Raw genomic sequence first — 72,089 nt, 5'->3', positions numbered from 1 at the left:
AATATATGTTCTTCCAAAAAAGGCACAATGTATGGAAGGTCAAAAGACCTTCCTATACTCAATCTTAGTTCACATACAAATTGGGATATATTAATGACAGACACATTGAGGCTTTAAGCCACGAAGTTTCAATCAAAGATTCTTTGGCAATTTCCTTCTAGGGTCCTGCTAGGATATATCCCATATGATGTCCTCTTGCATACTATCCTTCTAGGGTCTTTCTTGGGAATGTTTAATACTTTTTTATGTGCCCTTTGCACTCTCTTTTGCTCTTTTGGACCTGTTCTCCTTGGTATCCTTGGGACTTTTCTTCTCTTTAAAGCTCGCTTACCCTTATCAAGGCCACATGATAAAGAATCTAAATTTTCAACAATATCCACATGTTGTCAATAAGACTCTTTATTACTTTGGCTCTTACAAACCATATATTGTCTCCTTTACAACAATTTTATGTAAGCTACATAGATGACACCATGTATGCTTTTCAAATGAAAATAAAATTTCAACAACTAGATAGATCACTTATAATCATCCTCTTCTTGATCACCATAACTGCTTTCAAAAACCTCCAAGAATTTATTATTACTTTCCATCCATAAGTATTATTGTTTGGTTGGTGAGAAACTTGAAGAGAGGGTAAAGTTATTTCTTCATTCTAAATGGGACTAATGTAGTGTAGTATATACTCCTGTTAAAACCTATTTAAGAATTTAATTGGGATCTCCTTAGAAAAAATTCATGGATCACATCTACCTAAATTAGAGATGAAATATTGTAACACTTTGAAAGGAGTGCCATGGACAACCAAGATTAGGCTATGAAAAGAATTTAAACTATTTAATAACAAATTTTAATTGCTATGTACTTAATTAAAAATATTATTTAGTATATACTTATTTAAAAACTTTACCCCACATGATAGGGTATTATGATATAATAAACTTTTTGATAGGCCTTCCTAATGCTAAAAGATGCTGAAATATAACCAAGACGCATAATTGACGTAAAAGCATTGCCTTTTTTTCTTTGTGTGTGTGTCCTACATTGCCTTGTCATCTACTGTGGTATTGGAATATGCCCTAAAGGGCAATGCTAACTTTTTTTTCCTTTTGAGATAGCTTTAAAACTTATACAACCTTCATTTGTATATAAGTAGGAAAAACTAAGTATAAATGGAAAATTAGCTAGAGATTACTCTTTATTAATAATTCTCTCTCCAATATGCTTAGCTTGTATGATATGATCCTTTGAGGCTTTTGCATGAAGTCATATCTTCTCTCCAACATCTATATCTTTTAGAGGCTCTATATGACCAAATGGTGTAGTTTTTATCTTCTTCTCCTTTAATGCTTGCATTTGTGTATAAATGGGGGAAAAAATCATATACCTAGGATAAATGAGCAAAATTTGGACTTAAATTTGACTCAAATTCTACGATGCACTAGGAGGACTTTCAGCATTGCCTAATAGTGTGCCATAGGGTAAGGGTACAAAATAACACAATTTATTTATAGTCAACATGCTTAAAGACTTTCCAATGTATATTGATGTAATTGTGAATGCTATATATGAAGATATAAAATAATCTTAAGAAGAAAACATGATAAATACACAATGCACATGCAAATTTCTAGCATCACTCCTCCGTCAATCAAATTGATCCCTAATCTTAACAACAAGTGGAACCTACAATGAAACCTCTCACCATGGGACCTCAACTACAAAAGTATTTATCCCAAATACTATGTATTGTATGGCACATTGAAATTTTGTTATCATTGTTAAAGCAATAGGTTTGTCCGCCTTTAAAAGGAAGAAAAACGACTTCTTACCTTGGAATTCCTCTTTGTATTGGCAGTTTCTTATCCAATATAAATGTGGTTTATGCTAAGGCTTTTCCAGGCTCTTGTACCAACTTTTATTTCCTCTAAAGACAAGTGACATCAATTACTTGGAGAAAAGGATAATTGTTTGAGCTAATATTAGAATATATAAGGAATAAAACAACATTAATTACTTGGAGAAAAAGATAGCATGAGAGCTAAAATTTGAGATGTAAAGCAGACACTAGTAAAAATATCTTGATTATGAAAAACTTAGAATGGAAAGGTACATAGGATTTCCTTCAAAGTACTATTTGTATTTAGTTATTTAAGTCAAAATCATCCCAAAATTTGTTATGAATCTACATGAGATTGGCTAGTTTGTACCTTATGAAGCATTAAAGAACTTGCTTTTGAAGAAAATTTATAGGTCAAAGGTGGAGACCCTTACTATGCTACCATGCAATAGATCAATGGTTTTATACCAAAAAATTTCCAAACTAATATGGTTGTAAGACCTTGAAAACACTCATTTATTTTGTCTTCTTTCTCAATGCATTCACTCAAATTTTCTTCACTTGCAAAATATTCCTCTAAGACTAAAAGCACTCCCTTGGACCTTGTTTGCCCCATCCTAGTCATGTGGTATGGTATTTGGAAAAGGCAAAATATGATCCTTGAGCACTTTTCGAAAGACACTCAAGATATCTCAATAGACACAAGTGTCTAGTATTAAGTACCCATAGATTGGTCAAGCTCTTGATCTCGCAAAATCTAAAGGGTTAAGCCACAATGACAATAATATAGTAAAATTGATAACATGCTTCCTAGATGAATGATAGTCTTGCTAATGTTTTTTATTCCATAATCCATGTTACCTCCTTAATCAATAAGTGTCCACAATTTCATCTTTAGTATCCCTTGATGGCACCTCAAAAGATGTTGATGTTTGAAAATAACTAGTAAGTAGATTGGTCAGGTAGCTCTCAATGTTGCAAAATTTATAGCAAATAATCCATGTGGTGACAATAACCATATCAAGATAACGAAGGAGATCACAAGGACTAAGAAACATAGAATTGTGTAGCAAAACTCTCATTCGACTGGAAACAAGCTACAATTTTTAACTATTACCCTCAATAATGTTGCTTACTTCTTGGTACTTCTACCTATCATCCATATTTTAAACCTGTATAGGCTCTCCACATTTTGTAACCTACCACCTCCTAGATGGGACTTCTACCTACCATCCACATTTTAAGCTTTTATAGGCTCTCCACATTTTCTAATGTACCATCTCCATTAATTGCAGGTGTAAATCACACTCTAATATTTATGTATATGTATGACATTTATTCCTTTCCCATTTTCTAATTTTAAAAAAATTTGAAGATAGAATCTTCGGATTATTTCTTTCCTCTTTATGACTTACTCGATGAGGGCCTTTATCACCTATCCATTGGCATTCTCCAATAATCCACTATGTTGATGGTGGTACTATAAGGAACACTTATATTAGATCTCAAACTTATCTTTATAAGGCATTCCCAATTCCAGTTCCACTACATCATCTAAGTATACCACTATATCATCCAAGCCTAAGTATGCGGATGAAGCTCTCTCTCTCTCTCTCTCTCTCTCTCTCTCTCTCTCTCTCTCTCTCTCTCTCTCTCTCTCTCTCTCTCTCTCTCTCTCTCTCTCTCTCTCTCTCTCTCTCTCTCTCTCTCTCTCTCTCTCTCTCTCTCTGTGGGACCCTAGGCACATAGGGAGGGAAGCTAGGGTCATTGAAATGGCTCCATGAGTATCGTAAGGTCTAGGTTGTTTTGGTCATGTTATGCTCATCCAAATTAGTGTAAGTACTCATTAACTTCAAAATGTATATGTTATAATCTACTTAGAGACTTAGTAGATATTCCATTGTAGGAGGATATCATGAGATTATTTGGTTTATAAGATCTTCTATTGTTGGGGAATTTCAATGCATTACATGTGAACAAGCAACTCTGTGCGTTATTGATGAATTTATATGCAAGGAATTGGCCGTAGTTGAAGTGGGTTTGCATACACCTCATAACAACTATGGCTAGGTATGGGAGAAAGTTGAACTTACTTTTAGGCCTTGTAAGAATTGCAATGTCATCATCCCATTAATAAAAGGGACCCACAAGTAACTCTATCCATTGTACCTCAAAACTATATCATGTAAATATCATTAGAAAGATCTTGATGAGAGATTCTAAGACAACTTCTTTTGACACATTTGGAGTTTATATGCCCAAGCTATGGCCTCCTGATAAAAAAATTGCCTCGAAAGATGGACTCCTGAAGATAAGAAAGTTACCTCAAAAGTTCCATCGTGGTAGCTTTACCCTCACCTATCCTTATGGAATATTCCCTAGAATCCCAAAGAGCATAAAGGCCTAAAAGTGAGTCAAATTTCCTCTAATATGCTTTCTTGCCTTAGGCAGTACCTATGGTCTATGAATTTTCACCCCTCTATCGTGTTGGCCATTTTTAGATGCGCTTGTTGGAAGAATAGATTAGGGGCCACAACAATAGACTACCTATTGGAGTCATTTACATTAATGATGGAAGTACAAGACTTCACTATCTAGGAAGATCTATGGTGTTGGCTTGCAATTACACAAGGGGTATTGTACTTGCTCCATACCTACTCCACTATCTAGATACCCAAAATACCACTTCATTAGAGAGAGATAAAAGAGTGAGAGAGGACGAGAGAGAGAGAGAGAGAGAGATAGAGAGAGAGAGAAGTCATATATTGAAGTTTGTTGTAGCCTTGATCTCATTGAAGCTCTATTGTAAAGACAAGTGTGGCAAGCAAGAGCTCAAAATGATCACCTAGGTAAGTAATAAAGTTCTTTCTCTTTCTTGTATTCTTGCTCACCCAGACCTCCGGGGTCATCAAAGGGATACATGCATTGTCGGATCCAACGAATCCAAGTTGTTTCAATCATGTTGTCACCCTCATTTCCAAATTGTTATGGCTGTGATCTTCTTGTGTATATGCCATCATCCTCTAGTCAAAGCATGGCATGAGCGAGAAGATGTAATCTTAAGAAATTAAAAAAACCTCATGCCTACCTAGATCTGCTATTGAAGTTCTTACATATCCATAACTCTTTTTCTAGATCTTCTCATGACTCTCTTTAGAGTATGTATATGACTCTTCTCCAAGATCATCAAAGTACAATCTCTAAAGACTCTTTAGAGTACAATCCCATTTTCTAAAAACTCCCTCTAGAGTATGTCCATGGCTCTTCTCCTAGATCATCAAAAGTACAATCTATTTAGACTCTTTAGAGTACAATCTCATTTTTTAAAGACTCCCTTTAGAGCACGTCCATGACTCTTCTTCTAGATCTTCTCATGTAAGAAAATTAGGAGCAAAAGTGTTGGTATTAGTGTTTTGGTTTAATAATACATGAAATTTATGAAAACTATTGCCATGGAATTGGTTAAATCATTTTGTGTCCTTACTGCAATGTTTCTTAAAGTTTCCTCAATCATCCTTTTTTCACTACAAATGGAGACCAACCAAGAGAATATGAAGGTTCTTGATGTCGCACAGCATGAAAATATAAACATTAGATATGAGAATCTAGCTTATTAAGAAGGTTTAAAGATTGGAGAGAAGGAGGAGATAGGAAAAATCCTTGTAAATCCTTCAACTTCCAGCATAAGGGAGGACATCTATGTTGGAAAAGGAGTCACTGTCAAAGATGAGTCCCCACTAGCATAGAAGTTGTTCTCCTTCATTTACAAAGTTGGGTGTATTGCATCCTTTGAGAGTGCTAGGACAATGTTCAATGCTCCCTTCAATACAAAAGAGGTCACAATGTCCAACATATATTTTGTAGAAGATGAGTTCAATACCTTTAAGGACTTGGTGGAGTTGATAAAAGTTATTGAAGATACCAAGTTCATACCTACCGATATGAGGGAAGGAAGTACAATCAAATGAGAGTTGTAAAGAATAGGCTCCAACCTTCTTTAAGATTGTAGAAAAACATTGCAATGCTCATTCCACAAAAAAAACTACAAGCTATTTGATTTCTACTCTAGGTTTCTGAGCTCTTAGCTTATCAAGAAAAGCTAGCTGACCCAACAAAGCTTCATAAGACTTCTGCCACCTGCAAGAGAATAATTGATGTTGAGAATACTGACATGAATATAGAGGAGGTTATGTGCATTGAGCAAGGGGATGCTATGTCAAAGGAGCTTGACATAATCAACTTGAAAATTGGTAATCTACTTGAATGAAGAAGAGCATAAAATCATGCGAATGTCGATTGAGTTTCTTACTTTGGAAAATTTCCCCTACTTTTTCATTCTAGGATAGGAGTTCCTATTGCTTAATGATATCCAAAAATTCACATGGCTTCAAGATTTCCTCATTTTTCACTTTTTAACAAGAATAATTTGATGATGATGGCTTCCTAGCTTGTTTTGGTGGCATAAGAACCACATTTGGGCAAGATTTTGTCTTTACACATTACCTTTCCAAGCTTGATCCAAGCATTATAAACCAATAATGCCAATATCTATTCTCAAGACTTTGTCTAGATATATAGGGTATTCCCATGTACCTACAAATAGAGACAAAGTCATATTGGTTAAAAGTATACTACAATTAAGTTTTCTAGATGTGCACTAGGACACAAGTTCAAGAAGTTGATACTTCTTATGCTACAACACTTATGCCTTGACAGCAAACCCTTAGAAGAATCGCCCATTACAAGGATACAAGAGGCAAAGATACCTCCTCTAGAATAAGAGGAGCACAATCTTGCTTGAATACAAAGAGAAAGATAGAGAAGTATAAAGCAACAAAAGAATACAGCTTTGTGTGATTGATCTCCGATCAATGCCAAAGAATAAATCATATGTATTATATAAGATTGTCAATACAAAAGGTTACTCGAGTGACCTCTCTACAAAATAATGTGATTAGAATCACATATGTTGTGCAAAGTCGTTATACTAATGAGAAGCTTCATATTGAGTTATATGTGTATCCTCTATGGTTTCTTCATTTTTTTGTGTAGTGTTGAGTTTATACATCAAAGCCATTTTTTATAACAAGTGTTGAAGATTTTACAATGTGATTTTTTTTTTCCACAACCATGTCTTGTGATTCCAAAGTAGAATGTTCTTTCTTCTTTCTTAATAGTGGAGCTTCTCCATGCCTCGTTTTTCCATATTGACAATGGTCCAAAATTATCAACAAAGCATGTTTCATTTCTCAACAAGATGTACTACATAAGAAAAGAAACTAGTTAGGACTCTGAAAAATGTTCTTGTGAGATAATGTGATAAAAAATCATACTTACCAAGTAGAATGCCATGCCTTTTTTTAAACCAAAACTTTACCATTTCTTCCACCAAACTTTTTGTAGGCTTCTTGAAATCTAAACAATAGCTGGCATCTTCTTAGTTTGCCTCAATAGCCATATAAAGTTATCAAGCAAAAGAGAGTGGAAAACCTACAACATTCAAAGATATGGTTATGGGTGACATCTTAAACTAATATAAGTGAAAACACAAATAGAAATTACCTTAGCATTCCAATCAACTTAGCAATTATTTTGCTTGTTCTAATCCAATTGGCACACCAAGTCTTTTTCAATAGAGCATACAAGTATACAAAAAGGACAAGAGTAGTAGTAGTAAGAAATAAAGAAGATAAAGGCATGTAGCAATGAAAGACATGTAAAACCCTTACACTCAGCAATCCACTTACCTTTATAACATTCTTACTTCTTCTAATCCAATAGATATGGTAAAGCTCTTCCAATTGAATATGCAAATACATAAAAAGAGCAAAGGAAAGGCCTATAGTAATTTAAAAACTTATAAAACCCTTAGAGTCATCTATGTGTTTTGTTCTCGCATGGTAGACTGGGCTCATCACCAACATAATGCTACTAATGTTTTCACAATATATTATAACTCCACCATCAATTTCAATCCCCATGTCACATAAAACCAATCTCAATCATGTCTGCCCACATGCTGCCAATGCAATACCTTGGTACTCAGCTATTGTACTTGATAAAGCAACTATAGGTTGCTTTTTGCTGCTCCAACTTACCATTGCCGATCCAAATGAAAATGCATAGCCACTAGTGGATCTCCTACCCATAAAATTACCTACCTAATCTGCATCAATATACCCAAACAAGGTAGCTTTATTCCCTTCTCATAGATTAAGCCAAATCCAGTTGTCTTCTTCACATATCTTAGAACTCTTTTCACTGCATCCAAATGTGATTTACATGGTCTTTGCATAAATTGGCTAATCAATCAAACAACATAACTCAAATTTGGCCTTGTAATGGTTAAGTAGATAAGACTACCAACCATCTTTCTAAACATAGTCACATATTCCACATATTGCCCATCATCAATCATTTTGATGTTCCGATCCAAGAGAGTATCCACCACTAGCTTGCATCCTATCATGCCATACTTCTCCAACATCTCCAAGGAATACTATCTTTGTACCACCCAAATACCATGAGGTGTATCAATGACTTCAATGCCTAAAAAATATCTCAATAGACCAAGTTCTTTTATATCAAATTCCTTATGAAGACAATGCTTAATTTCAGCAATCTCCCTCTCAAGTGTACCTATAATAATGAGGTCCTCAACATAGATGACAATCACAACCATACTATCCTTTGTATGTCTCACATAGAGCGAGTATTCAACCATACTCTGTTGAAATCCCATGCTGCACAAGAATATGCTAATCCTCTCACAACAAGCTCTTGGTGCTTACTTCAGTCCCATACAATGCTTTCTTCCACTTGCATATATAATGTGGGTATTTAGGATTCACATATCCTTCAAGCTAATCCATCTACACTTCCTCTTCTAAATTCCCATTCCAGTATGCATTTTCCACATCCATTTGATACAATTTCCAATCATATGTAGAAGCCAAAGCAATCAGTGATCTCATTGTGGTCATCTTTGACCCTGGACTAAATGTCTCCTCATAATCCAATCCATATGTTTGTGCATAACCCTTTGCAACCAACCTTGCTTTGTACCTTTCTAGAGAACCATCCAATTTGCACTTGACTTTGTACACCCATTTGCAACCAATTGATTTCTTTCCATGAGGTAACTGCACTAAATACCAAGTCTTGTTTTTCTTCAATGCATCCATCTCCTCATCCATAGCTTGTCTCCATTATTTGCTTTCCAATGCTTCCTCAATGCAAGTAGGTTCCACATGTTATACATATGAAACCATATAAGCATAATGCATCTTCATGAATCCATTATATGTCAATCTATCAATAGGATATCTAACCCTTTCTCATCTCCTCAACTGAGGTGCACTACTTGGTGTCTCAACTGCTCTTGCATGTGGTGGCACATATTTTCCTGCACTTCTAGTACCCGGTGTTTTTACATGAGGAATGCCATACTCATCATCAATAGATTCATCCTCTGAACTTTCAGCCATATGCCTTTTACTTTTTGCAATTTCCACACTCTTCTGTGAACTCTTCAACTTGCCACTCCATGGACTATAGCTGCCACTACTTTCTACCTTCTACATTCTCCTAAGGTCCAAACATATATTCTAAGTGCTCATTTCCAAGCTTACCATTTGCTGAAATTTTCTTTCCATGAGCATCATCATTACTCTCATAGAAATCCAAGTCCACTGCAATCTTGGGCTTGTACCATGATTCATACTCATTGAATCTGACACCTCGGCTAAAGTAAACTTCTTTAGTCATTGGATCATAACATTTGTAACCATTCTTCCCATCAGGGTATCCAAGAAAGATGCATTTTATAGCCTTTGGCTCCATCTTCTTCCTCAAATCATCAAGAACATGAACATAGCAAACACATCCAAAAACCCTGAAGTAGGCAACAGTGGGTGTTCTACCTACCTCTGCCCAATATGTCAATAGCATATTCATTTGGTTCATCATTGCCCTAGCAATCTTTGCAATGATACTGTTCTTTCTTTCTGCCACACCATTCTGCTAAGGTGTGTACCTGCATGTCATTTGTCTTTTGATTCCATGATCTCTCAAAAAAATTGAAAATTCATATGACATGTACTCTCCTCCATTATTAGACCTCAAGCATTTTATGTAACAACCAAACTGTTTTTCAACCATAGCTTTAAACTCCAAAAATCTTTCAAAGGCTTCACTTTTATGCTGCATGAAATACATCCAAGTCATTCTACTGAAGTCATCAATAAAAGTGATATAAAACGTGCTTCCCACTCAATGAGACATTCTAACATGGACCCCAAATATCAGAATGCACCATTTCCAAAGGATAACTACTAATTCTCCCCCTCTTTGGAAATGGTAATCTAGCTTGCTTGCCAAACTGGCAAGCCTCACATACATGATCATATTTAACATAACCAAAATGGGGCAAACCATGAACCACCTGTTTAGTTTGCATTTGTTTCAGTCTTTGCATGTTTACATGAGCAATTCTCCTATGCCATAATTCAACATCCTTATCTTGGCCATGCGCACTTTCAACATACATAGAATTCTGAATGACAGGAGTACCTACATCCAAGGCAAATAACCTGCCTTTCTTCTTTCCTTTTGCAATCAATCTCCTAGGCCTTCCATTTCTAAATTCCTCAATGAAACATCCATATCTATTGAATCTCACATGCATTCCTTGGTTGCCATTTGACCAATTGATGCTAAGTTCTTAGTGATTGTACGTACATACAGTACATCCTCAAGCTTATTTTCAAATCCATCTCTAGTGACAAGTGGCACACTACCAATATGAGTAATTTTATCTAAAGTGTCATCCCCAATAGCCACATATTCTTCATTCTGCATTTGTTGTTTTGTGTCAAACCACTCAACATGATGAGTCATGTGATTTGTAGCCCCTGAATCCAAAAACCAATTATCCTCACTAGGTGGGTGTGTCATGCTCCCTAATACATGTTCCATGACAAATAAATGGCCTCTAATAGAGCCACCTCTAGGTCCATAACCTACAACTCCATAGCCACCTGCATAATGATTATATTGAGTCCTTCCTCAACCCCTAGGCATAGCATTTTTCTTGTGATAACATTCCCTTTCAAAATGTCCATACTGCCCACAATAATTATATGCACCATCTCTATGTGGAGGAGTAGAACATCATCTACCTCTAGAGTAAGCTCTCCCCCTGCCTCTAGGCATGAAACCACCATGACCAAAGGTACCTTGACCACGTGCAAAGCTATCACCACCACGGCCATAAGATGAGCATGTAGCTCTAGATGGGATACCATGCCCTCTCTGATGATAAAAGACACTATCTCCACTTGTATTCTTGCTGCTGCTAAATGCATTCAAACCCAACTTTATTTCTTTTGTAAAAGTGGCAAAGCAATCAATTCTTCAAAGACTGGCATAGAGCCTCCTCTAACTGAAATAGAGGTATCCAAAGATTTATATATGGGCCAAGTTCATTAAGTGTGACTGAAACCAAGTCATCACCATCCATTGGTGCATTTATAGATGCAAGATCTTCTCCAACCTGTTGGATTTCTACAACATAGTCACTGATAGTGCGGTTTTCTCTCCATGCTCCATGCAATCTTTGCTTAAGTTGTATCTTCCTTGCCTCTGTACATGTCCCATACATTTTCTCAATGATCTCCCATGCCTCTTTACAAGTATTTGCCTTTTTTATATGAGGAATCAAAGTCTCCAATATGCATATAGAGATCCAATGCAAAACTTTCTTGTTCTTTCCAGTCCAATCCTTGTATGCCTTTTTTGCTCTTTCATGGGCACCTCAAGAAGCTCTCGACATGCATCATCACCTGTAAATGAGGTCCCAAAGACCTCTCCCCATCAGAAAGTTCTCCATCCTGTATGACCAGGCACTATAGTTGTCCTTGGTCAATTTATCTCCAACAATCTGGGTAATTTGAGCTGTGTGTGACATTTTGATGGTTGCAATTTCAAAAAAAAGAGCAATATGTGATGTCCCAATGAATGCTAATCAAGCATTCAACAACATGAACCAATCCATTGCCTCAAATGGTCAACCTGAGACCAAAAATGCACCAAAATAGCCCAAAAAAACATGCAAATTCCCTTCCAAGAGAATGGTTGCTATGCATAAGCTCAAATGTTGTACATCCATACATGATGCCCATACATCATACATTGATTATCCAATAAGAAGCATCCAAAACGGAGCTCAAATGGTGCTCATATGACCCAAAAATCATCAAAATATGGGCTTAAAGTTTACCTATTTCCTTGTTGTTTTTCAGTAGTTTTTCATGCCATGAATGAAGTCCCAGTCAAGCTGAAGCTATACAAAAAAATTTGGAATTTTTTTGCAATTTGTTTTTGGCCTCCAAAATGGCACCCGAAAAAGGCATAAAACTGGCCTTCTAGGCCTCCAAAACAACTAGTTCAACTTTGTAACAATGTGAAATCTCCAACTGTCAACCAGTTCATGGACTCTACAATGTGAACACAATTCCACAAAATAACCAATTTCCCACTGTCCAATATGAACATAGCTTCAATGAAAGATTTTTTTAAACGTTAATGGATAAGGCTTTTAAGCCATATGAAGAAGAAGAAAAACATAATCTATCGCGGCAACCATATTCGACGTTGTTTTTTAGCGACACCTCGCAATACGCACTCCAAGCAGTCAACCTTGTAAAAAACGTCCACTCATCCTCAAAAGCCATATCGTGGAGCTTCAACCTCTCACATCATGGAGCTTCAAGCTCTCTCAATTGAGTGAATGATTTTCTCTTTCTCTCCTCTGTCACAGACATAGATGGTTTCCTCTTCCTCATTTCCAACCTTATTTGGCTTACCAAATGCATCCAGTGTGTGCTTCAATTTCCCCCAAATCCAAGCCTTAGCAACTCATGCAATCCATAGACCTATTGCGGGTGATTTAGGTAGGGATTTATACCTGATTTTAATGGCGGACAGCAAGCATTCAAGTCGATGTAACCTCGATTTGGTGAGCTCCTCGCTCCAATCTTTTAGTCCCATGCTTATGCTCTGATACGAACTAGAAAAATAGATGTGAGATTGGAGGAGATGTGCGATGGAAGGTGGTTGAGACACAGATATGGAGGCTCAAGCTTTCTTCATTCTCTTCTTCTTCATTATTCTCATTCTATCTTTTCTACAATCTACTTTTCCAAGTCTCTCACAAAAAGATAGACCCTTTGACCTTTAGGGTACTTTACATTGCCTCTCACACACTTGCGTAATACAAGCATAGGATAAGGGCTGAGACTGTGCGTTATTTCTCAATAGCTTGGGAAAATCTACCAATTGAAAATATAGTTGATAGATTCAAAGTTAGACCACTAGGGGCATTGAGGGATTAGCCAATCAAGATTGCAAGGGTAGAGTTCAAGGTTAACTTTGTTGTCATGAAAGGAATTGATCATGACCTATTGCTCGATCCACCATAGATACATAATGCACGTCTCATTAAAGACTAGGGCAATGGTTTAGGCTTCCCAGGTAATCAAACCAAGGCAATCTCCATTGAGATGGAGTCTTGGAAAACATCCCTTCTTGTCATGGATGCTATATCTACACTACTAAGAGGAAAATGGAAGAGAAAAAAAAGATAAAGATATAATTATTATTTAATGCTAATTCGGCCCTAAATTTAGAGAAAAATAAGCAATTAATAAAGTTTCCTTTCTTTACTATTTTTATCTAGTTAGGATGTGATTAAGAATTAAACAATATCCTTATAAGACCCGCATGGCCTCAAAGTTATCTTAATGGACAAAGCACATTGAGTGAAGTATCGCTTCATCAAGTTGGTACTTGAGGACAAGTGCATTGAGCTTATCAAGGTCCAAACAGATAATAACCTTGTAGATCTTCTCATGAAAAGTTTGCCTTCTAATCACTTTGCACACCATAGAGTGCTAATGGGCGTTGGATAATATCTTCACTTTCTTCCATAAAGGCACATTAGCCTTTAAGTTGAAGGATGTTGGGATAAATGTCAATGGCCAATTAGCCAGGCAGATACCCTAGTATAAGTATACATTGTGCAATCATATGTAAGTGAAGACAACGAAGAATAAGGGCATCATTCATTGTACACAACAAAACTCTCTCGTATGCTTTTCTCCCTCAATCCTCTTGCACTCCACAACTTCTATCTCACATCCCACCATTGTTTCCCTCTCACACATGAGAGTTTTGCCCTTAAGGACAAACTCAAGAGAAGTCAATAGACTGTGTTGAGAAGTAATATGATTACTGGCACCATTATCAAAGTACTATATATCTAAATCCACAATAGACATGCAAGGATCATGTAAATAAGGGCCATAATTGGGTTGGGCATACTAGCCTCTTTTGCAAAAACAAGTTTAGGATAGTCCTTAATGATATTATATTTTGCTTTACAACGCTTGCACAACAAACTTTACTCTTACTTTTCTTCTCATCCTTATTGGCCTTCTTTGTGTGAAAAACATTTGTAGATTTATGCTTACTAGTAGAAAAGACCAGCCATAGATTCTTGATGTGCAACATACATATGACCTAATTTGCTAAGATTGTTCTTGCCGCAAAACAAAAATCAACTCATCAACCGACAAAGCTTTTGGATTGAGTTGGCTATTAAACCAGCTACTTGCTTTTATAACCATGTGAGTTTGAAGTCGTGGACCCTTATCGACTTAAGTTGAACCAAATGCTTGCTATTATATCCTATGGGCTAAAGCATGAGAGAGCCGTGGTTGAGTTGAGTGGTCAAAATATATTGAAGTGATGGCAAGGCTAATTAATAGTGTGAAGATAGTGACTTAGATGCATCAACTTGATGATAATAGCCCTTAAAGATTTACTCTTGACTAGAGTTGGTCGAACTCGAGTGGCTAAACGACTCAAATGCACTAAAGTGAGGTACAATCGAGGGGTGTTGATGGGATAGGTGAATACATGCTATCAAGTGCACATGGATTCACCGAGCAAATGTATCGTGTTGAAGAGTGGTTGCGAGTGCGAGCCTTGCTCTATGAGTTGTATTATGAGTTGAGTTGCAATCCTCATTGGTTGGAGTTTTAGTTTTGTCACGGTTTTTGCTCCTTGATATTTGTCGCTCTTTTCTCATAAAACAAGGCCTTCTCCTTAATCTAGAATCATTGTCATCAACAAAACCGTTCTTTCACTTAGCAATTGTCTACCCACGGCATGGTGCATAGTGGATTTGTAGAGAAATTGAGCATATTGGTGGTGCACTAAAGTGAGTACATGTTGGACTTCATTGTAATTGGGAGCACTAGAATCAAGTTTAAGTACACACACCAAGGATTGCTTTTGACTTTGAAAAAACAACAAACGGAGAGAGCAATTTGGGACTTCTTTAACACATACGTAGTGTTTAAACGCACACAATTTATAAAATTGATTAATCTTCGAGTACAAGTAATCTACTGAAGCAATGATTGAATCGTGCAAGTACAATTCATACCATGGAAAATTAGAGAGTTATGCACACACACATAAACACATGGATTCAAAGTCCCAACCGAATCTATCCTATTCTATCAAACACAAACCTCAAACCAAGTCCTCACCAATCTAATTCCATAATCTAGCCATGTGAATTCCGAATCAAGCAACGTGAGAATGGGAGATCAATTTCCCACCTCCATATCTCGCTCTCAAGAGTACAAGCCTTCTATTTTGCCACACAATAGGAATGTGAGTGTCATTAGGCAACTCATTCCATCATTTTTTCAATAACTAAACCAAAAATGTTGGGGCTTTTGCTCAACAATGGAACATTGGACAAATTCCTATCGTTTCAAGAGTTTCAAACACTTGTCAACACAACCATCTCCCACATAGTCAACTCTTATTCCAATCCTAAAGCCATTTCCTCTCTTCTCACTACCCCAAGCAAGCAAGAAAACTAATGACCAAGAGTTTATAATAGACTTGCCTTCTCACCTTTGTGTACTATAGTCCAAATGCCTTTGAAGGTTCATCGATCGTCTTATGATTTCAAGTGTTGCCTTCTCCATTACAACCGAGCCAATCCACAAGCACTCCGATGAAGAGAGAAAACATAATAGTAGTAGCACTTTCATTCACTTTTGTTCTCACCCTCCAAGCTATGCAAGAATGGGAAGAAGAGAAGAAACACAAGAAGAGAGAATAGCTTCACTCTCCAAGTCTCTCATTCTCACTCTCCCTCAATCTTACCAAGGTGTACAAGATGGAAACAAGGAGAGGGTTGCTAACAGTTATACACACCAAAATGAGCTCCTCTATTCACTTTTTAGCTTTTTATACATAGGATTGGGTTTAGGGTTTTCTCCCATAAGTTAAGCACCCCGCCCCACTCATGACTAATCCTTTTCAACATATGCATACACCTTATGTTAATGGGTCAATCTTGCTTGCATACAATACTAGAAAAATAGTTTTACAACCCAAAATAGTTGCACATTGCAAATAACAATGCCTAAAATACTATAATCCAATCTGAAATTTTATACTTTCCAAAACAATTCTGGCACTTTGAATTTTGTGTTCTTCTATACTTATTTAAAAGCCTTGTAGGCACCAAGCACCTAGGGTTTCGTCAAGTATCTTTGTGTGTGTCCAAATAGGTGTAGTTTATTTGTTGGGTTGAGTTCATGGTGACCAAAACTAACCATGTATGTTGGAGGGGCTAGTTATATATCCCCTTAAGATATGTTGCTTTGTGTCAATCCATGGTGTGATTGGCAATTATTTTAGCTATAACATCTGCCCATTTGGACTATAAACATTCTCCGACTCGAACGCATTGTCATGTGAAGACAATGGAAAAATATAAAATTGAGAGTAACCAAAAAAAAATTTAAGGCATGACGAATGCTATCCAAAAAAAATTTGCCACACCGATAGTAAGAGGGCTCTTAAGCTCTCACGTTAGGGTCCATTGTACGGAGACTCAGTACGAGATATACTTATATCGACCCTCCAAGGTCCAAATGCACACACCCGATGTCTTTGTTAGCTTAGAAGTCTAGCTTCTCTATCCTTCATTATTCACCTCACCACTGTTACACCAACCTTCTTCATGCTTTTCTCCTGCGGCATTATCTTTCTCTAACTTAACAACTTGTCTCTGTCAGCAAGCGAAGCACATACCAAGTGCAGGTCTAGCATCCAGAACCCCACAAGGTCATCTGCTAAACACTAGTGATGATTGTCCTCTCGCTTCCTGGCTCGCATGACATCATTTTCATTAAGTGGCATTCCAAACATTCGCAAACACTGTCCACAGTTCGAATGCATACACTAGCAGTTATGAGTTGGTAACCAGGACACAATCAATCACATGAATTTCGACAAAAAATGTCACTTGTCAAGTGGACAAGGTGCCATCACTTGATCAAGTCACTGACTGCAACTTTACAGCCCTAGCACAGGGCAATATCAGCACCATACATTCTCGTGACACTGCCTCTAACTTGGTGAAAAAGGCCGCCACCAGATCATCCAAGCCTCACCCTCGTCCATTAACAGAATAACCCGATCGTCCAATCACGAACTGTAGGTGACAGGGAGCATGCTTCTTGCCAGAAAGCAAAAGTAAACACATGTATCTGGCACATGCTGATTATAAGTTGAAGAGCTCAAAATCTAGTGGCCTCTAGCATGATAAAGCTCCCCCACTTTAGAACCCATTCTTATCATCACTGCTCCAAGATAGACTCTAGGATGGGTGACGATAACGGAGGCATAGCCATCTCGAAGGACTCCTTAACAGTTAGCAATCTTCTAATAGTTGAAACACTTTCAGGTTTTGATTGTGTTACATCTGCAATGAAACTGCCTTTTTTTTCAGACTTCAGTGGAGATTGAGAGCCTGAAGGAACTTGCTTGGACGCGATCTCATTATTAGACGTTCCACCTGCCAACGCATCACTAAATACACCTGCTTCTCTTAGACCCTGAACTATAACCTGCAAAGCACATGAAATCTTCTTGAACAAAACTGCAATTTGCAAAGATGGCAAAGCTGGAAATAGACTCAAATGAACTGCTGCATCTTGCTAGTGTTCGTACTAACCATTGGTGCATATATGCGAGTTAAAAGGCCCTTCCTCATCAATTTCAAATTTAACTCCTTATCAGTCCAGACAACTCTATCCCGATACCTGCAAAACGAATGAAGAATTTGTTAGCCATAAAACTCTGAATATGGTTTGTAACATTGTAGCAAGCCCAGATAAATTAGAAGTCTTGCTAAAGATATTCAGCAAATGAAACAAAAGCCCAAAAAACCTCTCTAACACAAACACAAAACGAATCAGTGACTCCAAAAGCCATGACAGCTTTGTAAAGAGAAATAAGTATAGCAAGGGCATGTTTGAGCCTATTTTCTGCCACCTCAAACTGGCAGCTAAGCGCATTCAAATAAGCTGCTGTCCAAATATTCATTTCTTTGAGACTGACTTGCTGAAAATTCAGAGAGTTGTCTTACTAGGAGGACTAGAACTGTCATAATCTGTTCCCAATCTGGAAAACAACTGCTGGTGTTCTAGCATGTGAACACTATCTTAGTTTTTCCTTTTCTTTGGTTTTCCAAAATTAAGCATGGCTAATTGTATTACTCAACCAACAAATCAAAGAAGTATATAGGCTCAACAGCATACTTGGAGCTGACCCTCTCCTTAGCTATAAAATTTGAAGTTGTTCAGTTAAACGTAATATCTAGCCACTGGTTTCCTGATCCAAATATATATCATAGGCACGCACAGAGAAAGCTCATAAGCATAACCAAAGGGATGGGATTAAGAAGGATAGCCATAGGGCATAGCCATCTTCTACTCCACCGAGTAAAATACGCATTGAGAACTCTGAAGTAATTGCCATTTGCCCACACACATCCCCACACACGCGAGCATGCATGCATCTGCACCAAGCACTCACTTGAATATCTATGTGAGGATGCATGTGGTCGCGAATCTAGAATGAAACCATTGCTTAAGAAAAGCCTAGCTAGCAGGATGCAGCAACAGCCAGCCATTTTAACCTACAACAGAGTGTGAGATGTTCAAACTCACCAACGTTTCATCTCGTCCTCTGTCGCTGTTGATGCAATAATGAAGGCCTGCTCATACAGCCATTGAAAAAATTAGCCTGCCACATCATATGTAGTAATATGCTTTTTATGTGGTAAAGCGGCTCCATCGTCCTAAAAATGGTTAGACAAGAAAGAAGATTGGGGAGAAATAAAAACATTTAAAGCTCGCAATTTGGCAGTGCTAACACAATTCTATGAACCCTGGCACCCTAAAAAACTTTCAAAAATAGTCCTTGCATAGTCTCTGCCTAAACATGCCTGTCATAAAATGTGCTGAATGCACTGATATTTTACACGCAAGTGATCCAACTTGCCAACCAACAATGGGAAGCATTTACAAAGGTTTGGGAGAAGTTCGAGAAATGCACAACTTTCTAGTTTCATGGGCCAAAAAAATTTGGGACTTGCATCCAAAGTTGTGGTACTCACATTCCTCCCCACAACAAAACCCTCGTCCCCCCCCAAATAATAATAATAATAATAATAATTTTTTTCAAAAAAACTTTGAGGGCGCGTATTTAACAATAATACGGTAAGTTCAACTGTAGAATCCCAGAAGAAGCTGGAGAATATATACACTTGGATAACTAGATTGACTGCTCAGTAACCTGCAGGAAGACATAATTATTAGCAAACAAAATATGACAGCTAAAGTAGCTGATTGGCTGCATCAAAGATTTTGTGAGGTATACAAAGAGACTATTTGTTGAGCATGCAGAACTATATACAATTGAGTAAAAAGGTGACAACTTGAGGGGAAAGCAGAAAGCAAAAAATATGGTGAAAAAAGGGAGAATAGCTGGTTGACTGCACCAAAGATTTTGTTCAAAAGTCTATAGTAAAGAGTGCACTGCATTTAAATAAAGACTTTTTTTGAGCATCCCAAACCATATACAACTGAGTAGAAAGGTGACAATCGAGCGGAAAGTAGAAGGTAAAACAGAGGAGAAAGAAAGAATCTCACAGCTCGATCAAACTCAAGCATAAAACAGCGTTTGACATCCTCTTTGGTTGGTTTGCATCCACAACGATCTCTTCTTGAAGTAAGATCAGAAAACCTTGTGTATGTATAATGGAGAACAGCAGCCTCCTCTAGTTTTATCTCCCTGAGAAAAAAAAAATTGTGCCAGATTGAAAAGATTAACATTTGCATTTTGAGAAAGATTCATATTTGCATTTTGAGAAAGATTCATATTCATTGTGCACACATAAATCAAGAAATACTGACAAGGTGCATTTACTTTGGGGTCCTCATATAGTTATGCCATCTGTGGGCACCATTTGGGCGAAGATGATCTTGAATGCGTGCCGCAGACTTTCCGTTTCCGTAAGTCAGAAAATAATTTGGATTACCTCTGGTCGCTTCTTTGTAGAGGCCAAAATAAGTTTCCTTAGTGACATGATCATAATTTTTCTTAAACATGGATACCTGGATGCACAAAGAATATCAAGAATTTATTTGCCTTGTTCAGCTCACTCAGGCAGCAAAGAGCCTTCCTATCATTCAGCTTAGGAAATATTCTTTAGTATATTAAGTCTTCACTGAGGACAAGTGGATGACCAGCAGTTTTACTTCAGTTACACATACTGCATCAATCATCAAGTAGGAAAGGCTTCTGTCAGTGTAAGAACATAAGTAGAAACAAAAGTTAAGGTCTGTGATATGAAGACAATGAGTCCTCGACAGATAGCTTCACACTTGTAAGGCCTGTGTTATATCAATTTGGACTGCACTACCATACATTGTTTCAGTGTGTCACACTTCTATATCAAGATTTATGCTACATTCAAGTATACCCTAGCTGCATTTTGCAGTGACGTAAATTGTTTCAGGCATGCCACACGTGTGTCAGGATTGATGCTACATTTTAAGTATACCCTAGCTGCATTTTGCACTCGGAACAAGAAATCCAGCATAAAAATACAGTGGTCAACACCAATTCCCTCTTTTGTCAAGACACACAGCCATTTACTCCTCCCCTGAATCAACAAAACATTGTATATCTAGTATTACTTCCTGAAAGCACAGTGACATATGCTAACATGGGTCAATCTATGTACCCTTGAAAAGCAACAAAAAGAAGAAATGCTAAAAATGGCAGTAAAAACTACATATAAGAGCTTACCTCACTGAAAGGATCTGAAATGTCATCACGCTCTATGGCACTCTCCTGAAAAATTTAAGATGTCATACTCCAGATCTGTATTAAAGGTCTGACATAATGATTGACAAAGAACAAGAACTCACATAATTGGGGAAGACTACCATATCCACGTCTTTTTCCACATCTGCTAACAAGCGACGTAAAGAATATTCACCAGCACCAGCAGGATGAAGCAACTCATCAGTATCAAGATGGATAATCCAGTCCATACCCGCATCCTAGCCACAGTTTGATATTATTATTGTCCAGGTTTTTCTGTCTATGTTCAGTAAATTAAAAAACAGCTAGATCGACCTTTTACAAGAAGTAATGCTAAATCCTCCTAAAGCAAAAAAGAAGGGCAAAGCAAGGATAAAGGGAAAAATACCCACACACTTTTAACAAGTTTTAAAAGAAAACAAAACGATAACATACATAAATTATCAAGAGAATTGGAAATTGGCATCTAAGTCATCCAAATATATGAAATTTTTCGAGTGACCTTATGAAGGGCAGAAAATTTTACATGCCGCTGAATCTTATTTAAATAGCAAACTTTCAGCACAAAAAGGGAACAGCCTGTTAGGTAGCAGCATATCAGACACAGATCCAGCACAGTTACCTGTTACATCTTTCCATGAGACATAAAGAGCAAGGTAAGGCCATGACTGGTGTAAGCATCACATCAGTGCAGTCAGCAATTATGTATATGTAGTCCACTTGTTTTCATCCTTGGTGATCTTGTTAAGAGGATTCTATTGAGGCCACTTTTGCTTGTATCTCATCAGATCGCATCACACAAGATTAAAATATGCAAAAAATGTATTCAGTTCAGATTTCCATGCATGATCACTTCGCAGATAAGCATTCAGTCAGAAGCACAAGTAGTTGGAATAATTCTACACAGCAATCAATACGAAGGATTCCTACCTGCATTTATTTTCCTTGTTCATGCAACTTCAACAACTCAAGTTGGCTAATACCAGCCACATGCAGCAATGGTTTCAAAGCAAAGGATGAGAATGTCAAGAGTCATGGAGCACAATAGTATTTTGAGCCAATGGGGATAGTTCAAAAGGCTACGCTAAAAACCTTTCGGGTGTTAATTTGAAGGTTCCAAGCTACATCTGACACAGCAAACTAAGATAGTGGCATTTTAAGTGTCTATATCAAAGTAACCCCATGAATCCTTCAGTTAAGGCATAATCAAGCCTAAAGCACATAAGGAGAGCACAATCAATGACTCCAGCAAAGGGAAATAGAAAGCAAGCCTTCGTACTGAAGCATTGCTTTAAAAGCTCAGGAAAAATAAGATTGGATGTTGCAAACTGTTTTGATGGTCAATGCACGATTTGGTTTTATATAGCACGTGCAGCAGTCAATGTGTCCAGCAAAGGGAAATAGAAAGCAGGCATTTATACTGAAGCATTGCTTAAAAAAGCTCAGGAAAAACAAAACTGAATATTGCAAATTGTTTGATACTCAATGCATGATCTGGTTCTTGTATAAAACCCTAATTTGGACACAGCATTGAGCCCAACATAAAATGTATATTGGCCAATGAATTAATCCCAACTTCCCCAACTTTTTCAACAATGAAAAAACCTTAAGTTATCTTTCCTTTATCAACTTAATTAGAGGAAGATCCAGAGATTGGTTTGGCCGACTTGGTGCGTTATTGACACTTGGTACTCCATTTCCCACTCCAGCACTTGTAGTTGTTGAGCTAAAACACCCATTACAGCTGATTAGAATTTTTTAACAGCCCCAAAACACGCTTAATTAATGAACAATACAAATTTGGTGCATAGTTCAAGAGAGTTTGAGCGATCCCCCAAAACCCTACTTTTTTAGGGCACCCTTCAACATCTATAAATAGACAAGCTGCCCACCATTCCAGCCTTATCCTTTTGTGCAGGTTTCTCACTCTACCACACAAATTTCAGCCATCAAGCACCTACTGTCTACTGTCCAGCCATCACCGACTGCAGTCCATCACTATCCAACCCTAGGCAAACTGTTTTCAACCATTGCCCTGCTGTTTGGATGTCTCCATCTGCTGCATCATCATAGCACCTCATCAGCCTGTGTTTTCAACATCTAGTGCTAGGCAACAAGCTACTGCCATCTCTCCCCCCGGGCGACTGCTACAATACCTACGTTTTTGCTATCCAACAAGCCATCCACATCAGAAAACACCTCTCATGTTATCACGTGACAGTTCTCTGCATTGGGTGATTAGTTTTCAGCCTTCCTCTAGTGGTATACTACTGCGTTTACTAGATTTCAAACTCCGAGTGCGGTGTTTTGGTGACCAGCCCACTTCCCTTCATTATTCAGCACTCTCTCATCTCCGACTAGTGGTTACTACACTTAGGATCCTTCTTTAGCAGACATCACTCTCCAACATTGCATTGCTCTGCTCTTGGGAATTCTGTACACTCTCACATTCATTTACAGCATTCATTCACTTCAAAGTTTCGTCTCTCTGTGTCTTAGTTTTGCAATTTGAGTTTTGCATTTAGGGTTTGAGTTTTTGCTTGTCTTTGTCTTAATCTTTGTGTTTCAATCTTGGTCGTACATGCTATGTTTCCTTAGTGCAAATCCTATGATGCCCTATCAAGGTTCTCCATCATTGGAGGCTTTGAGAAGGCATTATGGTCTTGAGGAGGAGGTAGACACAACTTCACCTTCACTGTCTTCTTCTAGCTAACATGCAAGTTTACACCAATCCTTCTTGAGCTGGATACAAGAGCTGCACGTCGTTCCTTTCATGGTTACGTCTACTTCGAGTTTTGCTCTTCTACCAACATGGAGGCTTTCTCTCCCATGGCATGCTATCATGGCAGTGCCTTCTATTCTTGTTCTTCCAATAGGGATGCTTCATCATCTTCATCCACACGATTCTCAACACCACATGAAGACCAACATACTCCGGCTCCTCTTCCTTCTTCAACCTCAACATCCAGGTTGAGAGGGGGTTCCTACACTTCTTGGTATTCTACAACTTGTGGCACTTGCCTTCAACATCGGCCCTTCCCTCCCTACTGTACCTTCTCTTATGCATTGCATGATTTCATCATCTTTGTACTAGGGCACTTGGAGAACTGAACAATTTCCCCACGATGGACACCGTCCAAGTGGCACCTGATGCACGAGTACTCTTCAACATGTAGCATACAATGCATCCCATTGTCCAGAGCACCACTAGACAGATCCTACGTTGTTTTCATCAACGGATTACAACACCATTCTTTTTCCCATGACACTTCATCACCTTTTCCCCATCATCAACATCCTTGAGTAGTTGGGTAAGCTTGTATTGTTTTGTGATGTGTTGGGTGTACCATCCTTGCTCTTGTCTTCTAGGTCACTGTTACTTAATTAAACGCCACCCCTAAAATTAACTTTCCACCAAAAAAAAAAAGTTCAATGTGATTATATTCCCCTTTGTAGGGCTTGCTAGGCCACTGGGTAGCCAACGAGCACCCTTTGTCCAATACCCTGTTCTCTCTAGGTGTCACAACTCTATAGAAACAGAATTTGTATCCTTTTTCATTAATTTGTCTATATAATGATTTATTAAATTTATTTCCTTTGCACTAATTAGATATAAAGAAAAGTGCATTGGAGCTTGCCACTGATGAGTGGTCACAGGTTATGGTGGACCCACGCGGTGGGTTAGAGAAAAGATAGTTCACACTTCCACCTATATGGCCCGATTGGGCGCTTGTGACCAGAACTCACGCATATCAAGGTTAGACTCGCACACAGAAAAGATTGATGACTTGAAGTGTGGGCTAGATCCACCAGAACAGACAGTTACAATCAACAAGAAGGCATGATCATGAAATGCTTGTATAATGTGCATGTGTGGGCTGAAAGCTTGAAATGCACATTTCTTTGCATAGGAAAGTCACATGAAGATTCTGATACCGTTTTTGCCATGTACACGGAAAAAGCTTTCATATGACACCCATATTGGGGGGGTCCCTAAATTTTAGGAAGTCCCTAAATTTTAGGAGCTTCGAACTAGCCTAAAAATGCTAGTCCTAAAAAATAGGGATGTCATTCTAAAAATAGTAAGTTCTGTACTCTGACTGTGCTTACTAAATTTGGTTGTTTCTATTCTTGACAGTATTCAACCCAAAAAGGAAGGCCATAGAGAAGAGACAAGTGTCAAGACACTTGTCACACAAGTTTCCAAGTGTCCCACCACTTGTCACATCTCATGACATGTGGCTGGACACTTGTCTTGTGCTACTCCACTTTCCCCTTTTGTACTAGCTCTTCCCTCTCCTATAAATAAGAGCTCGTTTTTCTTCATTCAACATCATTTTTCTTTGTTGTAAACTCATGTAAAGCACCCACAGATAGCCAGAAACTGGCCCCATCCATCCCCATCATCATCCCCCACTTCTCCATTATCAAATTCCTCCATATTCCCTCTTCTATCACTGCTGTTTTACAGGACAGCAAGCCTGTAAATTCATTACAGCACCTCCTTCTCAAGCTCTTTCTTCCATTTTAGCAACAAGAAGCAAGCCCTATCCATATAGTACTGTTCAACGATGGAGAAAGGTTGATTCCCCCTCTTTCTTCTCTCATACTGTAAAGAAATCAGTTCTTATCATTGCATAATAGATAATGCATGTGTGTTTGTACATCTTTGCATGATCTTGTGAGAGTGAGAATTACTTCTCCTCACTCTCAGGTTGATTGTAACTGAGCTCTTCCCTAAGGGACTTGGGTTGAGCAAAAATACATTCCTTCGGGGGGAGGTTGCCCATCTTCAACCCTCAATCTTGTCTCCATTACTTTTACATTTTCATGACTGTAATTTTGTGAGTAATTTTTATTTTCAGCTTTAAGTGTTCATTCTCTTTTATATTAAATCTCGAAAACAAGCGAATATCATGATTGTTAAGCATACTACGTTGTTCAAGGCATTTACACTAGGGTGACTACTTGGACTCCCTTGGTAAGATAAGCATTGCCTCTGTAGTCTTAGTAAGCCACTAGGCAGCCAACATGCACCTTTTGTCTGATGCCCTAGCTACTTTGGGATGAGATGTTTTAGGATAAACATTAGTGGCCTTCCCTTTTAGGCTCAATTTTGAGCTTGAGAGAGTATTGTATTAATAATCCCAAAATCACTTAATTAATGAAAAACACAAATTTGGTACGCGGTTTGAGAGAGTTTCAATGGTCCCCCAAAACGTTGGGACACCTTTCAATATCTATAAATAGACGGGCTGCCCACCATTCCAACCTTATCCTTTTGTACAAATTTCTCACTCTACCATGCAAATGTCAGCCATCGGCCACCTACCATATGTTATCCAACGATCATCGAGTGCAATCCATCACTATCCAACCCTAGGTGGCCTATTTTTAGGCTTCGCCCTATTGTTTGGAGGTATCCATCTTTTGTGTCATCGTAGCACCTCATCAGCCTATGCTTTCACCATCTAGTGCCAGGCGACAAGCTGTTGTCATCTCTCCCACCAAGCAACTACTGCAATGCCTATCTTTTTGCTATCCAACAAGCTGTTCACATCAGCAAACACTTCTCCTTTTGTCGCTTGACAATTCTCTACCTTCAATGATCAATTTTCAGCCTTGCTCTAGTGGTACACTGCTATGTTTACTAGATTTCGACCTCCGACTGCTATGTTTTAGTGACCAGCATTTTGCCCTTCATTATTAAGCACTCTCTCTGTTGAGCTAAAACACGCTTTTCAACTGATTAGCATTCTTAAACAGCCCAAAAACACACTTATTTAATGAAAAACCCTAAAAAGGGGAGCGGTCCGAGAGAGTTTCAATGGTCTCCCAAAAACCCTTGTTTTTGAGGCACCCTTCTACATCTATAAATAGACAAGCTGCCCCCATTCAACCTAATTCCGTCTGTGCAGGTTTCACACTCTCTAATGCAAATTTCAGCCATCGATCTACCTCCACATGGTTGTCCAACTTTCGCAACTACTGCCACCTCTCCATCCAGCCTTGCAATGCCCTGGCACCTTCTTCCAACTGTCGCCCACTGTCTAGCACCATCCCTCCTACTGCGTTTGGCCCTATTCCTCATCGCCAACACCTCCACCCTCATCTATTCTCTGCGTTTGCAGCTTCTTGTTGTTGGTGACAGTACGCAGCCTTCCTCCTCCATCAAGCGACCTCCAGTACCCTGCGTTTGGTCCTCCACTGCCAGGCAACTATTGGTTGATGCTCTCCTCTGTCAAGCGACACTCTGTTTGCTGCATTTGCAGCTTTCTGGGGCTGCCCTCTGCATCTTCTACAGCTTGCGTTCGGTTCTCCAACAACCTCTGGTACCATCATTTTGTAGTTTCCTGTCTCTTCACACTCCGACTAGTGGTCACAAACTCGGGATCCGTCTCCAGTGGATGTTACTCTCCAACATTGCTCTGCCCTTGAGCACACTGTACACTCTTACATTCATTTACAGCATGCATTCACTTCATAGTTGTGTTCTCTCTCTCCCTTCTTCTGTTTGTGTTTAAGTTTTGAGTTTTGCGTTTAGGGTTTGAGTTTTGCTCTCTATGTCTACGTCTATCTCTTTGTGTTTCTGTCGTGGTTGTACAATCTGTGTGTCCTTAGTGTAAACCCTAGCAGTTTTCTTCACACTCTCATCTCTGACTAGTGGTTACTACACTTGGGATCCGTCTCCAATGGACGTCACTCTCCGACACTTGCATTGCTATACCCTTGGGCAATCTGTACACTCTTACATTCATTTACAGCATTCATTCACTTTCTTCTCTCTGTGTTTATCCCTATGTTTGAATTTTGTGTTTTGCATTTTGTGTTTGGAGTTTGAGTTTCGCTTGTCTCTATCTACGTCTTTGTGTTTCAATCTTGGTCATACATGCTGTGTTTTCTCAATGCAGACCCTAGCATATCCTCACAATAGTTCCCATGCTTGTTTTCATGGGTGCCATCGCTTAGTGAAGCTACTTGGCTTCATGCAACACTTCCTTAGCTTCAATGGTCTTGAAAGATCACTGATAGAAAGTCGAGATAGTAATGAGGGGAGTGTGATATGGTTCTTCGAGATTGTGGAAAATCTAGCAAGGATGTAGAATAGAGTAGAGCCTTAGGCAGAGGAAAAGAGAAGCTATTGAGGGCTGGAGCTCATGGGGGAAATGAGGAGGAAAGTGGCATGGCCAACTTGGACTACCTCCCCTCCCATTTCACACTTGTACCCAATAAATAGACTCCACCTATTTGGGTATACAAAGGATGTTACAAATTATTTTGATACTCAATGCATGATTTGGTTCTTGTATAAAACCCTAATTTGGACACATACATTGAAGCCAATCTAATGTATGTTGGCCAACCTAGAAGTGGCACGGAAAACTTGGCCTACTCCCCTTCCCATTCTAACTCCACCCCTTGAGGGGGTATACAAAGTTTTGTAAATTTGTAACTCACTCTTGGCCAAGAACGGTCTTGGTGCACTCTCTTCGTAGAATATCACAAAGGATTACTTGAGTTCACTCTTGAATCACCTAGTTCAAAATTGAGTTGCACACTCTCTTTGGCATGCACTGATTGCCTTATTCACTACGTGATGATACTAATAACCATGCAAACATGGCGTCACTCACATTTTATGGACCAGTCCATACCATATGATTCATAACATATTGTACCTTATAGATTTATAGTTTAAAAATAATTGTTTTTCCCCTTTCCTTGCATTGACTATTAGGATGCAACTAGTTGTTTCTAGACTGTTTTTGACCATTTAATAGATGTTTCTTTTTATTGTTTTTCATGTTGGCCTAGGCATTGTTATTTTGGCTTTAAACAGAAGTTCCATCATCTTGTCCAAAAGAATCAAGTTTAATTATTTTTAATTAAAAAAAGTAATTTTGTTAGCAATGTACATATCCTAAGTGCCAAAGTGTTTATCCTGGGTGCTACAACCACCAGCCAAAGTGCAATTCCTTTAAGTGAGTACCATTTAGGTGCATTGAAATGTAGCAACCTATATTTTTTGCCACATTAAATGCTAGTCATCTCCATTATTTGATGTACTTATTTTAGCCCGTTTATAGGCTACTGCTCCTCCACTGCATCCTACATGCTTGCTTCCTAGTGGAGAGTGGGAGTCTCTCTGAACACTCAACACCATTGTATTGTTGTTGAGCCTTGATATAGAGATTCCATTTCTCAAGTCCATTCTCTTTGAGTTCTTGTTGTTCTTTTCTATTATTTGTATACATTGCAATCTACATCAGCAACATCTCTTTGCTTCTATTGCTCCACACTTTCTGACATGGCATAAGATTTTCTCTCTTAGTTTTGGTGGTGCCTGTTGCTGTTTGACTATTGTTTTCTTCTCTGTTCACACAACCCTCGAAATTTGTGTTTGTTGCTAATTTGTGCACGTCCAGCTAACAGTGTAGACAACTAGGCGGCAGTTTTCAGCAATCAGATGGCTGTTTCCAGCCTGCATTATGCTCAGATTTGCTGCCATTTTTGCTTATACAGCTGATGTTTTGCTGTTCTCAATCATTTTTCAACTTTTTTGCAGGTTAGATCTTCCTCTGTCATCTTCAACCGGTTTAATCATTGACTTTTGTGTTTTTGGCCTAATCCAAACACACTTAGCGGATGAATCACACATGTTGGTTGCCATTGCCTCTATAGTCTTTAGTAGGCCACTTGGTAAGATAGCCACTTAGGCTCCCTTGGTAAGATAGCCATCGCCTCTGGAGTCTTAGTAGGCCACTGGGCAACCGATGTGCACCCTTTGTCCAATGCTCCTCCTACTTTGGGGTGGGACGCCGTGGGGTAAAAGATAAAGAAAAAAAAATGGCTTGGTTGGCCTACTTCTCATGGCATCGTTGTTAAGCCTTGAGAGGGGGCGTTGAGCTAAAAATACATTAGCTTCACTTAAAACAGACCCAAAACATGCTTAATTAAGAAAGAAACCTTGTTTATTTAAAAGAAATGCGTTCGTGGAGAGTGTCTATATCCCATAAGCACAAACCACTTGGGAGGGCCCAAACTTTCTATAAATAGGTATGTTGCCCTCCATTCAGCCTCAATCTCGTTTTTGCAGGTTTCAGTTCTTTTCAGCTTGCTGCCCACACCCCATTCGCGGAGGACATTGCAGTCCAAGCTGTCCATTGCAATCTTCACTCATCTAGCGCTTATTTCCACCCCTTCGTCAAATCAGTTTGCTATTGTTTCCCAATCGACTCTTGGTGTCCATCATCCAGCTCTCATACAGCCTACCACATCAGCATATTGCTATGTTTGCAAGCCACAACTACTGCGCTATAGATTTTCTCTCTCCTCCAACTGTCGCCATCATCTCCTCAACCTCTCATTGATGTTTTCTCTCCTGCAACCTACGTTTGTTGTTTTCTCTCTTCTACAGTCTGCATTCATTGTTTTCTCTCTCCTCACCTACGTTTTTAGTCTTTCTCTCTCTTGCACTACCATCTGCATCAAATTTAGCCTTCCTTGGCTGCATTTGCTGGTGTTCGACACTCAAAGGCTACCTTACTACGATTCGGGATTTGTTCGGAGTACAACACAGTCTCTAGCTCATTACCCCTGCCTTGATCCTTGAGATACAGGAGTTCAAGGTACAATATTCATTCAATACATAGTGTGTTTATTGCATGAGCATTGTATATTCAAGAATCATATCACTTCATTCATTCTCCGTGTTCATTGTCTCTCTTAGTTACCCTAACCCTAAATATGTTCTTCTATTAGTCTGTGCTTTGTCGTACGGTGTTATTTGTGTTTCTGTGTTAGGGTATTTCTTCACAAGGGGAGTATTGAGATGTCAAGTTCCACATGAGCTAGTATCCACTACATGCCTTAGTGATGTGGCTAGATTGTTCTCATTGGCATGTAGATAACCAACATGAAGAATATGCCAATGATTCTATAGCTAGACTACACTCGCATTATCTTTGTTTGTCATTTTATGTGCTTTATACACTTAAGATGGAGGGCACATTAGTGAACTTCTTGGGCATTGTAGGCTATCCTAGACGTCCACTTTGTGGCCCAAGCTACTTGTTTACCAATTCTGGCCCCAATCTACCTAATTATAGATTGCCTATCCTCTCATTCATCCATCACATCATTCTGAACATTTAGTCATCCCTCCTCATTCTCTTTCATCTCCTTTCTACCATTTAGAGCCCACATCAATGCTCAATGATACATGCTGGGGCTTACTACTACGGCATTGTATATTTTAGCCATTGCAATCTGTTTGTTCCTCCTCTCCTACATTCATTCAATCTCCTTTTCTTTGTGTTCGCTTTCCCCTTTTTTTTTTGCTACGTACTCACATGGTATCAAAGCCACGTGTGAGAGCTAGTCTTCGAACAAACTTTTTTCAGATTCTTCACCGATTTGAAGTTACAAAGGCGCAAACTATTGGCTGCATGCAATTTTCTTCTCTCTTTCACCCTTATCACATCAACTTTCAATTTTATCCTTCTTGTAAATATATTATAATAATGTGTTTTGAGCACCCACCTCTTGTAATCTAGCTCCCTAAGTGTATACTAGCTGCATTGCAACAATTGGAGGAATCAATAACAATGTTACAAACCTTCAAACCAACACCTTGTGTTTTGATCAACAAAGCATCGTATCCGACTAGGACCGCCTATGTTCAACCAATTTTAGGCCGCTTTTTGCAAGGACACACCCATTTCAAGCTGCATTTTATCCAATCCTCTCCTTCAATTGTTCTATTTTCACCCAAGGCAATTGCAACAACAACCAAGCCCTTATATTCTTGGATATCCAAATGGGCACTTGCAACACTGGTTATAGTGGTTATAAAGTGACTTGGTGTGTATGCACTAAGGATACTTTGCTAAGCTAAAATATGCATTACTTGCTGATTAGCCTCTTAAACAGCCCCAAAACACACTTAAAAATGCTCTTTTAGAGTAAAACCCTAAAACTGGGAGCGGTTCGAGAGAGTTCAATGAAAACCCTAATTTTTGGGGCACCCTTCCACATTTATAAATAGACAAGCTGCCCCATTCAGCCCTATTCCGTCTGTGCAGATTTCAGCCATCAACCTCCTCCCACGTGGCTGTCCAACCCTCAAGACTGTTGCCACTCCATCCGTGTTTGCTCCTGCTGCTCGCCTCTTCATCCATGCTGATGTCAACTGCTGGCAACATCATCATCTGCTGCGATCTGATCATCCAGTCATCGCCAACCACAACAGACACTACTTCAGTGTGCTATTTACAGCAGACTCTGCACAATTTCCAGCCTCTGATCAGTGATACACTACTGCGTTTACCAGTTTCCAGCCTCCAAACTGCTGAGTTTTGGTGACCAGCTGCTGCCATTCACTATTCGGCACTCCTACACTCTCTGATCAGTGATATACTACTGTGTTTACCAGTTTCCAGCCTCCAAACTGCTGAGTTTTGGTGACCAGCTGCTGTCATTCACTATTCAGCACTCCTACACTCCGACTGGTGGTCACAGACTTGGGATCCGTCTCCGGTGGACGTCACACTCCGACGTTGCTTTGCCCTTGAGCACACTGTACACTCTTACATTCATTTACAGCATTCATTCACTTCAGAGTTGTGTTCTCTCTCTCCCTTCTTCTATTTGTGTTTGAATTTTTGTGTTTGAGTTTTGAGTTTTGTGTTTAGGGTTTGAGTTTTGCCCTCTGTATCTATGTCTGTCTCTTTGTGTTTCTGTCGTGGTCATACACTCTGTGTGTCCTCAGTGCAAACCCTAGCAGTTTTCTTCACATGGTATCAGAACCGGTGCTCTTGTAAAGAGTATCCTACACATATTGTGGAGAGCTACTCTGTGTGTCCTCAGTGTAAACCCTAGCAGTTTTCTTCACATGGTATCAGAACCAGTGCTCTTGTAAAGAGTATCCTGCAGATATTGTGGAGAGCTAGTCTTTGTGTGAGGCACACAATACATCTCATAACCGAATCACAATGTCCCAGACACCTTCTCCAGTTCCTATGATGTCTTATCAGGCTTCTCCATCATTGGAGGCCTTAAGACGGCATTATGGACTCGATGAGGAGGATGACACTCCACCTTCACCAAATTTCACTAACATGACAGAGGAGGACTTTGAGGAGTACTATCACAACAAGTACGGTGATGTTTACACCCCTCCTACCAATTTTGCTACCACATCCGGACCGGTTGGTGAGGCTGGCCACCTCTCCGATCATGGAGGACATCTGGCATTCGGAATGTCTGGCAATCCATCTTCATCATCTCAGCCAAGTCCAATGTCAAGTTTGTACAACTCTTTTGTGTTGCATGAATCAAAACCCTCGCCTGTTTCTTCTTTTGAGGTACATGATCCGGATGGCTTTGCGTATGTGAACTTCAATAGAGGGGGCTCACGAAGCAAACGGAATTCAAGCACATCTACAACTTCTATTTCATTTTAGCATACCACACACACTTCTCACTTCCCTCCTATCCCACCCTTTTCTATATCACATCTTGATCACCTCTCATCATCTTTCCAAAACCTTGGATTACACTCCATATCTGCATCACACACCCTAAGGGTTGGATCTTCCATCTCCGCTCCTAGCACCTTTTCCTTCACCCCATTCTCTACCGCTTTGCACCATGGTACTTCGTTAACCCTTTAACACAATGTCTCTCACCTTTCAGCAAATGAGCACGCCCATAACTCCTGGGTCGACTGTGATGGGCATCCCCCTCACTATCCCCAACTTCACATCTCCCATGACCACTCATACGCAAGCGTTTCCATCCTCAACTTATGGTGCGTCTTCACACTCTCCTTGGGTTACACCTACGCAGGGATTCCCATCTTCTGCTCCCCGTGTTCCCGTTCCACCTCCTTGAGTTCCTCATGTGGCTACCATGCCCATGCCTAGTCAACCAATCCCTACCTATGGATCCACCTTGCACACTACCCGCGTGCCTAGCGGGCACTCTGGGGCCCATTCCCAAGTGTTCTCCACTTCCCCATCCCACCCCTACTACACTTTTTCACACTATCCATCTCCAAGCACTACCACTCCTATTGCAACGACCAAGAATGCCTAACGGATAAGACACATTTTAACGGGTCAAATTTTACCACTTGGTCTACTTTCATGCAACAAGTGCTTGAGTCTCACGGTCTTTGGGACCTCATCATTGGTCTAGAGCCTATGTCGGACCCTCAACTAGCTCAACCTGATTACATCCATCAATGGAGAGCCCGCAATGCCACAACCAATGTTGAGCTGATGCAAGGATTGCTTTCTAAGTTTCACTCTCAATTGCAGCACTTCCGGCTCGTCAGAGCGTTGGAGTCACCTTCTCGACTGCAATGCGGCTCATGATCGTACTCGATGCATCAATCTCGACTTTGAGCTTCAAGAGTACTCTATTAAGGAAGGGGATGATCTGAAAGTCAAGTTGGCTTAATACAAGCGATTACTTGCCGAGTTTGCCACTACTGGCTCTCCAAAGTCAGATGACGATCAGGTTGCATTCTTCTTAAATAAGTTGCCTGAACAATACTTTAATTTCATTCAACACATCATCTCCCAATCTTGATTGCCAACCTTCTACAAGTTTGAGGGCCAATTATTGCATTACGCGAGGCTGCATGATCAAGTCCACAAGAAATCCTCATCACAGCCTTATTCAGAGCAGAGGGGGTTGGCTCTCTCTTCTTCGAGAGGAAAAACCACCAGTGGCAAGAACTCACAAGATGCGAAGGCAAGCCAATCAAAGGGTGACTCCTCTTCCTTAGATGGAGCCAAAGAATCTAGATCTATCTGGCAACAACTCCCAAAGAAAAACCGGTTTTGCACACACTGCCAGAGAGCAAGCCATGTGGACGAGAAGTGTCGCTCTAAGGCCCAAGGTCTTCCACCTAACAAGCCTCAACAGACTGCTGCGACTGCAACGTCCGGTGGGGCTACGCCTTCTACCTCTACTTCATCTGCTCCTTCAGTACCCATTGCTGGACATGTGGCTCAAGTACAACCTCAACAGTCCATCTCTTTCACTACCCCTGAGGGACTCGCTCATTGGTCTACAGGTTCCAATCCCGTTGCACTTCATGCATCTATCTCACCTTCCTCCCCACCTCGTCAAGCATTCCCTTGGCAGAGCCCTACTACTGGACATACGCGATGGTAGCCACCTTCTTAGACTAGTATGTCTCTAGGTCCTTTCGAATACCCTAGGTCAGTCTAGCATTTATTTTTTGCACTCTTAGAGTCGGGCCCATAGGATTCACTGTCCTTAGCTTTTCCATTCTTTTGTCTTCCGCTGCATTTACTCACACATCCACATTCATTGCATTTATTTTGAGTTAGATTTTCTTTCTGTTATGTCTTGCTTTGGAGCATCTCACCACTAACCTCTGTGTTTGCAGATTCTCATCTCTTTTGCAAGGTTTTGTCTTTCAGTGTAGGACTAACTTACAAATTGCTTTCGTCCTACCTAGGCTAGAGACATGGGGATGCACACCGTTCCTTTCATGGTTTCATCACCCTAGGAGTGCTTGCTCTTCTTCCAACATAGCGGTTTCCCCTCTTGAGGCGGATCGTGCAGCATCTCTCTCGATGCTATCATGGCAGTGACTTCTACCTTGCTCTTCTAATGGGGTGGTTCATCCACTCAATCCACTTCATCTTCTTTCATTCCTTATGGTTCTCGACATCATATGAAGACCGACATTAGGCTCCTTGCCCTTCTTCGGCATCTACATCCAAGTTGAGAGGGGATTCCTACCCTTCTTGGTATTCTACAGGCTTCAACACTTCGTCTTCGACATCAGCTTCTCCCTTCTGTTGTACCTTACCCTTTGCATTGCATGATTTCATCATCTTTGTACTAGGATGCTTGGGCAAGTGAACAATTTCCCCATGAGGGATACTGTCCAAGTGGCACCTGCTGCATGAGCATTCTTCAACATGTAGCATACTTTGCATCTCATTGTATAGAGCACGACTTGAGAGGATCCTAAGCTGTTTCCACCAATGGTTGTTGTTGCCACCCCAACATCCCCCACCATCCTTCATCACATGGATACCTCATCACCTGTTTTTCCTCGTCATCGACATCCTTCAGTGGATGGGTATGCTTGTTCTGTTTTGTGATATGTTGGGTGTACCCTCCCTACTCCCGTCTTCTGGGTCACTATTACTCAATTGGCCGCATCCCATAAAATTTACCTCACTTATTCAAAAAAAAAAAGGTTCCATGTAGTATCATCCGCCTTTGTAGGGCTTAGTAGGCCACTGGCCAGTCAACGTGCACCCTTTGTTCGATGCTCTGTCCTCTCTGGGGTGACTACTTGGATTCCCATAGTAAGATAACCATCACCTCTGTTGTCTTGGTTGTAGGGCTTGGTAGGCTACTGAGTAGCCGACATGCACCCTTTGTCTGATGCCCTGTCCTCTCTGGGGTGACTACTTGGATTCCCGTGGTAAGATAACCATCGCCTCTGTAGTCTTGGTAGGCCACTGGGCAGCCAACGTGAACCCTTTGTCCGATGCCTTGGCTGCTTAGGGGTGGGACCATTCATCATTTTGTAATCACCACTCCAATCCTCTCCTTCAATGGTTGCATTTTCACCTAGGGCAATTGCAGCAACAAGCTGTTATATACTTTAACATCCAAATGGACACTAGCATCACTGGTCATAGTGGTTATGAAGTGACTTAGTGTGGCTCTATGGCTAGGAGGTGAGTCTAATATCCTCCAAAATTTTGACTAATTTCTATCTTTCTCTCAAAGAGCATTACCAAAATGATCTTCACTTTGGTAAGATCTAGCAATTAGTTTAAGAGAGACCTAGTAGCCCGAAAAGTTTTGGCGGTCTAGATGCCTAAAAGTTAGCTACTAACATCATGATGGCAAAAAAGTATTCCATTTGTAATGGATTACGTTTTAAACAAGGCAAACTGTGTGTTTCTCATGATCAAGATATCTACAAATAAATTTTGTACAAGTATGAAGAAGCACCAAGCATTGGATATTCTATGTCATGAGGACATGTATTTCTAAAACCTCACTTAAGATGTGGATTAATTTTTTATCACATGATTATATAAATGTTACACATGTGAGATGCAACTGGGATTAAAGTAAATTTACGAGCCTGAAACCCAAAGAAATCACGAGATGTCAAAGGCAAAAGTTGCTATAAGTTATGCCGCACAGGTACTTGGTAGTATCTGGTGCCAGTTATTGGCCTAGGTTATTTATTTCGCCATAAGTATGAGTTGGTGATACTAGAGAAGTGGTGTTTAATGGTACCTAACACCAATCTGATGGTCAAAGATGGCGCAGAGACACTCAAGAATGGAAGTTGCCTAGCCAATTTAATTATTGACCAGTTAGATTATTTTTCAGGGCACCAAAACAATTATTAGATTAATTTTCAGTATTTAAAGACTTAAAATTAATATTTAATTATGAATAATGCTGAAAAAACCATTTGGGAAGGCTGCTACTTGTTAAAAATGCCTATACAAGACTAAAAAACGTCTTTAGAGGCTGGAGAGAGGCATTTTTAGCGTATTTAGCTTGCAAGAGAGAGAGAGAGAGGAGATGATGCTGTCTGATTTGCAGCCATTGGAGGACTGTTTGAGGCAACCAATGGCAAGAGAAGACCAATCAACAGTAAGTGACAACATCTACGTACTGTTGAGATAGGACAACGTCAGTAAATGACTAATTTTCTTCAATTCTTTGCATCTACAAGGTGTTGTAGCAGGGCAGTATCTACATTTGACTAATTTTTAGTCATTCTTCGCAATAAAACTCTGAATTTTCTCTCTCTACAACTTTCTCTCTCATCTCCCAACCATTTCACAACCTTGCTCCGAAGATCTCAACATTTGGACCCTTGGAGGCTGAGAAATTACAAGTTTTTTTGCCGTAAACCCTAATTTACAGCAGAAATTAAGATTTAGTAACAACCTTGGAAAGCGTGCCAAAAATTAGAAGCTCCGAGACTTGGATTCAACAAGGCTTAAGATGAATTTCAGCAAAATTTAGGTGGAGGACTAGCTAGCCATTGAATTTGGGCTCTATCGTCTATGAAGTGGGTGAAAGCCAATTAAGTGCCCGAGTCAAGGGGTAAAATAGATTGAAGACTAGCCAACCATTGAATTTGGGGCATTTCCATCATCTATGAAGTGGGTGAAGGCCAATTAAGTGCCCAAATCAAGGGGCAAAATAGATTAAAGACTTACTAGTCACTTTGGACAGCAAGGGGAGTTTGGATTGCAAAGGGAATCGGAAGAATCCCATTGTAAATCAACTTTTTCTTCAATAAAGCTAAAGAAATACCGAAAGGGGCACCAATTTTGGGGCCAATCGGGTGTGCATTGTTCAAGATCAATAGGTAAATTTGTATTTTCAGATTTGCATTAATTGTTTTCTGTTGTAATTAAGTTGTAATCATGGATTTACCACCCATCCACGGAAGGAAGGCTGGTTACATCCTCGCTATGCTAAACTTTAGCCTTAGTTACTTACTACTTTTATTGGTCACATATTAAGGCTATGGTTGAGTCTTTATGTACGTGAGTTTCCGCAGTGTCAACTTAATAAGGCCAAATGGTATAAACAAGCAAGGATGTTAAATCCTTTACGAGTTCCGAATAGAAAGTGGAGCAGCACACTTCTATGGATTTTGTAGTAGGATTACCACATACAAATCAAAGTCATGACACAATCTATGTTGTGATCGACCATTTGACGAAAATGGCTCCATTCATTCCTATGAAGACAACCATGAAAAGCCACAAGTTGGCTAGTCTCTTTGTTAAACATATTCATACACTTTATGGTATGCCTAATTTATTCTTACAAAGACAACCATGAAAATCTAAGTTCACATCCAATGTTCTATGTTAGTCATTTGAAAGAATGATTGGGACAAGATAAACTAAATGTTTTGATTGAGAAGTCCCATAGCTTGAGGACACTCCTCATTATATTCCACTCAAACCCAAATTGGTTCTTGACCTTGCAATTAAATGATCCCATCTAACCATTTATCCCAAGTATTTGGTCAAGTGGAAAAACCACTTGAAGGTGGAAACTACTTAGGGGTCGGGTTGTTCATTAAAGAGTCAATTTCCCCACTTTGTTCTTGAGGATGTTGCTAAGGATAACAATCATTCATAGGGAGAGAAGTGTTATACCCTTGGATATCTGAATGGGCACTAGCAGCATGGGTCATAGTGGTTATGAAGTGACTTAATATATATGCACTAAGGAGACTTCGAGGTTGCAACAACCGAGTCTTGTTTATAGGACTCGATGCCCTATTATGCTCATCATTATGTAATCGCTACTCTCAAACTCTTTGCCTATTGGCTAACACATCCGTACACTGGGATGGTGTGGGTTGGTAGTATGGGACACCAAACCTTGGGTTGTGACCATGACCTAGAGTGTTGCTAGCTCCCAAGCATGCTTATGTCGTATCACATGTGCAGCATCATGTCGCTCCTTCTACCTCAAATACTCCCCATTTACCCAATTGGCCCCATCTTTTCTGAGTACAACGGACTAATAAACCTTGAACAAGCAAAGAACACTTTGTGCAACCCATCTTTTCTTGTGTATTCTTGCAAGTATACTTGAAGGACATCGATGATCGATGTGTATTTTTGGGGGGGATCATATGGAGCGCACTCTTTTAAACCAACCACCATCCTATCATTCTCTCCCTTTACATTCTTCAGAGGCTACAACTCCCCGATTGACAGGTTTGGCACCCTTGGAGCAAGTACCTATTCTACCTTCTCTACCTACATCCAAGCAACTAGATGGGACAAAATACCCCCTATGGTCCTACAAAGTCGAGGACATCCTTGACACTTAAGACCTCTAGGATTATATTGTAGTGCCTATACCTTGACCTACCATGGATCCCCATGTGAACTCGACGACTTTATGGGATTAGTTGAAGGCTAAAGCCCTCTCTTTTCTCCTTTTCACTTGATTTGGTGCTTATGCATATAAGATGCATCCACACTACAACAAAGGCTTGGAAGAGATTAGCAACTCTTTACCAAATCCAAACATTTGGGCGTCATCTCTCTCATGAGTTGAGGCTACAATAGCTCTCTATCAAAAATTCCCTATGATAAGGGATCACATCAACAAGATGGAGGAGATTCAAGATAAGCTTATATCCCTTGGTAAGAGCATTCCTTTAAAGGGTCTAGCTCTAACATAGCCTAATAAATATACCTAAAACCCATGAAATATACACTACTAAGTATCCATAGGAGTCAAATTATCATAAAAATGTGGCTACAAAAATGGAGTCATTCTAACATTTGCAACAACTCTTAATTATGGAGAGAAGATAAGGTGGGCTACTAGTGTATGCATAACCTCTCAAAGTAGCTAGCAAAGATACAAAACCTCCGAAGTCACATTGTAACAAACCTAATACTCTACCTTTATTGAAAATCTTGCAAACTTTACGCTACTTCCCACTAAGCCAACATACGAGTCCTGAGTCTAGACTCCAAGGTGAAGCAATGTGAGTACATGGTGTCAATGTTACTGGCCCAATCTGAATCTATCCATGTAGAGTAGTGCCTTTGGTAATAATGCCAAGAGAAGTGATAGCTCTAATATAGTGAAGCACTTGCATGCCAACTTGACAATGAGTTAAGGAGAGGTGAAGATTTGAATTGGAATTTAATGATTGGAAAGGAAGTTTGTCATGCTGCCTAGTGTTGGCTAGTTAAAGAAAGGTCCCAACCAACGACAATCATTGGTGGGCATCAAACAACTTCAAACCATGTGTCTGACTACTTTCTTCCGGAGCAAAGTGGAAACAAGTATGTATTTAGTCCCACCACAAGTAGAAAGGATTTTGTTCAATACTTCTACTCGAAGATAAAAATCCCATGCTCGTCCTATGTAATCTCTTTGCCAATGAAATAGTGAAGCTGACCTAACTTAGGTAGTGCAAGGCTGGTGTATTAAATTAGCCACCTTAACAACATGCAAACTTTTGATAAGCAAATCACCCATATGGAAAATAATGTCACAAAGAAGAGAGTCCATTGAAAACAACTGAAGGTTCATATCCAACTAAACGCAAACGAATCCTTGCGAAACGAATAATGAGTCAATCCACTGGAACTATCATGAGGCTTGCTTTAGGGTGTAGAGAACCTTCCACAAGCGATAGAATGTTGCTCATCTCAAAATGATGAATTCCTTAGACTGCTCCACATAATTAATAGGCACACCCAATGCTCCATACTTGATCGTGTGTAAAAGAAGCCATAGCACCAATATTGTACCTGTAATGGGAAGGTGGCTAGGAGCAAAACCCGGTCCTCCTCAAGTCACAATGGAATAGGACGAAGGACTCAAAGTTGGCAATGGTCTTGTTGCTCCCCATAACCTATGTTCTTCATGGAGATTAAGGATATTTAGCTCTTGGAAGCACCTCTGCTCCCATATCATGTAAAGAAACAGTAAGGTTTACCACAAAGACAATAGACTTTACAACAAACATTGATAGCGGATGAACTTAGAAACTCAAAGAATGGAATGATGTACAATGATAATAGAAATGGGGGCTTGGTCTTCCATGCCTCTAAGATCAGGGCTCAGTATGAACCATAGAGTCTGGAGTTGACAAGAGTGGTTCAAGATGACTACACTGCCCTGGCTGATCAGGCAGCAGCACCTGTGAAAATAATAATCTGCACCATGCAAGGAGCGAAATACAGTCCCTCGGGCAAGCATTTGTCAGATAAGATAAAGGTAGACAGCAATGAAGGTAGCAAAAGCGGATGAACTTAGAAACTCAAAGAATGGAATGATGTACAATGATAATAGAAATGGGGGCTTGGTCTTCCTTGCCTCTAAGATCAGGGCTCAGTATGAACCATAGAGTCTGGAGTTGACAAGAGTGGTTCAAGATGACTACACTGCCCTGGCTGATCAGGCAGCAGCACCTGTGAAAATAATAATCTGCACCATGCAAGGAGCGAAATACAGTCCCTCGGGCAAGCATTTGTCAGATAAGATAAAGGTAGACAGCAATGAAGGTAGCAAAATGTAGTCCCCTGTAGTTGTGGGTGATGAGAAGGATAATCTCCAAGGGCAGCAACACCAAAAACAAAATTTTCTGCTGATGAAAGGACCTATAGCAGCAAAATGCAAATGTGCTCTGGTTGGAAAAGTCTTCAGGAAGGCCTCCAAGGGTAACAAGACCTGCAGCAGCAAAAATACAAATGTCTACTAGCTGGAAAAAACCTCCAGGATGGTCTCCACGAGCAGCAGCAGCAAAAACGACCTCATCTATTAATTGAAAACGAAGACCTAGACCACACCAACTCCAAGGTTTGTGCTACCAGGCTAATTGATTCATATAGCAAGGTACACTGCATCAAGGAATTAGTGAGTTTGGCAAACCACACTACCATCCTCTTCCATTCACTCTGTGGCCCAAAACTCGTGAGGGATTATTTTTTTGTTTTTGCAAGTAAAATGTGGCTAATTATATTACTCAAAAAAACTGATTACAACGGAGTGCTCATGCTCAACAGACTAGCTGGAGCTGATGAAAGCCACAAGTACATCATGTATACAATCCTCTCAAGGCGGTCTGGGGGGGATGGGGGCAAGAAGCCATGGAGGGGGGGTGTATTGCCATCTAGGGCTGCCTGCCTGCATCACAAAAAACAGGTCCTGGCCGCCCCAAGTGCGCATGAAATGACATCGGAGCTCCTGACGAGCCCTGGACTCGCCCTGCACCTAATCCCATCGGCCGCGGAGAGAGTCAATGATGGAGGTCCAAAGCTCTGCTAAGGTCGCCTATACTGAAAGTCTCTCTCCGCCGAAAGCCTCCTGACACCGCGCCTTCCAAATATGCCAACCAATAAGACTCCCTATGATCTCCCATACCTCAGAGCGGTCTGTTGTGGGCTCCAGTACCTGGCGGATGGGTAGAGCCTCCAAACCAACCACTACGCACGACCCTGCCTCAATAATGAATATCGTGTCCTATATCCCAGCCTCATACAGAAGGTGACGGCCTTGCCAAACCATGTGCCAGCAAAAAGCTCCCCATGAGATACATCCAAGGCTGGGTGCTATATGCGGCATGCTCCTCTCCACACGAGCTGCGCCGCCTCACATGACCAAAGGCAGTGCTTTGGGGTTTCCAGAAACTGCTGTGTGCAACACTTACAACCTCCCTTTTGCATCCGGGCAAGCCAGCTTCCCACCGCCAAGCCTCCATGTGCTACCAGCCATAAAAAATACGATACCTCCTCAACCTCCAGTCATCCCATAGGCAGCACCAAAAGGTCCATCGACAAGGCTCCGTGATGCTATGCTCCACCCAGTGCTTGCTCTGTGACAGCGCCCAACCCATATCCTCCTACATCAGTACGTGTCTACTAATCCTGGCGGTGTACTACAGGAACCTCAGTGGCTTCTTGGAGACCGCAGTGGCCGGCCATAGCCACTCTCCCGGATCCCACTCCAACTCATCAAGTAGTCTGCCCTCCCAGATCCAAAGGCGCCAGAGCTCATGCCAAAAGACAAAAGGGTCCAACTGCCATGTCTTCCCCTAAAGGCCAATCACCCGGATCCTCTTCCATGAAAGGACAACTATCCCCTCATCCTCCTATCCTCTGTTCAAGTGCCAAATGCCCCCCCTCCTATACAGTGAAGAAGGTCCCAAGTGGAGCGACGGCCCACTCTACCTGCCACCTGTAGGGGGATACCTACTAGTGAAAACCTAGCGCCCCATACCTCCCCAAGCTCTATCGGCTCTCGTAGCAAGGGAGCGAGCCACTCCTAAGGTATTGTTGCATCTATCTCCCTTCTCCTCAACTCCACTCCTCTCTCGCAGTCTGATACTCTCTGCAGCACCTCCTCGTCCACCATCCTGTACACCTCCCGCCATGTCCTAATGATACGAGCCGGGCCAACCTTCCAACCAGCCCACTAGATGTCGGGACACTCACCAATCTATGCCCCTTTCCAATCCCTGACCTAGGGGTTCCAAATCACCGGCTAACGGTCTATCTCCTCCTGGCAGCCTAGGGGGCTCTTGATTAGGGCCTTACAGAGGCCCTACCACACGCGGAGCAAGTTGCGTAGGAAAGGTGATCTGGGTTGACGTGAAGATCCATCTCAAGGACGACGTTTACTCACCGCCAAGCCTCGGTCTATAATCCTGAAGACCCTCCTACAATAGGACCTGAGACATCATTTGCATACTCTGAGTCTTAGTCTCCTCTCTCACTGGAAGTCGGAGGCTGCATAATCCGCTCACACGTAACCTGAGGAAGTGAGACATCGCCTCTACAAAGAGTAGGAATAAGTAAGGGGCCAAGGGGCAGCCCTGCCAGACCGATCTCTCTAGCCGAAACACCTCCCCTCGCCTACCACCTATGAGAACCCTGCTGGTGGCCAACTTGTAAAGTGCAGAGACCCCACGAATCTAAGCTTCGAGGAAACCCAACATCACCATGGTGCTCTCTAGGAAATCCCAATCCACCCTGTCATAAGCTTTCTCAAAATCCAAGAGTAGTATGGCCAGTCTCTGCCCACTGTGCTGAGCCTACTCTGTCACCTCAAAGAAGGTGAATACATTGTCTAGGATGCTCCTATCCTGGACAAAGCCTGTCTGTGTGTCATGGATGATGTCTAGAAGCACAGGGCGTAGTCGCCTACCAATCATCTTTGCCAGTGCCTTGTAGGCCACTGACAATAAGGTGATCGGTCTCCACTAGGAAAGCTCCAACCGGTCCCCCCCTTTGGGGAGAAGACTGATAAGACCTGCCAAAAGGCTCCCTGGCATCTATCCTAAAGTGAAAATCTCCTAGAAGGCCATCAGTAGGGGGTCCTTCACCACTTCCCAGTAGGTAGTAAAGAAGGCCTTAGAGAGGCCATCCTCTCCCGGGCATTTTTGCCCGTCCTGTGTATGGAAAGCCTCCTCTAGTTCCTTCTCTGTGAAGGAGGCTAGGAAGAAGCGTCCCATCTCCTCTGTGTGACGAGGGACGGGATGTGATCCCAGACCTGCTACCTACATCACCGTCCTCTAGCTGAGGCTATCTCCTACGCTGGAAAAGGCATCTATAGTAGTCAGTGACAATCTCCATCACCTTGTCTGGGCTAGAACGAGTCCTCCCATACTGATCTTGAAGGTTGCGTATCTGCTCTCCTGAGGTGCAAGGCTGGTGCACTTGGAAAAACTACCTGCACATCGTGTCCCCCTTCCGCACCTAGAAAGTTGCTGAGGTGCCGAAGAGAACTCTGAGGGCCTATCCTCTAGGCCAGCAATGGCTGCTCGCGCACGCACCTCCTGTGCGTGGAGGGTGGGATCCCCTAGTGCCTCCTGTAATAATCTCTACGTGGCTGCAAGGTCCCACCAGAGTGCTCTCTTCCCCTCCCAGCTCTGTTGCTTCGCCTGTATGGCTGCCTCTTGGCAGATTCTGCTCAACTCAGCTAGAACCTCTGCAATCCGATCCCTCCTACCCCACTCTCCGGTCCTTCAAAGCCTCCAGGTTGTTGAAGTCTCCTCCAACGATTAAAGAGTCCACCTCTGGGAGTCCATCCACGATCTCCACCCAAAACCTGCAATGTGCCCTAGCCTCTGTAGGGGCATAGACATTGAGGACTCCAAGGCACGAGTCCCCAATATCCAATCTGATCCATAGAACCCTCCCTCCCACTATTGTCACGTGGTCTCGTACAGAAGGGGTGAGACTCGAGCCAATAGAGGTGCATACGCCTCCACTCCTGCCGTGGGCACCTATAGCGTGCTCCCAGTAAGTATCCGAGCTGCCCGGGAGTACCTTCCCTACCCACTCGGCCTGGGAGGGAGTGAGCTTGTGCTCTTGTAGAAGTAAAATGTCGATCCGTCCGGCAAACGCAGGATACAACTCCTGCCAAACAATCTTCTTGGAACCACGTGGCCCACTGTAGTGGAGACTATTCAAATTCCAAGATGCAAGGTATAAGCTCATGGGGAAACCTGCGATTGACCGAACAAACATCTGTTCAATGTGGAGGTTGCTGATGAGGAGGAGAAACTATGGGGCATGCAAGTACGCTTTGCCACAAGTCTGGACGGCGAACTCCAATCCTCCATGGTAGTGCTCAGCTAGACCATAGGGGTGATAGATGCTCCAGATGATACTATCAATGCATCTATCAACCATGCTGAGCGTCGTGACTCTGTACACTGGTAGGAACAGGCCGCATGTGCTAGGGGCCACTCAATCACATCTCTCGGAGTTCTCCATTGTAGAGGGGCTCGAAAGATAATGCTCAAGTGTGGAACCTCGACACCAGCCCACCAATTAATGTCCGTCATGCAACCAGGCCACTACTGTGCAAACAGTGCTAGGTCCTTCTCCCATCCACTATGAGATGTGGTCCGCCACCTGACTCTTCAACTCCTCTGTGTGTCGTCGTCCAATCCTCTGAGTGAGAGGACTAAATGAAAAGAGTGTAGTTTGGTCCATCCGATGGTGATAGTAGATGGACCTTGCCCCTCCTTAACTTGCGAACCACGAAGATCCCCATCTCTAGAGGTAGTGGGAACTCTCCACGCTCCGCAACTCTCAGGTAGGACCATGGGCCACTAGAAAAGAACTCCTATGGCAACAATTGTGCTTGTCTCGGGAAAGTGTGACGAGCGGCATGGACAGATGAGCTGGTGGTTGTGTGGAAAGGGGTGCGAGGAGGATGTAGGCGTGTGTGGCTCATCACCTCCTGTGGGAGAAGGGGGGATGGGTCTGGGAAGGATCACCTGAAACGGGTATGGATCAGGGGGGTTGCTCGGCAGAGGAGGTGGTGGGGGAGAAGAGGGTCGAGGGATGGTCGAAGGTATGTGGCGGGTGTTTGGGGGGGGAGGGGAGGGGGGGGATGATCTCAGGTGAGATAGTCTGTGGCGCGGGTGGTGGCTGTGGGGGACTACGGTCCTGCCGGGTAGGGCGGGCAGGGGGGCCTGCGGAGTGCTTTGCCGAGGAGGCATCGCTCACCCTCTTGCTCCCTATTGTGCTGCATCTGAGAAGCTGGCTGTGGCCCCCCCTACCGTCTCCCTCTCTGTCGTCTTTGGACCTGTGTGAAGCCGTCAACGTCCACCTGCGGGCCTGTCGGCAGAGCCGCCTTGGCTCCGAAATACGTACAATCTGCTGCCTCATGCCCAAAGTCGTAGCAGTGCAAGCACTGCCCTGGTTGCCCAATCACAATGACCTGCTGCCTAAAGAAGTGACCTCATGTCTCAATCTCCAGGAACTTTGATATACTCTTTGTGTCTTTCATGGCCACTCATATCGTTGGGACTCCTGCAACTGTCACTCCATTCGCGTAGGAGGCAAGAAGAACTGTGCCGAAGAGCTGTCCAAAGTCGTCCACTCACTGGCGGTACTCTACCACCAATCCGGAGAAAAGTAAGGTGATGGGTATCTGAGAAATCTGTTGTGGAGCACAAATGTCTCCACTGTGAAGCCGCTATACCAAGGAACCGTGTAGATGACCCCCTTCATGGAGGCATAGGGCGAGCTCTCCATTAACTCACGAGCTACATCTGCAGAGATGAGTCGAACCATGAAGATCCCTCGACCCATGAGAACTACCTCCACGATCTGCGTCGTGCCAATTCGCAGCGTGGAGTGGAGCCAATCCCACAGCTGGGCCCTCGATGGAGAGTGTCCAACGACCTGACCAAAGATTGATGTTTCTTTCAACTCCAGCTCTGTGGCACGGACGGCTAAGAGCTGTTCCTCAAAGAGGATGATGCACAAGGTGTTCGACGGGTTGCGATGGCAGGGGCCAGAGCAGCAGCGTGTTGGCCGAGAGGTTATCCATTGCTCGTGAGGGATGATGGCATCACTAGGGGTAGAAAATTGATTCCTAAGTCACCACAACCTTGGCCGTGTGATCAAAATTAGTATGGGATTCCAAGGATGGTGAAAAGCCTTACTTGCCCTTGTTCTTCTTCCGAAAAGCCATTAGCTTCTCACAATACTTCTAAGGATTGCCACAAAAGTGGCGCTTTATATTCTTCTTCTTATGGCCCCTCTCTCCAACCGCAATTGCATTCTCTTTTCTTACATGGTATCATAGCATAAGCTCTAAGCGAGTAGACTTATGAAAGGCACATGAGAGACTTGTAAGATTTACAAAGATAGCACAACCTTATCCTACTTAAAACATACCTTCTCATGTTTAATTTCCTATACAAAGGATTGAAGGGGAGCTTGATGGCACAAACTATATACTAAAGATTTAAGATGCGTGTCATATTAAGTGCTTAGGCACTGTGAAATATAATAGGAGGTTGAGATTTGAAGCCCTTTCCATATATAATTCCATATTATCTATAGAAACCATAAATAAGACCTTATGTCAAATTGTGATTAGCATCAAAGACTCGATCTTGATACTGATACAACATCAATATTGATGCAAAATCATGGTCAATTATAAAATCTCAATATGAAACACAAACAGCTTCTTTGAAGATGTCCACCAAGATCAAGATGTCCATAGCAAGTGATAGTCCTCATGGAAGATGGAGTCTGCTGCCTTGAACATCAAGATCTCAAGATGTCCATAGAAGTGACGGTCCTCATGAATGATGGACATCAAGCGAAGCTTCAACCATACCTCAGAAGAAGCCCCACAAGGGGTAAGCACCAATAAGACTTCCATTGGGATATACCAAAGAAGAGCCGAATACATAACATCATTGGAGTCCCGATCAAGGATTGCCCCCTTGAAGTTATCCTTGTCTCAACCACATGGAAATAGAGATGGTCGTCGAGGATGTGGAGTCAAACTAGAGACCATGTTAAAAAACCATTTTAACATAAACCAAGCCTAGGGCACTTTGTGGTCAAGATAGCCCAATCAAACAAGAGTTTAATAGTTCCACAGTTCATACACACAAGCACGCAAGAGAAGACAGAGTACAACAACAATGAAGTGAATATAGTGAAGAAGCACAGCAACAAACACGAGACCCTTTCTAAAACTGAAAACACAAAAATGCAAGTTTTACCAGTCTCACTAGATGACATATCCCATAAATGTAAGAGATTTGAGTCCTTAGCATAGCATGACATGAAAACAAGCCTTAATGAAGCAATCTCAGCCCCAAACAACCAACCAACATACAAAAACACAAGGGTAAACAACTAAGCTTGCTAAGACACCACCTTGCCCAGTACCAAAGTTAGGTCACCCACCAAGAAGAAGCCCGCTAGCCAAAGAGGTGGGAAAGGTACCAGCAGCGAAAAATGCAAAGTTGCAAACCTGGGAATTTGGAAACTATTAGTAACAGCACACAAAAACAAAAAACCAACAACATTGGCCATCTGATACCCCATGTGAGAACATGCAAATGATCCAAAGTGTGAAATAGAAAGCATGAACACTAACAAAAAGAAAGAACATGAGTACAAGAACCCAAAGTATATGAGCAATGAAATCCATAAGATGAAGCACAACATGTGTGATACTATACAAGCAAGGTATCGACACAATGATGACCATCAGCAATGCCTCCCACCTCTCCCTCTCCAAGGATGCAAGATGATTACAAGAACTAAAAGTGTAGTGCCACATGTGTACATGCTAATAACAATCTCCAAGACACGGCCCTTTCCAACCACAATAGCCATATACAAAGTGTCCTTTGGAATGACTACTCATGCTACAATTGTGATCCGTGAGCTCACCCACCATAGGGGCCCCATGAAACCTAGCAACCTCATCATGAGTACAAGAACCCAAAGTATATGAGCAATGAAATCCATAAGATGAAGCACAACATGTGTGGTACTATACAAGCAAGGTATCGACACAATGATGACCATCAGCAATGCCTCCCACCTCTCCCTCTCCAAGGATGCAAGATGATTACAAGAACTAAAAGTGGAGTGCCACATGTGTACATGCTAATAACAATCTCCAAGACACGGCCCTTTCCAACCACAATAGCCATATACAAAGGGTCCTCCTTTGGAATGACTACTCATGCTACAATTGTGATCCATGAGCTCACCCACCATAGGGGCCCCATGAAACCTAGCAACCTCATCATACATACCTAATAACAATCTCCATAGATGTGGTCATCTCAACCACAATAACCACACGTAGAGGATCCTCATCTACAATGTGGCAATTGTTGTTGCCACAACCACCTCCCAATTGTAACTCTTGGACAACAACACAAGGACTCGTTCATTATATTGAGTTAGTCTTCAACTCCATATCAAGGCACTCTTACTGCCAAGGGATACCCAATCAAGCACAAATCTTCCGATGCATCATGTCACGAGGACGTGAAAATTTGATGCTTTGCTTATGTTTAATTGACATTTGATTAAAGGATTAATCAAATGTGCAATTAAAAGATGCACATGTGAGGTGCAAGCTACTTTTTTTACAATTAAAGGCCCAAGGACCTTGTGAAAAAGATGGGTGTCAAAGGCAAAAGTTGTAACAAGTTACACTTGTTAGATTCTAGGTGAATTTTGGTGTCTGTTTGCCCCTAGGACCATTAATTGGCCATTAAGTGTCAGTGGTGACACTAGGGACTAGGCATTAATTAATGGATTAATGCTTGTCCAAGGGTCAATTAATGCATGGGACCACTTTGGGTTGCAAATGGCCTAGCCAATTAATTTTTGGATGGACAAGGTCAGTTTTCTGGGCATGGATTAAGGGCTGAATTAATTTTCAGAATTAATTAATTTTGAAAATTAATTAAATGGCTGAAAATTGCTGAAAATGGATTAAGAAAGCTGCCACCTAGCAAAACTTTCCCATGCAAGTGGGGGAAAGGCTAAATAAGGCTGAAGAGAGAGGAAAATCTCGTTTTTTCATTTTGGAGCTATTGGAAAGAGGTGTTGGACTGTTGCTACCAGCTTTTGGGACCATTTCCCAGCCATTGGAGACCATGTTGGTGATGGAGATTGCATATTCTTGACCTTGGGAAACTAGCAATTGCTGTTGATGCACTTTCTCCTGAAGATCACAGTCTTTGATGCTCCTATTGTTGTTGGTGCATCCGTTTAGGGCTGGTACAGCAGGGCAGCAGCTGATTTTGATCAGTTCTTCGCAACAAATCTCAGAATTTTCTCTCTCTACAACATTCTCTCATCTCCTTCAGCCTATCCTCAGCCATTCTCAACAATTCTTAGCCATTCAGAGGAGATCTCAGCCATTTTTGGTGGGCTGATCCGTAATTTCTGCAATTAACCCTAATTTACAACAAAAATTAGGGTTTAGCAGTCACCTTGGGATCCGTGCCAGAGATTGAAGGCTCAAAGGACTGAAATCAACAGCTGATAATTGAGGATTATCAAGGGATTTCAAGAGCCAACCCATCCCGAATTGATTTGGGGCAGCATTTGGCCAGCCAAGGGTCAAATTGGAGAAGAGGTCCTGGGTGAATCAAGGGGCAAATGACCCAAAAGGCTTGTTGGTCATTTATAGCAGCAAGAGCAATTGGTTAGCAAGAGGAGATTGAAAAATCCCAAGTTGTACTCCTTCCAATTGAATGAAAGCTAAAGAAATACCGCAAGGGGCGCCAATTTTGGGGCCAACAGGGTGTCTACTGTCCAAGAATATTGTGGTAAAGTGTGTAATTCATTTTATGTGCATTTATTTACTGCTGTAATTAACTCTTAAATCAAGTTATCACCACCCATTCCAAGAAGGAAGGCTGGTTTCACATCATCACAACCATTTTAAGTCAGACCATTCGTTAGCATTTTGCCAAAGCGGCCACATTTTATGCCACCAAATCAAATTGCCTAATCGTCATGAATTTGCCTCTTTATAGGCATCTCATATACATTGCAAATTATAGCAATAAAGAAATGTGTTTCTTTGGTTTCAAAACTTCCAAAATGTTTCTACAAGAAAGAAATGTTTCTATGAGTAAAAAATGTGAGGTTTTTTGACAAAAACTAATGAAGCCCAACTTTAAGGAATGTTGCACGATGCTATGGGACCTTAATCAAGGCCTTGTTTTCCTTCTTCCACGCTCCTCCCATCGCTTTCAATGTTCTCTCATGTGCCAACAATAGCCACTTCTCAACCCGCCAAAGTCGATTTTGGATGAGAAACTTACATTTTTGGCATTTTGTTTAGTTATTGGACTCTATAATTGTAGTAATCTATTCTTGTCTTCAAGATGGATTACATGACTCTAATCTCATTTATGAGTTATGGATGGCCTCACGATTTATTTTAGATTTTGAAAATTTGTCATTTTATTTTGGAACAAGAATCGTGATGTTGTAGCTAGAGACTAAACTTTGGCATTAGTCAATAATGGATACATAATGTGTTATTCTCAATTAACTCTCATGTAGTATCACTTATGCTTAATTGGATTTTTTTTGTTTAAGGGAGAGCATTGTGTAGAGGTTTAGAATCTTTCTCCCTAGTTTAAAACTACAAAATTTCTCTTTATTAAAAAACCATGTTTCTCATTTTACCATCTCTGAAAAGAAACTTATGAAACATGTTTCTAACCTTTCATTTCTCGACATGTCTGGCTGCTATGTTGCAGATCAGCCACATTTTATGCCTCCAGATCAGGTCAACTAATCTTCATGCATCAGCCTATTTATAAGCATATCATGTTTCATTTACTCATTCAATATGTCTACATACCTCCAACTCTTGCCTCAACCATTTATTCATCTTGCCATTATTGTGTTCTTCTCTCTCCCATGTTCACCTTAATTTTGCACCTCTATTTCCATCACAATATCAAAGTATAAAGTGCATTAGGCAGGTGGACCTTTGCTACATTTGGGATCCACCTCAAGTACAATTATTCTAGACGCTATTTACAATGTCTTCAACACACACCTCTCTTGGCTCACTTCTATCCCAACCCTCAAGATATAGAGGCTTGAGGCCCCTTTCTAACATTGAATTCCACACTATCTCCCCTTAGATGAGCATTTACCAACTTGAGTTTCTTATGTACCATATGTTTTATGTCTCTCTCTGTTTGCCCTGGCATTTCTCTACAACTTCTACATAATACAAAACAATGCCACCTAAAAAGTTGGAAATATTTAGGTTTTGACATTGAATAAAACAAAGTAGTTCCAATGTAATACTCCCAAGGGTAATTGTGTTTTAACCTAGAAATCTTGTGCAAACTAAGAAAGGCAACTATGGTTCAAGCATGTTGCTTTTCTTTTACTATTTGATTCTACAGTCCGATTTTTTGCTAAAATCACAATCAAAAACAAAAAGCAAATATGTATCTCCATTTTTGGAGCTAGGATACTTCCATCTATGCCGATAGTTTCGTATAGATTTGATTGCCAAAATCTTTGCTTATGTTTGGGCCTACAAAACTAAATTAGCATAATTACAAATGATTTGATTGGCAAGGTTTTCGTTTTCTTATATAGGCATTTCTTCCATTCCTATTCAGTAATCTAAGATTAATTTCTTGATCAAAGAAGATGATTCTTGGAAAATGTTCAAAACTCGATCCTGATAAGCCACAAATTTCCATGCAAGGCTGCAGAACAGATAGCATACAACATGTGCCAGAGCAAGATTACAACCAGGACTATAAAAGCAAATCAGCCAAAAGAGGCCTCATTCCTCACATGATAGTGCCTTTCAATGACATGGAACCCATGAGTTAGAGAAGCACTCTCTAGTTTGAAAAATTAGAGAGTATCAAGAGTCAAACTTCAGATTAATCAATATCAGCTGCCTTTCCCCACAAAACAAAACAAACTTCATTCAACATAGAGCATTGGAGTTCTTACCCTTGCCATGATGATTGCCATTTCCATGTTTAGTGATTGTTTCACAAATAGTTCATAATTACATGGTCGAAAGAAAAAACTCGATAACCAGGTTTCATTCCAGATGCGGCTGCAATACAAACAATGGTAGTGCCATTTTGATTACACATTGCTCTCATTTTCTTACATAATCCTTAGAAAATACTGCCTTCAAAAAGGCTCAAAATCTGAATATGATAACAAAATGGAAAACTGATTGAAAAAAGACCTTTTCGCTTGTTTCTCTTCCAATTCTTTCGTGCGAAAGACAAGTTTTACTCCCTGAAAAAAAGACACAATTAGCTGGTCTGGACAAACTGGAAAAAAGGGAACGATGACTCTCTCAAATATATCCTGCTTAGGTGCAATCAACAGTGACCTGGAGAAAAAAGGGAGAAAGGTGCATGTACGCACACTCAGATTGATACAGAGAGACTTACTGGAATGCTTGCCAAAACTGAAGAAACATTTGCAGAAGCAGCCTTCCCCTCAACAAAAAGAAAGAAATTTGTCACACCAATAACTTGATGATAGAATAGCCAAGGTAGAATCTGATCCAAGCCAGCAGAAGTGCTTGTTGTAATGCAAATCTGTCAGAAGTAGAAAAATTAGAAGGTGCGAGCAACCATCAACATCAAGCAACCAAGTTCTTCTTGCGAGCAATAAACGATATAATTACAACCAAACTTGGCTTGGTAAAAAAGAAATGTAGAACCCTCAAGGCTCAAGACAAAAACATTTGCAAAAATAAGAAAGCTGATTGGAGTTTCAAGGCTGATTTGAGACAACTTGCAACGACCCAAATTCCAAGCGATCAAGACATACTTCAAAGGAAGTGAATTTGTTGCACAGATTATGCACACCCTCCAAAGTCCTTTCTTTTTCTTTTTTTGGGTTTTTTTCTTTTTTGAGGGGGGCATTGGATGGCTGTGTCTTCCCTCTACCAATATGCTCATCTTCAATAATCCCTAGTCATACAATATTCATCTAGGGTATTCATAGTGATCCAAAATATCCTTGAGCTGCATTGAAATATTAAGAGGTTGCAGCATTCCACCCAACCTCTAATCATTTGACCCCAAGAGAAGTGAGTCAACACATAGAGTTGCAATACATCATGATAATTTTGAATCGTGTGAGGTGAATAAGGTCCCTTACATTGATTTGAAATTGATTGCCTTACTTTTGTGGATTGAGAACTTTAATAACCATAGTTTTATATCATATTTTGTGGAATGCACTTAATTAGTCAAAGATAAAGAATAAATATTCAAAACCCTTAGATTATCATTGCCTTCTACTCATTCTTGGGTGGTATTAATAATTGTGGACTGCTAGGGGTTTTGTGGATGTAAGTGGGTGTGATTGTTGTTTCTGCTCTTTGATTGTATGTGGAAGCTGTCTCAAGGTGTGGGTACTTTTGGGACATTGTATCAGTTAGTTTCATGACCATTAGCAACGGTAGTTTACCGAGGAATTATGTTGATTTGGGACTAAAGGATTGAAGATCAGAATATATGCAAGTGTTAGAGGGATTGTGTGATGCCATATTTAAAGCTTGCTTGTCCTATCGTCTTGCTTTTATTAGTAAATCCCACGAGGGAGTCCGAGACTTATGGGTTGCTATTGGACTTGTCTTGGTGCCAGCCTTCTAGGTCGCCTGTTCAGTTTTATATTAGGGCCCGCTTGTGCCCAGGTGCAATGAGGGCAGGGAGACCACACTCCCCCGCTATCACACGTTTGCACTCAGTGCAAACAGGGTGAGTGAGATTTCTTTACCCCTCCAATTCCCCTGCTAGCCCTCGCAAAAATGGCAGTATAATGCAATACTAAGATAACCCTTCTGATTCATTGATGGAAGAATGGCAGAGTTCACCAGCCAACCATGCAAAAATGGCAATGTAATGCAATGCTAAGATAACCCTTCTGATTCATCGACGGAAGAATGGCAGAGTTCATCAGCCGACCAGATGAGGGTTCTGACACCTTAGTTATGACCTTTTTTGTTGCCTGTTGAAAAAATCTTTTTAACAGCGAGTGAGCAACCAGAATGAAACCTGTATTCCACGAGCACCCCCTCAACCTGTTGCCCCAGCGTGCGATAGGCGTCTTATGTTAATAAATCATGTGCACTATATCAAAACACCACCACGGTTGATAACCTGTAACTGATGTGTCCTCCAGGACATATCTGGAACCTACACCTTTAGAAAGCTCTTCTAAGGATCCAATCGCAAAACCCTTGTTGTGTGTTGAAACTGCATCACATGGCTAATCGGATTTTTGAGAAGGTGAATGGCATAAAATAAAATGCCCCTTGGATCCTGAGCATTGTTTGTTGTTTTACCGTTGGAGCCAGAACTTTCTGTGTTCAAACTTTAAAGACACAGAGAAAGATAAGAGAAGCCAACCTTAGGGCGCGCATCCTGAACTATGCGATGCTGCCAGCCAGGCCGATATGGGAAGCTTGGCATCAAGCTCCGGTGGGGCTGATCTGCGCAGTCGGAGCTGGTGACAGAGTGGCCATTGGAGGACGGCGAGGAGCCACTGGCGCCGGGGAGCTTGGAGTCATCACCACCGAGCTTGTCGATGCTGGCAGGCACATTGATCTCACCACGCCACTGGAGGGCAAACGCAAAGGCCGCGAGGGCAAACGGGAGGACAGCGAGCAGGTACACGATGCGGTAAGGGATGGGCGGGGCGGAGGAAGGAGGGGAGGGCCGGGATCCATAGGGGCCAGCCATGGCAGCGATTAGGGGAGGGGGCCGTGATCAGCAGCAGGCAGGATCCATGGAAGGCCGAGCCTGGATGATTTGAAAGGACGCGCACTGTAGCGCACCAAACGATCCTTTCGAGCAGGAAAATGGAAAAATGAAGAAGAAGAAGGAAACGACGACGAAGCAGCAGCGGACGGCGATGGCGACGACTGACGACGACTGGCCACCGCCAAAGAAACTAAATTTTGAAGCTCTTATACGTATATATCTGTAAGTGAGAGAGAGAGAGAGAGGAGGCTTGAATTTTTGAAGCATTATATAGCGATGCACAGAGAGAGAGAGAGAGAGAGAGAGAGTCGGTCTTCAACTAATTTTTGAACCTAGGGGCCTAGGGCTACCAAGGAATGGCGTTTTTCAAAAACCCACACACAAACAAACACAAGGGCGCTACGCACCGAGGGTGCGCCAGTGCCTCGACCATGCCTCGCACACAGCATCACTAAGACAGAGTTTGCTTTGCATCCCAAGCCACATTTCATTTAACAAGAGCATTACTAGACCCTCAGAGTGGGGTCACACATATACTTGCTAGACCCCATTGATGTCAAATAAGTCGAGTTTGTGTGGTGTGACATCCCTTTTTCCCTTTTTACTTAGAGAAGGTATCATCATTTTTACTTTGAAATGCAAGTAGACTATATGTGTGACAACACCCCTACAACACCCCTGCCCAAAAGTCTATGTCCACTATGCATGCTTAATTAGCTTGACCTACTATTCCAATTCTATAGAACTATGTAAGGCTTGAAAAAGCACTCGTTTCGTTCAGCTTTAAGTGAATCATGACATGTATACTACTATGCTAGGTTGAACATTATATATACTTATGATATGATTACAAAAGAGATTGTAGAAATAGCCATATTGAGATTATTAAAGAACATACAAAACCTATTAGGCTCGTGCATTGGAAATTCTTTCAAGTTAACAATTTCCATATGAATATAATTATAAGATTTTTCATATTCAATATAACCATTATTACCTTAGCCATAATAAAAATGCATGCAAAACATAAAAGAAATATGTAAATATTGTGGACTAAAACATTATGTAGGGCACGAAAGGTTAGGGTATAATAGGAACCACTATCAGGCCAAAGACTTGTCTAAAAAAACCATCTTTAAGGGTTTGGAACTACAAGCCAATGCTTGTTTCTCTAAGGGTTTGTAATTGCAAGCTAATGCTTATTACTGTTGGGAGTTTCCAATATATTTTGATGTAGATTTGACACCATGATGCATACTACAAATAGCATGATGAAGTCCAAGATAATGTAGAAATAGATGGAGCTAATATGTTGTGAGGCCAATGATATCATCTAGATATGATAGGTTGTGGTAGTAGATCCCATAAGATGGTGCCAATGTTGGTGAACCAATTGTAATCATTACGATGAGAGCTACATGAATCAATTAAGTGTTATGAGCAAGATGAAGCTTTTTTTGAGGGATCTAGTTAGTCCTTTGAGATATGTGTGCATACTTGACATTGAGGCATTTTGATTATGTGTAAGCTTCAATTTGACGTGCTATAACTTCACTCAAAAGTAAATATGATTTGCCATATCCAAAACCATATAGGGCCCTTCTCACACTTCAAACCCTCCCCTCTCTTAATTAATACTCTACTCTTGGAGCCCCTTTTGTGTTGCATCCTCCCCCTCCTCTTCCCATTAATTCTCTCACTTCTCACTTACTCATCCACATCCTCATCATTGCTCCCTCCTCTCTCACTACCTCTAATCACCACCACATCCCTCTTCTACTTCATTCCACATTGGCATGCTTTGATAGGATCTTCCAATAGAACTATTTCCTCTTCAATAAACTTGCATGCGACCTTATTGGCAATGTGAATGAGATCATCTAGTTCACGATAATGTAGCAAAGCATGCTATGTATTTGCAATGTTATCAAGCTTGGCTTGCTATTGTCCATTTTGGCTCTTCTTGCATGTTGCTAGTAATTGTGAGGTGGGGAGGGGAATTGTATTCATAATAGGGTGAATTGAAAGGAGAAGAAGAAGAATAAGAAGAAGAAGCAAAGATAACTCAATAGGCAATCACATGCCCTATCACTTCCTTGATTTAGCTATTCTTTGGTTATTAGCCTCATTCTTTGGCTTATTTCATTATCTTTCTTCTAGTCCACCATGTTCTTTTTTTTTTAACTCATCCATTTATCTTGTTTATTTTATTTTCTTATTTATTTCTTAGTACATTTGTTTACCTTTCCTTTTTAAATTGGTCTCCCCTCTTCTTATTAGACCACATAGACTCGGGAGCAATATCCTTGGTTTGGGATACTGAACCTAGCCTTTGGTTAATGCATAGGAAAAATTCAACATTTTGTTTAATATGTCAAATTTTGAAATGTTTGATTAATCTCTACACCTTTAGGGGTAAAGGCACTATATAGCCACCTAGTTGCAAGTTTTAAACCCTTGACTTGCCATTTCTCGAATAGTCATCAAGTTGATTGAGCCACCATTTCTTGAATAGTTATCCTTCTAATTAGATAGTCGATTCTCCAAACAATTTGTGGGATTTTTTCCTAGCCTTTGAATGGCATTTCATTGTAACATGACCGTCAAATCCGAAGCACTAAACATACTTTTTGTGAACACTATGTTGTGGGAAGAATGCTACTAAACACGACACATATCAATCTCACTGGCAACACTATTAATGGAGGTTTTACTATTGACACAAATGAACCTATGCATGAGATGTGTCACATGAAACAAATTTTTGCATGTAGTAATAGTTTCTCCTCCCATGCATCAAAAACTTTAACACCATGCAAAAACTCATAATTAGGAGAAATGCCAAGCCTTGTGGAAAACCAAGCTTGAATTTCTATCAACCGATTGCATGAAGGCTTCACCACATTGTCAAACCAACATGCTCCATACAAGCTCACATTATGATCTTTTTTCATGTGCCTATTTTCTTTTCAAGGACCGTCGCTTTATTGAAGGGGTACCAAATTCAAAAAATAAGAAGGGAAGGTCTAGGGGGAAGTGGAGTGGGGCATGCTTGGATATACATTTCAAAGTTGTTAGAATTATAATTTCACACATGTCATAGATACACAAAAATTGAAGGATCCTCCAAAATCAAGACATATAAATCTCCTAGCACATTATTCAGAACAAAGACCATTGAGACATTTATTCTTTACCTAAACATAATGTTATGTATAGTAGAGGCACCTCATCAATGACTGACATCTTAAAAAATATTTAAGTTTGGTTAGATTCTATGCATTATCCCTTAAATAAGGCATGTTGTAACCCAACTATTTTTAAATGTATTGCACTACGAGGTCAATACTTTCTTTTATTTCTTTGTCCAATGAAAACTTATTGTGGAACATAGAGATAGGTTTAGTTTTACTTTCCTCTCAAGAAGAGAAGGAAGTGCTGATTTTCCTCTCAGAGTAAGTATATTCTTATTGCAATAGCATTCCAATCTCTTCTTAGACTAGTTTCGCACAATAAGTTTGTTTTATTGTTTCCCTTAAATCTCGAATTTGGGCCATTGATCTATAACAAGGCCTTAAAGAGGAAATGTTTTGCAAATCATGGCTTAATTTTGCCATGCAAAAGCAAATAAATGAAGCATTGTGTGCACATGACATGGTTGGACTTGCTTGTCCTACTAAAGCGCTTGAATTAAGCCAAGACAAAACTTCACAAAGGCTCGCCAAGTTTGAAGTAGTACATAAATTGTAAATTTTAAAAAGTTGAAAAAGCCCCAATAATTGAGAAAATAGACACATAGATCACCAATTTGTTACATTATTGTCATTTAATAGTCATTTAAGGCATGCTACATGCTCATCCAAACCAAATGTCTTGTTCTCTTGTACATTGGTTGTGGGGAAAATTTTGGACCACTAGCCACCATTGCCTAGTAATTTTTATCTTAAAAGACAACCTAGTCCCCCCCCCCCCAAAAAAAAAACCATCACCTAAACACGCCTTGACAAGCGATACTAACGAAATATATAGAAACCATTATAATCATGTAAAGACATGAAATGATCATTTACATTCTATTAAGGTCATTCAAATGGATGCAAAAAATGTTGGATGAAATATTTAAACCCACAATTTGTAAACTTTATTGACATTTGAGTACCCTAGCATAGGATAAGGAGCAAGGATGAGAGGGGTTGGGAAAGCGAAGTCCAATGAAGGCCAATATAGGGATTGATGTGAGGCAATGAGAAGAAGGTTGCCAAATTTTTTTGTGTTTAGGTTCTCTTTTAATTCAAAACGTGATGTATTGTTTTGGTTGGCTTCCACACTAGTGCATATAGAGGTATGGCATAGATATAGCCATTAATGAGAATTGAACCTAGGAGCTTGCCACATTCTCTTTGCCAGCTTAGATGACATTGTTAGTAAATGGAGGTCTCTCTAGTTAGGGGTCAAGGAGCTTATCCCAAACTAGGAAGGAGAGAGTTTGTAAGTTGACTCACCCAAAACCATGCCTCCCACTCTTTGGTCCAATTCTCTAATTCATACCCTTTAAGGTGTATATGCCCTTCATTGCCCTTATAAAAGGTATGTGTGACAATCGTATGAAAGAATAAGTGATACCCTCCTCATTTTGATGAACCTTTTTTCCTTTTTTTTTGAAATATTGTTTTCTTTCTATTCAATCATTCCCTCCTAACAAAATGACATGATTAGGCCTTTGAAATGTTAGAAAAGCTACATTGCCCATACACTCTCAATCCAATGCCTTAGTTGCTTCTTATAAATATTGTCCATGGCTAAGGGAGTAAGAACTATGACCTATTGAAATTATTGAAATCCCACATCATAGCATGCCACTTAATGCTTGGTTGTATGGCCATTGATTCTCGTGTGTCAATCACATCATTTGTTCTAGCAATTTGGCAAATCGCCACTGCACAACTAAATTTCAATTTTCATGCTCCTTAAATCAATCTTGTAACCTCATTGTTTCTACCTCAACCATATATCACGCTACACAAATTATGCAATTACTTAGTCATATGTTCTTACACACATGATACTAACTCAAAAATAAAATGAATGTTGAAGTTTTTGTAGAAGATGATGATATGTGAGTGTGCTTGTTTGTTATGCTCTCCAATAAGAGGTGTCAAAATGTCCATTACAAAATAATGGAGATCTTCCCAAGATGACCATGGCTTGACATCACATTGCTTGTGGGATGCCTTGCTATTGAGAGAACTATAAAGTTGATTTTGTATAACTATCCAAGGCAAAACTTATAAAGGACTTTTTGTATGCATATAACAGTTAACTCGTGATGTTATCCCATGCAAAGTGTTGAAAAAGCTCTATGTTTGAGAATAGTAAGTGTAAAGAAAAGTATATTTGAGTAATGATACAAGATCACCCAATTGTGTGAAGTAAAAGTCAAATTCAGTTACTTTTCTAAGGCACGGAAGGATTCAAACTTGTTCCCTTGAACATGATTAAGTATGGCTTTTGCACAAGAATGGTTTGAAACCTTACATGTCAACTTCACCAAATCTTAATAAACTATTGTTTACCTCAATTACCAAATCAACTTTATAAGTCAAGAATACTTCTAGTATAGTGAAATATAGACTTTGATAGAATTGATTGAAAAGACCACATGCACGAACCTTAGTATTTCTTTTGCAAAAGTTAACTCTTGAATAGCCAAAAGCATAGCAATATCTAAAAGTGAAAGTTGAATATTATAACCTTTCAAAAGAGATTTCTTTTATTACTCCAAATGATAAGAGTGAAGTGGCTAAAATGCTCAACAATCGAGTTTTCTACATGAATGCAATAGGCTAAAAACTCTTCTTGCTCTTGTGATATCCATTATTTAGCCTTTTGTGATTAAAATTTATATGTCTAATGTTTGAATGCATTAGGTAAGGTCAATGAAGCAAAATCGCACATGCATTTGACAAGTATATATGATTCACATAATCCTTATACAAACACTATGTTGAATAAATTTGGTGCCTTGTAATCATTATATCCACTAATGATATGAGGAAGTAATAGAGGTTGTCATATACAATTAAGTTTTCAAATATAATAGCTTATAGCTATTGTCAAATTCATGTAACATTTTGTGTTGTTTCATCCCCCATTTATTCTAATGTTATTTGCAATTGGAAAAACCAAAGCAAGGAATAAGTAGTTTCCAATGCTTTAAGAGATTTGAGGTGCACGTGAGAAGTGAGTTTTGGCAAACTCCCTATTTTTGTTCCACATAGTTTAGTTGTTCCACCCTTTGTCACAACCGCCACTACCACCATCACCTCCACTTCCACCACCATCATTACTATGACTATCTCCACCACTACCACTACCACCTCCATTACCACCAATGCCTCCACCTCGTCCTCCACCACCACTTTTCTCTTTCTCAATCCCAACCTTCTCTCTCTCTCTTTCTCTCTCCCCCCCAAGGTAGAGAAAGAGGAAGGGTTAGGGAAGGTTTTAAATTTTTTTCCACCTAAGAGGAGGTTGCCCTCTCTTTGGTATCAAAAGATTTCAAAACCTTCTCTCCCTCTCCCCTCCCCCCTCTCTCTCTCTCTCTATATATATATATATATATATATATATACAATATTTTAAATACTCTTTCTTAGTCTCTCACTCCCTCTCCCTCTCTCTCATCATTGTTTTAGGTAGAGAGAGAGAGAGAGAGAGAGAGAGCGTGGTCATTAATGTAGGCTTAGAGTCCATGGTAATCAAGGGTGAGTTGAATACATGGATCATGTTCTATTGCATGGTGATGACTTACTAGAGGATGATAATTGTCAAATCTCACCATGGAGTTAGAGTATCTTGAACAAGGTAGAGGATCGACATGATAATGTAGCCGGCATGGAGTGATGATAACATTAATGCCACTTGAAGGTTAAACCAATGGTAATCTAAGAGACGGGCAATAGATGATAATCTAATAGATTAGGAGTTTGACGCCTTGTGGATACTATGGAGAGGCTAGTAACACATATCAACTTGTGTTTTCACTATCTTAGTCAAGATGGACATTTTTTATATAGATGATGAGGTGACGTGCTGTTGTGATGTAGACCGAATTGGAGTGCGCAAATCAACAATAGCTAATGAATGGTGAATATGGCATTCAAGTGGATTTATTGTTGGGGTGGGCTAGGTCACAAATGATTTCTTCCTTTGATCCTTTGTGAGAGGGCACCATAGTTGTCATAGCTAAAGTGCTACTTAGTGTTTGCAATTGCTCTAGCAAGATGGAGTGTAATCCTTGCTCTTTTGATGCTAGTGGTCCTTCTAAAGAGACAGAGATGAGGAAAATATGAAATCTTGGTGAATTAATTAAGAAGACATAGAAGGATCAAAATGTAAAAATACCATCACTTCCTTCTATTTGTTTTAAAGAGGACACCTTGATTTGTAGAGATGACATGTAGGGCAAGTCATATTGTTAACCCTCAAACGAACAAGGTGGAAAATCTAAAGCAAAAGACAAGGCCGAGGCAAAAGTGGAATGAAAGACAAAAACGCGCCAAGAAAAATATGGAAACACAAGAGGTACGGAAAAATCCTAAATCAAGGAGAAAGGCGCACAAGAAAATGTGCAAGTCAATCCTTTTGTAAAAGAGGGCAAGGCACACTGTGATTTATTTTAAGAGCACTGAGCTCTCACCCGTGAGGCACACCGTGATTTATTTTAAGAGCACTGAGCTCTCACCCGTGAGGCACACCGTGATTTATTTTAAGAGCACTGAGCTCTCACCTGTGCAAATTGTAAAGGTAGATGGGTAGCAGGAAGGAAGTTAAGAAGATAGGCGGACAATGGGAAAAAGGGCCTAGGCCACGACCGCGGCTATGTAAAAAAGGGGATAAGGGGATGACCGCCCAAAAGGGATTTAGGGCTTTGTATATAAAGTTCAAAAAGTGAATGAGAGCTCATTCTTTGGTGTGTGGACTCTTCTTCTTCTCTCCTTCTCTTCTCTTGCTTGCTTGTGAGTGCTTGAGGGAGGGCATGTGAGGGAGTGAGCTTGTGAGAGTGAGGGATCTTGGAGGTGAAGCTCTCCACCTTCTCCTCTCTTATTCTTCTCTTCTCTTGTCTGACGCGTGGCTATGGAGAATGGAGCTTGGAGGAAAAGGCTTGAGAATGCTTGAGCTTGCATTACTAATCGTGGAGCTATCAGAATGCTTGGGAGAGGAAGCAACTCAATCGGGTATCAAGGTAAGCTCACTACACTCATAGAGAGGGATAGCACGTCGGCTATGTGAGAGGTAGCCATTAGTTCTTGCTTGAAACGCTTGAATAATATGCGGTATGTGGGTCTTGGAAGTTGAGCTTATGCTCCTCTACATTTTGGTTCTATTGTCGGGACAAAGGATTCAAGCTTGAGCACTTGCGTGCTTCAAATCGAGCATCAAAGTAAGGGTTCCATCCCTGAACCGGAGCTTGAGGTAGATAGAAGGTTTTGGGTCTTTAATCCATGCTACAAGTAAGCATTTTTTATCTTTGATGGCTGGTTTAGTAAGAGAAATTAGTTCAGTACCTTGCTTTTAATTCTTGTTGCATTTAGAGTAGGTTAAGGTTAGAAAATCGGTTGGAAAAGTGTAGGGTTTGCTGTTGTAAAATAGGCCAAATATGGCATAGATCTGTGAAAAACGGGAGGAAGGAGAGTTGAAGGGGGTTGAGACCGACAAGCATGGGGGTAGGAGTGGCAAGAACTTTGTGTAGGAGGGGTTTACTAGCCAGGAGACCAAGAGGAAGCTCATTTTAAACCCTGGTTGCCACAGAGAGAGAGAGAGAGAGAGAGAGAGAGAGAGAGAGAGAGAGAGAGAGAGAGAGAGAGAGAGAGAGAGAGCTTCATTGCATGGACTTGCTTCAATCTCATCATCGATGAGTTCATTGCCCACTACAGGTATTTCCACACCTTCCCCTACATGTGTAGTTAGGATCTGGAGGTGCTTGAGCAGCGCGAAGGCTTTGATCGCTCGGTGCAGCAAATTTTGTGCAAGCTCGCTGAAAAACGTGTCGCATTCGGCCTATCCGAGAGACGAGGATTTTGGGCCGAGTCCCAGAATCGGCCCTCGGCCATTTGGCCATTCGGCCCACTTGACTTGGACATTTGAACATTCGGCCCTCGGCCTTGTTGACTCGGCCCAATTCCACTCGGACAAAGCCCGCCTGAATTCACCATTCGAACCTCAACCCACCTAACTCGGGCCTCGACTGTTCGGCCATTTGGCCCTCGGACAACCGCATTTGGACTGTTCGAATTCGACATTCAGACCAATTGCATTCGGCCCTCGGCCATTCGAACGGGCTGAATTAGAAATTTGGCTCTTGCAATTCGGACCTGTTGGGCCAAGTCTAAATTTTTAGAAAATTTTTAAAACATTACACCAGACCACCTAGACACTAGCTATCTCAACATCTGAAGACCACACAGATGCTAGAGAAGCCTTTCTGGCACAAGGAACAAAGGGAACAATGAGAAGCAGGCATAGAGGCGATGCTAGTCGACCATCTAGCAATTCAGCCCGACAACAGCATCGAGCAGAGTCTTAGAGCACTATCGAATCATGACAGGGCACAAAGAGTAGCAGAGAACCCTATAAACCAGCGGGGATGGCCAAAAACTACGGTAAAAAACTAGGCATACAAGCCTATCAGGCTAAACCCATGACAAGATTGATAGAGTCATTTAGGCACTTGTCTTCTCACTCACTCCGAATTCCAGCCCTCTAAGCACAATTGGGAAAAGTTAAAAGTTTGACTTCGAAAAGTGCACAGACAATAGCACACACATGCACACATGCACAGAGTGAGGGTAAGTTGAGGATTGGTTGTAATTAATAAGGAACTCACCCAAACGTAAGAACTTGAAGGAACCTACCAGTAGGAGAAGACCTAAAGACATAGGCGGGAGATCGAATCCCCGAAGGTAGGACCAAGCAAGGAATACAACTGAAAAGCAGACGCATACTATTGTGGAAGTGGATCTACCTAGCTTTATCGACTTGATCAATGACTTGGTAGAGCAGGAAGTCCTAGACATGGAAGAGAGCAACACAGGTCGTAGAAGCAACGAGGAGCTTAACCTAGGAGACTTTCATGAGGTTATTCAACATTTAGTGAACCAATACGACATTGAAACCCGGCTAGAACACCATGGTAGGCCAGTAGAGGACATCATAGCATACCTAGAGGAAGAGAGAAAGCTGGCCTGCAGGACTCTGCAAGGCCTGGGACTGGGTACAACCAGGATCAGCAAATTGGGAGCTTACGCCAGGGCTTAGAAATGCGAGAGATCAAGAGGGTGCTAGTGCTAATAGGCAGGAATAGGTCAAAGAGTGAGGGAGCGCTAGAAGGAGATCTCACACCAAGTGAGCTCATAACAAAGCGGCTGCTAGATAACATGACCTCAAAACAAATCACTCTAGCATTGGCAACATCGCTATTGAGAGGGTTAGGAGTCAACCAAGGCTCTAAGAGCCAATTGAAAATCCTTGTGGTAGCAAAACACTTGGACAAATACAAAGCTACTGACGACCCATATAGCTTCGTGGAGCAGTTTGAGCAGGTCTATGAGGCCAACGGCCTCATTGATCCTACTCAACGCTCCCAAGCCTTTGGATTGTGCTTAGGCACGACAAGGGTCAGACCTAGTACACAAGTCTAGATGCTCCAAAGCATGCCGATTTCAATGTCTTGAAAAATCTCTTCATTAAGAGATTTTCCAAATCTGGATACTCTGATAACTTGTTAGTGCAACTTATGAATGTCAAGCAGAAAGAGAGAGAGGATATTCGAGATTATGTGACCCACATGAGGAGCCTCTTCAAGAGAATTCACATGGATGAGAGGCCAACCAAAAGGGTGGTATCCACAGTATTCCTCAACGGAATATGAAGTGAAGAGATCTACAAAGCCTTGGCCGGCAACTCAAGCTTACAACGAGACGCACTGACAAAGGTTTTTGAAGAAGCTATTAGAGTGGATGACCAGCTCAAGGAAAGAGGCTCCAGAGGCTTGAATCAAGAAGAATCCAGTGCCAGGAGTTTCGAGAGAACCTCGACACCAAGTGAAAGAGTAGACCCAAGCACGCTGGATAAAGGAAAGGGTATTGATTCGAGACAAGAGCTAGGAAAGATCAGGATGGACATAGCCAAACTACAGGAGATGATGAGACGGTCAACGCGCCCACATGTTCAATGTGTGCATTGTGGCAGAAACCACTTACCAGTTGAGTGTCAGGATCCTAGGTCACGACCTAGTGCTAATTGTGGTAGGTTTGGCCATGACACCATGCATTGTTGATTACCTTAGAGGCTCCCATACCCATAGCCTTACGGTCAACCATACCTTGCGAACAAGCCACCGAACCTCTTCGAAAGGGGAGCCCCATTGGCTCTCCTGAAACCTAATGATGCTAAACCGACCATTCCTAGAATGGAAATAAGTCCCTAGACCACTGGGACCCTACGTGACCCACCCACCAAGTGATACTCCAGTCCACTATGTGGACAAGCCTAGCAGCGAGACGAGTCTTATGTAAACCCATATGTGTTGTATGATGAGGAAGGCAATGCTATCTTCATGGACTATTGACCAGTACCGGTGATGGCGTTAGGTAGAGGGAGAGGCAGAGCCCTAGGAGGGCAAGCCCAAGAATCGATTGTATGTTGGACTTGTAGTCACCCCGTACATATTTCTTTGCGTTGCCCCGAGAGGGAGCAAGCAAATAAAGATAAGGCTAACTTGAGATGTGCTAAGTATGGAATCACTCATCTCTATGTCGATTGCCCTAGATGGAGGCCATTCTCTAGTTCAACAATCGAGCCATCAGTTCCATTGGGATTGTTCAGTGTCGAGACACTCGATGGGGAGGCCACACCTATCCCATTGTACGTCATGACCCAAGCGCAGATGAAGCAAAACTGACATATCATTGCTAGGGCCTAGCAACCTTGATGCAACCTCAGTTGGAAAGAAGAGCCGGAGACGAAGGAAGAAAAGACCAATACCCAACGCTATGGCTGGAGCTGAAGTAGTGGATTAAAGAACTAAATGAGCCAGTTGCCACATATTTTCCTGAGCATGATGTAGAAACTCAAATACCGAGTCTGACACTGTACTCCATACCCGAATCCCTACACATCAATGCCTTTTGGGAAGGCACGAAAATGCATGCAGTCCTACCAGTCTTAGCATTAGGAGATGTCACTAGAAAGGGGATCTTGGACACAGGGGAAGGAGTGAGCGTGCTAAGCCATGTGGTACTCCAAACTTGGGGTAACCCACCAGTTGAGATTGCTAGGTTTAATGTCACATTGGCAAATGGAATGAAGGTGAAGCCATTCGGAGTGTTGAAGAATTGGCCGGTAAAGATCATAGGGATTTAATTCTCTATTGACTTTATAGTCATGAAGGGAGTGGACTATGACATCCTACTAGGCCGACCCTGGATGCACAACACGAGAGTCATAGAAGACTGGGGCAACAGTCTTATCTTCTTAGATAATCAAACAGAAGTTGTGAGAGTGGAGATGGACACTTGGAAGACCACACCGGTTGACCTAGACACCATCTCCACCATGCTAAAGGGCGATAGACAGACTAGGGGATCCTATGGAGCTCTTACCAAGTATATCCCATGCCCTAAGGATGAGCAAGACTAGATGCATGTTCTTGCTACCATCAACCTACCATTCGTAGACATTGACGAGTACTGACAAGCCATCAAGGAAACTCACCAACTCAAGGACACACCTTCAGTGTCGATCTGCGTGATGGTTGGAAGTCTACTTGGAAAACTCGACCCTCTTGCATCCCAAATCCTAAACAACAGATGACAGCTCCTCGAGATCCTAGGGTACTTGACCAACAAGTTGATGGGCAACCCAACAACAAATCTTAAGCCACTCTGAGATCTCTTAGACGAGCTTGAATGGCGATGGTCCAAGGTGTACGATTTGAACTTGAAATACAATTGGGCCTTACTTCCCAATCAATAAGAAGGGAATAGTCAGAACCAGGAGAATCAAGACCAACCGGACAAAGACACCTCCGATGATGAATATGAGGATTGTTGTTCCTTCATTGATGAGAGTGAAAAGAAAGTTGATACCCTAGAGTATGACACTAGGAGACATATGTTCGAACAAATACAAGTCGACCCTAGACCACGTAAGCAGAGTGCACTTAGAGTAGGGGAAGGAGTCAGGCACAAGGACTATGATCGTGGAGCACATAGGCGCAATCGACTACGAATGAGCAAGCCTAGCCCAACCAAGCAACGCATCACTGCTGCAAATGGACTGACCTTCTGAGCTATGACCACCAAGAGAGAGCCCCTCTTCTAGTGAAGATGGAGAGTTCGATTCCAAATCTGAGGTTAGCTCAGATAGTGACCCTAAAATACCTTGGCCTCCCAAGACTAGACACACTAAGAGGGACCTACCCATCCACCTATGACGCCAATGATTAAAGGAGGAACGACATGCACAGAATGAGGAAATGCGGATGGACACACAATGAAAACCGCAAGACCTGCCAAAACGATTCATAAATTTCAAAAAGGGAGATAGGGTGGTGATCTTGCTGGGAGCTAAACAACATGGGCAAGCAAGTGAACCAATCGAGACACCCACCAAGGTCAAGGAGGTCAATTTAGCTAGGGAAGGGGAGACCCCACAACATGTCTTTATAGTAGATGACTGGGTTGAGTAAGATGAAGAAAGTATCGTTACTCTCCTGTGAGAGTATATAGACGCCTTTGCTTGGTCCCTAGAAGAGCTCAAAGGAGTAGACACGAGCGTGGTGACTCACAACATACCCATGACGCTTAAGCAGCGACTGTATCCCATGAATCCAAAGCGTGTTTACGCTGTTAAGGAGAAAATTGACAAACTGATGAGAGCAGGATTCATCTATGAAATTGAACACATGGACTGGGTCTCGCCCATAGTTATCGTACTAAAGAAGAATAGGAAGATTAGAGTGTGTGTCAATTACAAGAAGGTAAACGCAGCTACCAAGAGAGATAACTACCTACTGTCGTACACCGAGCACATGCTTGAGAGAGTAGTTGGCAAGGAGGCCTATAGTTTTTTGGACGGTTTCTCTGGATACAATCAAGTGCAAGTGCATCCTAATGATAGGCATAAGACTGCATTCGCCACTGAATGGGGAGTCTTTGCCTACATAGTCGTGCCTTTTGGATTGACTAACACACTAGCCACTTTCCAATGATTGATGTGTATAATAGTCAAAGACATGCTGAGGAAGGAGTTAGAAGTCTTCATGGATGACTTGTGTGTTCACTCCACCTGGTGAGAACACCTAGATAGACTCCGAGCAGTTTTTGAAAGGTGTTGACTATACCATCTCTCATTGAACCCCTTGAAGTGCCAGTACATGGATGTATCTTAGGACACATGGTGTTGAAGAATGGCATTGCCACAAATTTTCAAAGATTAGGGCCATTGTCGATTTTCCACCCCCAACTGATTTCAAGGGTGTTCAGTGCTTCTTAGGACATAGAGGGTATTATCGACGGTTCGTATTAAACTATGCATTAATTGCTAGACCTCTATACAAGCTATTGATCATATTCGAATGGACCGAGGAATGCTAATGCTTGTATGAGGAATTGAAAAAGGCTCTGACCATAGCACCAATTCTACGAGCCCTAGATTGGACACTCGTGTTTCATGTGCACATCGACGCTTCGAAATTCACCGTAGGAGCTGTGTTGTGCCAACCTAGTGAACACAACCTAGATTACCGAGTGAGCTTTACTAGCAGGCAACTCACTGAGATCGATATGAATTACTCAACAACGGAGCGAGAGAGCTTGGCCATGGTGCTTGCCGTAAAGAAATTTTGGCATTACCTTCTAGATACACCTTTTACTTTCTTTGTTGACCATCAAGCATTGTTATACCTAGTTAACAAACCATGCGCTATAGGACACATTGCTAGATGGCTTCTCCTGCTTTTGGAGTTTGATTTCTCAATGATGGTGCTTAAGGGAAAATAGCATTACATGGCTAACCATCTATCTCGCATCCCTATGGGAGAACTTGTTGGACAAGGCATTGTGGATGAACTACCATATGTGCATCTATTCTGCTGTTTAGCGAAAAAGATTTGTTTAGAGCTGACATGATACCTTGTTGGGTAGATGACATAGTTCAAGTGCTTGAACATGGACTATCGAAATGACCAATAGAAAAGGCCTAACTTAGGCGGCTTATCATGAAAATCCAACCTTGTAAGTTGATAGCTGGCCAACTTTACAGGCTAGGACAAGACGAGTTATTATGTAGATGCATGTG

The 72,089-nt window shown here is 41.1% G+C and overlaps 1 protein-coding gene across 1 annotated transcript; it reads right to left on the bottom strand.

Moving 5' to 3' along the window:
• Positions 1-16,743: 16,743 nt before the first annotated feature.
• LOC148011915 (glycosyltransferase-like At2g41451) lies at positions 16,744-56,965 on the bottom strand. The gene is made up of 11 exons (XM_087670986.1): positions 56,376-56,965; positions 54,405-54,554; positions 54,194-54,246; positions 53,947-54,055; positions 21,214-21,348; positions 21,092-21,136; positions 20,207-20,394; positions 19,930-20,071; positions 18,946-18,992; positions 17,949-18,036; positions 16,744-17,841 (listed from the first exon to the last, which is right to left on the bottom strand). Exons 1-11 carry the CDS (start codon positions 56,706-56,708, stop codon positions 17,572-17,574), a joined length of 1,560 nt encoding a protein of 519 aa, XP_087527112.1. The 5' UTR covers positions 56,709-56,965; the 3' UTR covers positions 16,744-17,571.
• Positions 56,966-72,089: the final 15,124 nt, after the last annotated feature.

Source organism: Lygodium microphyllum, chromosome 28 (assembly GCF_053477565.2).
Source record: "Lygodium microphyllum isolate KBCC chromosome 28, Lygodium_microphyllum_v1.1.10, whole genome shotgun sequence".
In the NCBI taxonomy this organism is placed as follows: domain Eukaryota; kingdom Viridiplantae; phylum Streptophyta; class Polypodiopsida; order Schizaeales; family Lygodiaceae; genus Lygodium; species Lygodium microphyllum.
Note: the sequence above shows the minus strand (reverse complement) of the source record. Positions and strands in the feature narration are given on the sequence as shown.

Excerpts from the sequence above, each read along its gene's own strand:
- LOC148011915 (XM_087670986.1), bottom strand. The coding sequence starts at position 56,708 with ATGGCTGGCCCCTATGGATCCCGGCCCTCCCCTCCTTCCTCCGCCCCG. Across the intron at positions 54,555-56,375 it reads TTCAGGATGCGCGCCCTAAG|ATTTGCATTACAACAAGCAC; the intron begins GTTGGCTTCTCT and ends TACTTCTGACAG. Across the intron at positions 54,056-54,193 it reads GAAGAGAAACAAGCGAAAAG|CCGCATCTGGAATGAAACCT; the intron begins GTCTTTTTTCAA and ends TTTGTATTGCAG.